Here is a 72089-nt window from a genome sequence, read left to right as displayed (position 1 = left end):
CACTTTGCATTGCACTTGGTGATGTAAGGTTTGTATGCAGCTGCTCGGCCATGAAAACCCATTCCATAAAGCTCTCTATGCACTGTTGTGCTAATCAGAAGGCCACATGAAGTTTGGAGGTCTTTAGCTATTGACCCTGCAGACAGCTGGTGATTTCTGCACACCGTGCACTACAGCCTGCAATGACCTCGCTCTGTCATTTTACTTGGCCTACCACTTCATGGTGGAGTTACTCTTGTTCCCAGTTGCTTCCACTATGTTCTAATACCACGGACAGTTGACCATGGAGTATTTAGAAGCAAGGAAATTTCACTGATGGACTTATTGCACAGATGGCAACCTATCCTGGTACCATGCTTGAATTCACTGAGCTCATGAGAGCGACCCATTTTTTCACAAATGTTTGTAGAAGCAGTCTACATGCCTAGGTGCTTGATTCTATACACTTGTGAGCATGAAGATGATTGGAACACCTGAAAGCAATGATTTGGAGGGGTGCAATATAGTGTATGTACACATGGTGATGGTATTTCTCTAAATACCAATTTTACAGATCTTTCACTTTCTAATCAAACATTGAGAATGGATACAGGCACTCTTCCTGATGGTAATTTTTTTTAGACACACTCATGGGACATCTTATCTATCAGGAGTGGAGAAACTGGTGTTAAGATTTTATTTTTTTTTTTTGCCCTTCATATAGTTTTGAGTTGATTAAAGATGTCCAGCTTTTAGCTATGAAGGTATTGTTGAAATGATTACTTTACTCTAACTTTAAAGAACAGTAAAACAAGGTTTGACTATCGTATGTTAAGGACGTATGTTAAAACTTAAGGAATTGGAACTAGAAAGTATTCAGGAAGAATATAATGAAAATGGGGAACAAGGAGAGATTTGTCCTCAGCACTATACTAACAATGCAGAGAGGTTTCCGCTGCTTAACCTTAAAGTGGTTATAAAGTCAAAACATCTTTTTACCTTAATGCATTCCCAGCATTAACTAGTTACCGACCGCAGATAGCCGAATGACGGCTTCACTGCGGCCGGCCAGTTCTGGGTGGACGTCATATGATGTCCCCCCAGAACGCGCTCTCCTGCGCGCCAGGGGGCGCGCACCCGGCGATCTCCGTGATCGCTGTGTCCTACGGACACAGCTGATCACGAGATGTGGTAAAAGGCCAATCATACCGGCCTTTTACCACGTGATCAGCCGTGTCCAATGACACGCTGATCACAGGGAAAGGCAAGTGCCGGTTCTCGGCTGCACTTTCCTCACGCTGTCAGATCGTGAGGAAAGTACTGCCGAGAACCGACAGTTGTCAGAGCGAGGATCGGCACCGATCAGCAGGGCACTGATGATCGGTGCCCAGCAGTGCCACCCACAAGTTCCGCCCACCTGTGCCCAGCAGTGCGCCCACTAGCTCCGACCACCTGTGCCCAGCAGTGCACCCACCTGTGCCCAGCAGTGCACCCACCTGTGCCACTCTGCAGTGTCACACACCTGTGCCACTCTGCAGTGTCACACACCTGTGCCCAGCAGTGCCACCCACCTGTGCTGCCCACCAGTGCCACCCACCATGCAGCCCAGCAGTGCTGCCAGTCAGTGCCACCAGTCAGTGCCCAGCGGTTGTGCCAGTCAGTGCCGCCAGTCAGTGCCCAGCAGTGATGCCAGTCAGTGCCATCTATCAGTACCCATCATCAGTGTCACCTATCAGTGCCGCCTATCAGTGCTGCATATTAGTGCCGCCTATCCGTGCCACCTCATTAGTACTGCCTATCAGTGCCCTTTAGTGCTGCCTATCAGTGCCCATCAGTGCTGCCTCATCAACGCACATCAGTGAAGGAGAAAAATTACCTGTTTGAAAAATTTTATAATAGAAACAAAGAAACTTTTTTTTTTTTCCAATTTTTTGCAGTTTTTTTATTTATAGCGCAAAAAGTAAAGTGCCCAGTAGCGATTAAATACCACCAAAAGAAAGCTCTATTTGTGAGAAAAAAATGATCAAAATTTCATATGGGTACAATGTTGCATGACCACGCAATTGTCAATCAAAGTGCGGCAGCGCTGAAAGCTGAAAATTGGCCTGGTAAATAAGGGGGTATAAGTGCCTGGTAGGCAAGTGGTTAAGGTAAACACATCCCACTACGTTTTCTGCCCCCTCCCCAAACACTTGCCTGTCTCCTCTCATGCTCCAGCACTCTCTGGTTGGAACAGCACTGCTCTCTTCTTGGATTCACAGAGAGCAGCAGGAGCCATAGGCTGTCAATCAGATCTTGTGAAGGGGCATGGTCAAGATGCTGTGTGTGTTATGGATGCACACAGCCTGGCTCGGGAGTGTGCATGAGTGCGTGCCCCCATAGTACCAAAGGAAAAAACGAGGGACTGCTTTGTGCAATATCATTGCACAGAGCATGTAAGTGTAAAAGCTATTTTTTTTTTTTTTTTCATTTTTAAAAAATTGACTTTGATATCACTTTAATGCCATTATTGATCCATTTACTTGAGATCACATATATGCCAAGAGACATGCATCATCTATACTAGAACAGCTGGGGGATTTACTAGTGGAGGAATATCTGGGTGTTCTGGTAGATTATAACCGTAATAATTGCATGCAATAAGCTAGCAAAATGCTTTCTTGTATTAACAGGTATAGACTCTAGTGGAAGACATTTTATTCCTGTACAAATCATTCATTATTATTATTACATTGAGTTTATATAGCGCCAAAGGGTTTGCTCAGTGCTGTACAATAACACATATATATAACACCTCATCTGGAATATGCAGTTAAGTTTTGGGCACCAATTCACAAAAATGATATTGGAGAACTGGAGGAAGGGCAACCAAACTAATAAGAGGCAAGGAGGAGCTTAGCTATGAGGAACTGAATTTATTCTAAGAAGAGGCAATAAGATCACTGTGTTTTAAAAACATAAGTGGTCCATATAGTGAACTTGGTGTAGAGTTAGTCACTTTTAGGTCATTAGAGGACAAGCGGGCACTCTTTACATCTCTGGAGCAAAAGAGATTTGGCCTTCACGGAAAGGCTTCTTCACAGTAAGAGCTGTGAAAATGTGGAATAGACCCCCTCAAGAACTGGTTCTTGCTAGTTCAATAGCCTATTTTAAAAAGGAGCTGGATGCATTTCTAAATACAATCCTTATAACTGGCTACTAATTTTTATAGGTAATAACACCAGGGGTAGGGAATACATGATTGCGTTCCTGGGGCAATTTTTGTTTCCCTCCACAGGAGGGAATTTTAGCTATGCTTCAGCATCAACTGGGGGTCCTCTCAGTGGAAAGTCAATAAAGTTCTAGGAATAATGGAGCATGGTCTAAGATCCTCTTTGTGTAAGTATCCCACTGTCAACACCCAGGACAAAGGAGCAGAGCTGGCAAATTACATATCCAAACAAAACAAGGTGCTATAGGTGTCGAGAATAAACCCAATCCATGAGATGTCTCCACCTCCATAGTTCAGTTAGATCAAATCTATGTTGCCAATCCACGAGCCAGGGGTCAAATGCCCCCCAGTCCCCCATGCGGCCCAGCTGGGGATCCAACACGGTAATTTCAGTAACTAATTCCCAGTTGGAGTGGTTTGAGGTAATATACACATTGACAATGGTAAGGGGATGGCCAATGGGTCCATTTTTAAGAACTTAAGTTTCACATCGCAAGAATTTGATTAGTGGGATCCACACCCTGCCAACCCCCCCCCACAGAGTATGAAGAGTAAGCAGCGTAAAAGGTTTTAGTAAGCCATGCCTTTTTGAGGGCATGGAGCCTATAAGGTGAGTTTCTTGTGAACAAACAATGTGTGGCTTATGGCGTTTGAGATCATTAAATGCCAACGACTGTTTAAGGGAGGAATTTAGACCCTTGATGTTCCATGGGATCACGTTTACCTTCAAGGACAGTGAAATCAACATAGGACAACATACAGTAACAAAGAAATCAGGTTTTCTACATCCTTCACTCCCCATCCTGCTTATTTACCCCAACTGTAATGAGCTTAATAACCCTAAAATCTGTGAAAGCTATTAAAAATCAAACGTGACGTTCCAGCTATCCCATTACCTAGAGCTAAAAGTAATGTGTGGCAATTAAAACTGAATAAAAGAAAACGGTAGGGAGGTGGGCAGGGTTCCCATGCAAGTTGAGTAACAGGGAAGCTGTATGGGTGCATAGCAGCTATTAAGGCTTCCATGATCAAGTAAACATACGTGTCCTTCGAGTAATACTGAACATGGTATATTGAAGTAAAGAGCATCCCCAAGAAACCTGTGTAGATGAAGAAAGACCACTTCAGGTAGTTCTGCATCTAAAAACAAGGAGCTGTAAAAGAGACTGGACCTAAATATTGCAACAAACAGGAGTAAAGCTAGGACAGCACCACCACCTAGTGACGGTGCCAAAATTCAATGTAAGAGGGAACCCTGGTGCAAGCAGACAAGTATTCCCAAGATATTTAGCAGTCAGGGGCGGACTGACCATTTAGAAACTTGAGCACTGCCCGAGAGCCTGGGGTCAGTAGGGGGCCCCCATGAGATGCCCCTGGTACTTTTTTTTTTTTTTTTTTTTTTTTTTTTTATAGGCTTTTTTGAGTTTGGGCAAGGACACAGGGGGCCCCATGATCCCCTATTGCCCCGATCCCCATGAGTTGTCAGTCCACCCCTGTTAGCAGTATAGAAAGATGGGTCAGAGTCCTCTAGTGCAGTATTAGGCTAGAGGAGGAGACAGACTATAAGTTCTCCCATGGAGCTTGCCCGTGGTGTTGGCGACAGAGTTTGTGCATGGGTCCTTTGTGGTCCAGCCACACAGATGCTTCTGCTGGGGAGGTGAAGAAGGAGCTGCTATGCTCTGACAGCCAGAGCTTAGCTGGGAAAAGCATGGCATAAGATATTTTCTTGTTATTTTGTCACCTCTAGGAACATTGCTCGCTGCAAAAAATGTGCATTTATTTTTATTATTTTTTTCAAAACTTGAACTTATCTTTTAAATGACAACTCCATGACTGTATAAATTAAAGTGGAGTTCCAGCTGAATAAAAAAAAGTCAGCAGCTACAAAAACTGTAGCTGCTGACTTTTAAAATACAGCCACTTACCTGTTCCTCGGTCCAGTGGTGTCCTCACCACCGCTGGTTTCACCGGCCGTCTTCTCTCCCTGGCGTTGGCATCTTTAGTGTGGGCACCCGGCTGTGACAGCTTGTGGCTTCACAGCCAGGTGCCCACTGCCCATGCGCGAGAAGCGCTGCGGTTTGTGAATGGCCCCGTAGTCTTCTGGGACCTGTAGTGTGTCCCAGAAGACTACGGGGAGGAAGGACAACTGCCGCTTCCGATCGCCTAGGCAATCGCAGCGGAAGTGAGCGCGAGCACCTATCAAATTCAGGTACCCGCTCCCCAAAGGTGCCAATCCTTAATAGGGAGTGGGGGACAAAGCATTAAAGAAGAACTTCCCCTTTTGGGTGGGACTCCGCTTTAAGTACATATGTTGCATAATGTCATAGTTGGACTTGTCGTCTTTCAACCTGGCTATCTAGTTTAACCATGTTATGTTTCCCTCAACCTCCTAAAACTTCTCCATGCATGTTATTTACAAAGTAAATCTCTAAAATACCTGTAAAATCAGACAAAAGCGATCAGTCAATGGACTACTGCAAAGCAGTTAAGAAGTTTTTAACTGCCTCTCTGGGTAGGCAGGATTGTTCGTTCAATATCCAAACATCAGTAAATAAAATGAACACGGAGGACCTCCTCTTTCTACATGCAATGCTGTACATACCCCAGTATGCAATGCTGCAGGAGGTCAATCCTGGAGTGATAACGGGCTCATCCAGGGCATTCCATAACTCTGATTTATAGCCTCAGACTAGGTCACTCAAGTACAGTCAAACAGCCAATAAGGGTGGAGTATATGGTGTGGTCCATCTTTAAACTTAACCACTTCCGATCTGGGCCAATTCTGACATTCTTCTCCTACAAACAAAAAACTCCCAAATCCTTTTTTAACACTTCCATTTTTTTTACATTAACCACTTGCCCTCCGGAGGATTTACCCCCCCCCCCCTTCCTGATCAGGCCATTTTTTGCGATACAGTGCTGCGTTACTTTAACTGACAATTGCGTGGTCATGCAACGCTGTACATGAAATATTATGTCCTTTTTTTTCCCACAAATAGAACTTTCTTTCGGTGGTATTTGATCACCTCCTGCATTTTTTATTTTTTGCACTATAAACAAAAAAAGACTGACAATTTTGAAAAAAAAATATTTTTGACTTTTTGCTATAAAACCTAACTAGTAAAAAAATGTTGTCATAAATTTAGGCCAAAATGTATTCTGCGACATGTCTTTGCTAAAAACAATCTTAATACGTGTAAACTAATTGGTTTACATGAAAGTTATAGCGTTTACAAATGGCGGTGTATATATGCTGGAATTTTTTTTTTCTATACTAGTAATATCAGCGACTTATAGCGGGACTGCGGCGGGCATTCTGACACTAAGGGGAACTGACTGTCACTGACATCTCCAGTGACACTGTACTAATGACACTGGGCAGGAAGGGGTTAACATCTGCGACAATCAAAGGGTTAACTGTGTGCTGTTTTGTGTTTTACCATGGAAGCATGCTGCTGTGTATTTCTGTGCTGTGCAGAAAAGTACACAGCAGCATGGTACTGCTAGTAGAAGAGACCTGAGTTGTTTACACACAGGTCTCTACCCTCTCAGTGTTACTCGGCGATTGCCGGGTGCCACCAAGGATTCTCAAGCTGGGACCCGGTGATTGACATCTGTATCCACCAATGGTGGCGCGGGTAGGCCGGTGCGTGCCCCCTACCCGGAAATGCAAATCACACACCTAGTGTGGATCATGATGGCAATCTGCATGTGTCATTTTAGCCAGATTTCACCAATGAATCCATTATGGTGGCCTACCCCCCAACACACAGCAGGTGACTGACAGCCTCAGATGTGCATGTTTCCCAGTGAGGCTGTGTAGAGGGGCGGTGTCTGTTCTGTGTAGTGTATGACATTAGAACCCCACCTCCTGGAAGCTGGGAAGTACCTGTGTACTTTGGAAGGCTCTGGAGGAGAGAGCGCCACAGATAAATAGGTACAGCATATGTGGAATGAATTGATTCAGCCTGAGGTTAGTCACCCCAGCAGCATGTGTGTGAATGGCAGTATCTAAGAGGTGGTATCAAAATGTTTTGAGACTAGTTTTGTAATACACCAACAGATGGCTGCACACAGTCACAGGGAGCACCAAACTTCATAAGTCAGTGTGCAAAAAGACCTCATGCAGTGTACAGCGGGAGCTGTGCAACTGGTGCTATTCTGACCACATGTGCTACCACCCACATGGAAGAAAAATATATTTGAAATATATTTTAATATTCTTCCCAAATATATTGACATATATTTGAAATGCTACAATTTTGGCCATATTCAATATATATACACATGTTGAAATACTGCGTGTTGAAATGCGTTTTTATATATTACAAAACATATGAAATATTTTTTTAAATATTTATTTTTAAATATATTCAGGTCTTTTTTAACATATATATAAAAGTAATTTTAACATATTATTACATATATGTGTAAATGCATTCCAAAAATGTAGATTTATATTTTTAAAGACATACAGTATATTTGAAATGTATTTTAAAAAAATGTCCATCTATTTTGTAATAACGGATTTCAACATGATAGATATATAATTTTTTTTTTTCTTTTTTAATATTTTGAATATGGCCAAAATTGTAGCATTTCAAATATATGTCAATATATTTAAGAAGAATATTTTAAAATCTATTTCAAATATATTTTTCTTCCATATGGGCACGTCTGCTATTTCATCATGGACAGCAAGTTAGAACAAAGGGCAAACGTAAAATTTTATGTGAAACTGGGAAAATCGCTGGAAATACCGCAATGTTGTGAAAATGGCGACCTTTGAGTTGGATCTTCATCTTTGAGAAGAGGGATTTTTTGGGGGTTGAGCTCCTTAAAAGGTCTTCCAGTAACGTTCTTCTGCTCTTGAAGCCAACGTGCCCCTCAAAACACCTCGAACGACTCATTGCAGCATCGCTGTAAGCTTGCTGAATCATGTCAAATGTCTCTGTGGCAGATTTGTCCAGTTTCAAGTGTGCCCCCTACCCAGAGGAGCTGGATCACGTACTAGGTACATGATCCAGCACAGGAGAGCCGCCTTGCTACCGCACATGTAAGTGATGATCTGAGGTAAAATAGCTCATAGCGTTTTCAAATTTGTTTTTTCACTAAAAAATGCTACTAAAATGGGGCATGAGGTACAGTATTTTATTGAAATGTGCAGTATTTTTTCCATAAAACCATTTGGTCTTTTATCTCATGACGTGATATCCAGCGGGATGGATAGAGTGGAGAGGGATTAGAACCTGTCAGTTTTTATTGCTGTTTGTGTCCCTGTTAGGGAGATTCACCCTCTATTGTTACTGTTTCTCCTCGCTGAAACTGAAAGGAAAAGAAATTTTACTCATTTTGGGTTGACATCAGAACACTAGTAGTATCCTAATGGGACACCGATGCCAAAAACACTGACGGGTTCTAACCCTCCATTACTCTTTCTAGAAAAAGAAACTTAGCCTTTAGTTACACTTTAAAGTCATTTTTGCTGTGATATTTGGCAAAGCCTGTTTTTGGCTTGTTACAGAATAGCCATTGTAATTCTCTGATGTTCTTGAAAGTGTCCCTCTGGTATCCATCTGTCAAACCTTCCAATTGATGACACTTGACTCCTAACAGCTCAAGAATACTTGTCCAATTCTAATCCCATTCTGGCTTACAAACGTTTTTGCCAAAGACATCTCCAAAAAATATTTATTTGTGAAAAAGTATCCCCACTACATATGTGTTCTAACAAGGGATTAGACCAGTGGTCTCCAAACTGTGGCCTGGGGGGGCCCTTTGGTTGCCTTTATCTGGCCCTTGAGGAACTTTTTCTGCCACAGATACAAGGCACTCTTTCCCCCCCCACTGACACCAATGATGGGGCATTATCCCTACCATTGACACCATTGATGTGGCACTATTCCTGCCATTGAAACAACAATGGGGCACTATTTCTATCAATGACACCAGTGATGGGGCACCATTCCTCCCACTGATATCAATGATGGGGCATTTTCTACTCACACTGGTCACAGTCCGGCCCCCTCAAAGTCTGAAGGACAGGAAACTGGCCCTTTGTTTGGAGACCCCTGGATTAGACCATTGTGAAATGTATGGACATGTATTATGTTTGGAGTGATTTGAGGTTTATGCAGCAAATTATGTATAGGTTTATATATTCACAAAAAAAGTATCTGGAAATCTGGTGAAATGACAGGAGAAAATAGAAAGATTTCACTACATGTAATGGGGTGGATTTACTAAAGGCAAATAGACTGTGAACTCTGAAAGTGCAGTTGCTCCAGAGCTTAGTAAATGAGGGGAAGCTCTGATGGCTTCCATCATCTAATCATGTGGAAGAAAATTATGCAAGTTTTTATTTCCTTTACAAAAGTATTAGCCAATCACATGTAAAGTGAATTTTTACCTCATTTACTAAGCTTTGGAGTAGCTTGCAAAGTGCACAGTCTGTTGGCTTTTTAAATCAGCCCCACTGTTTCTGTGTTTTTCCATATTTGGGGTTCTGTGCATTACTGTCGAGAACTGATCCAAAAAGGTAGAGACTACTCCAAACAGGCTATTATATTTTTGCATTCCTTAAATATTGCATGGCTGGATCACTACTTATTTTATGTATGTATTTATTTCCGTTCGTGAATTGACTTTAAAGTGTTACTAAACCCAGGACCCTGCATTCACTCTGTCTGGTCTCCCACAGTACACACAACATGGAAATGCAATTATTTTAGTAAATATAAACTGCTAAATACATTTTCTCATCAGCAGTTAGAGCAGTCTTGTGACTTCCATCAGTGTTCAGCTGAGCGCTGGTTAAAACTTGGAGGAGTTTTCATTCTACTCTGACTGTCCTGTGAGGCTGCATAACCCCTGACCCTCTGTCTGGGTAGTGCTGATTTGGCCCTGTGACAGTCACATTACACACCAAACTGAGCATGTGCAGAGTGTCTCCTAGTGCTCTGTACTATCAGCAGATGAATTGGGAACTGTGGAAGAAGGGGAGGATCAGAGAAGACAGGATCAAACAGACTTTTTACACAATGCGGAGGATTAACCCCTTAGGTTCCACAGTGAGTATAACAAGCATGCTTTACTGCATATACAGACTGATTTTACTAGTTGTGGGTTTAGTAACACTTTAATGCCTTTTTTAATGCAGTTTTATCGAGCGTTTTGGGATTTCGAGGTAAATACTACATTAATTGACAATTTTAGCATTGACACATTTTCCCCTCACATATCACATGCAGATTACTTAAATACCACATGTGATCTGCTTCAATGCCAATTCACACTGATGTGAATTCTGTGCAGATGAGCTGTGACTGAGATGCGCATATAATCTATGGAAGCATTATTTCCAATGAAGGCTGGTCTCCTATATGTGGTGTGCATTTGATCTGGTCCAGAAAAGGATCCTGTGTGAGTTTAGTGCGGGTGTGGTGCGAATTTAATCTCCTGCTATGCCCAGTCCCCTGAGAAATCTCATTAAGTTCACACCCGTTACAGCAGAAATTGCAATTGAAATCGTGTTACCGTACTGTGAAACCGCATCAGATTTGCACCACATCAGTGTGAACCAGCACTCAGGTTTGTATGTGTTCCCTATGGTCTAGGAATACAGGACAAGGGGCTCCATTCCCTAACAGGTATGGGGTCGGTAGGTTGTTTTGTTTTTTTTTTTTTTGTTTTGTTTTATTTTTTGTTTTGTTTTTTTGTTTTGTTTTTTTAACTATCTGCTTGTGTTTCCAGCTGAAGGTAGAACCAATCATCTCTTACCCCTGGTTCACATATCTGCGGCCATGTGAGACGCATTTTGTGTGGGCAAGGGAGCCCATTCATTCGAATGGACTCCTGTGCCCCAGGACACGCAGGGAGGAAGTCACTTCACTTCTTTGGAAAGTGCAGGCCGCACAGGAACCTTGGTTCCCATTACAGTTGTGATTTCTAATGCGGACGGCGTACCATTAGAATTAGTGGCACCCGCCCATGGGTGCCGCATTGCTCTGTGCAGGTGGTACAGCTGCAGGTATTTTTGTGCGGGCCCCACAGCCACACCACCGGTACATATGTGAACCTAGCCTTAGAAAGTGGTTTTGGAAGATGATTAGGAAAACCTGTATGCAAAACAACCATGTCTTAGTACTGTGACTTTTTGAACCATTGTGGTCTCACTTTCCAGCACTTGAATAAACTCCATGTTACCCCTTTAATCCACACAGCCAGCAACCAGAGGAGAAGAACACAAACTGCGGAAACAGTAGAAACCAATTAAGTATAATAAATACCATGTGGTGTAATGGTGGTGAATGCATACGAATGCCAACCACAGTAGATTCAATTTGGTGCCTAGAGGTATCCAATGCTAGAGGTAACATTCCTGAGGGAGGTGTATGTGCCTTACACCCCAATGCCAATAAAAATAGGCACAAGCACTAAATATAAATTACATTTTTGCCCTGTGATTAAAGTAACATTGCCAGCTATTAATACTTTGAAATACTATATGGAAATTTCATACATTTAATCTGCAGTGTTTGATATGCCTGTTGGTCATTTCTAAGCTTTCTCTAATCCCCACCATAACTGGCAAATGTACAGGGTTTTGCCAAAACAGCTGTCTTGACACTTTGTGATATAAGCCTAGGTTCACACTAGAATTCAATGCGGGAAACCCGTGATCCATGCTTGTTTCCCGCACTGCCTTGAAAACACACTGCCATTGCAAACTGCAGCCAGAGTCCGTGCAATCGTAATGACACCCCAAATGCAGACTGCAAACACAGTGCGTTTTGTCTACACCGAATCATATAGTACCAGGTGGACATTCATTCCAGTTGCAGTGCAATTCCAAAATTGGTGCATGCACAACTTTGGTATGATACAATGCAATCTGAGCCCATCCAAAACAAATGGGCTCAAATCGCACTTCAATGAATCACATGTTACATATTACATAGTTAGTCTGGCTGAAAAAAAAACAAACGTCCATCTAGTTCAACCATAAAAAAAAAAAAAAAGTTATTATCCTATACCCACACTTGATCCAGAGGAAGGCAAAAAGACAGCAAAGCATGATCCAATTTGCTCCTGCAGGGAAAAAAAACTTCTTCCTGATCCCCCGAGAGGCAATCGGATATTCCCTGGATCAATTTTACCTATAAATGTTAGTATCCAGTTATATTCTGTGTATCCAAGAAATAATCCAGGACTTTTTTAAAACAATCCACTTTGCTGGGCAGAACCAACTCTTGAGGGAGTCTATTCCACATTTTCACAGCTCTCACTGTAAAGAAACCTTTCCGTGTTTGGAGATTACATTTATTTTCCTCCAGATGTAAAGAGTGCCCCCTTGTCCTCTGTGATGACCTCAGGGTGAATAGCTCTACATCGAGTTCACTATTTGAACCACTGATGTACAGTATTTATACATGGTGATCATATCCCCCCTTAATCTCCTCTTCTCAAGAGAGAATAAATTCAGTTCCTCTAATCTTTCCTCATAGCTGATCTCCTCCATGCCTCTTATCAGTTTGGTTGCCCTTCTCTGTACTTTCTCCAGTTCCCCAATGTTCTTTCTGTGAATTGGTGCCCAAAACTGAACTGCATATTCCAGATGAGGTGTTACTAATGATTTGTATCGGGGGTAATATGATATCTCTCTCTCTGGAGTCTATACCTCTTTTAATACAAGAGAGGATTTTGCTCTCTTTACAAACCGCAGCTTGGCATTGCATGCCATTATTAAGCTTGTGATCTACCAGAACTCCCAGATCCTTCTCCACCGTTGATTCCCCCAGTTGTACCCCCCTTAGTATGCATGATGCATGCATATTCTTAGCTGCCAAGTGCAGAACCTTACATTTAAAGAGTCCCTAAAAATTAAACAATGGCTTTGAAATGACAGAGCTCAATTCTTTAAGGACCCGTGAGTGTATGTCATCCAGTCCAGGTACTTTATTCACCTTTTATTCTGTATAAATATTTCTGGATCATATCAAGTGTGAGCCATTGTGGATCAACTGGGGGATGTGCCTACCGCACCATCCCACTATAAGTCGCTGATCCCTGCCATTAGTAGTATAAAAAAAAAAAATTAAAATGTGTATATATACACCATAGTTTGTTGATACTATAACTTTCACACAAACCAATTAATATAGACTTATTTGGAAGTTTTGTTTTTTACCAAAGACATGTAGCAGAATACATTTTGCCCTAAAATTAGGCCAAATGAGGAAATTAGATTTGTTTTTTAATTTTTTTTTTTTATTGGGTATAGTTTATAGCAGTAAAAAAATATAGTTCTTTTTCATAATTTATGGTCGGTTTTTTTTTAATTTATATAATAAAAAGTGACCAAATACCACCAAAAGAAAGTTCTATTTGTTTACCTAATTAAATTTCTATAAATTTTTTTTATAGTGTTGCATGACTGCAATTACCATTTAAAATAGCGCAGTCCTAAATCGCAAAATAATGACCGGGTAAAGGGGGTAAAACCGGAGTTTAAGTAAGTAAAGATGTATGCAATGATTGTCCCTTCTCCTCTGCCATTGCAGAGCTTCATGGCAGCATCCAAAACCTAAGACCTAGGGTAAGCAGAGCATCTTCCTTTATTTTAAACAGACAGGTGTAATAAGTATGTGAAATGCTGGAATAGTATGTGAAAATTTCATGCACTCTAGCTATAAAAGCTACCTGAAAAATGTTATAATTTTAACACGTTCCCTTAAAAATAATTGTATTCCTCTGAACCTCCACAGGAACCCAGAGCTTCACTGCCTGGATATATGGATATCTGCGTAATGGAATATGTAAGCCAATCACTTTATCTGCAGTTAATGTCAGATCAAAATTCCCATGCTGCAGACATGGCCTTTGACTGATAGTCACATTAAAAATTAATTAATTTTTTTAAATCTGTCTTGTTTTAAATAAAAAGGTTCTCTGTATTTAAAAAGAATGTCTAGACTTTTTTAAAAACATTTTTGGATGTTTCCATATTCACTTTTAACCATGTACTCTCAAATGTGAAAAGCATATGTTTCTATGTTTAATAAGTAAGGTTTTTCAGTTCTAGTGCTCTTCATTATAGCTGTTTGGCCAAAAAGGTGTGGAGTGCATGGCCTATCATCCAAAGGCATTAAGTCAATATTCTTTATAATAGAAAAATGAAGCAACAATAGACACACAAGTGGTTTTCAAATCGCGTTTAAATTAAAGTGGTGGTAAACTTCAGACATGAAGTATGAACAAAGCCTATTCCTCTATAGTGTGTACTTTTCTCAACCCGAAGTGCTAAGTGTCATTTCTGTCTGCTGCTTCCTTCCTCTGCTATCAGTATGAATCACTTCTGACAAGTTTTCCTGACACCAAGAGAAAATTGGTGACAGAGGAGGGAGCTCCAGCCTCAGCTCTGTTCCTGTGACCTGTGTAGAGGGGGGTGTGTCTCTTCCCTCCAATCAGCTATCGGAGCTCTCCTCACTGAGCTCTGCGTTGCGTAACTTTACCTCTCCACCCCCTTTAGTTTGAACTCTCAAACAAACACTCTTCCATCCCTTCTCAGTATAAGTTCAGTTGTTCTCATGGGGAAAAGAGAATCAACTTCTACCTCAAGTACATCTCTTGTTACGTACAGAACACTTAAGAAGAAGAAGGCATTTAAGTAAGGTGCAACAAAAGTGTATTGTAATGAATCTGCGCTGTGATAACAAGTGTGGCTATTGCCAAACAAAGTTTGCTATACCCAGACTGGCGCAAAAATGCAAAAGCAAAAAAATGCAGCTAATGCAAAAAAAAAAAAGCTGAAAAACTCACGTTTTTAACGTGACTTTACACAGCTAATGTTACCAGCATGATAAAAACGCCCCGTGTACATGGAGCCTAAAAACTTACAATATCATGAAATGATGCAGTGCCAATGAATATAATAAAAATGTACAAATAAAGTGTTCAATGTTCCAAACATGGAGTTTCTCTTAAATCAAAGTCCATATATACTTAGATATAAAAGATCTTCCACCATCCAGCAGATCCTTGTGTAACGAAAACACAGTACCAACACCTTAACCACTTCCGTGCCACCCTATAGCAAAAATACCGCTACAGGTGGCACGGGTGTGCAAAATCATGTATATATATATATATGTGATTTTGCACACCCGTGCTGCCCTGTAGCAGTATTTCTGCTATAGGGCAGCACGGATGCCCCCCCGTCGGTAATTCTCAGATTGCCGGGTGTTGGTGGTGAATCACCGGCCTGGACCCGGTGATTGACACCCGCGCTGCCATTCACGGCCTCAGCTGTTAATAACTGGGTCCCAGCTGGTGATTTCCCACCAACACCCGGCAATCTCTGAGAATTACCGACTGGAGAGAGACCTGTGTATAAACATCACTGATCTCACCCCTGTCAGCTCCTGCATACAGCTTCATATGGCTATGCATAGCAGAGCCATACAAAGCAGTGTGCTTACAGTGGAAAGCACACACACAGCACACTGTAAAACAGCACACTGTTAACCTTTTGATCGCCCCACATGTTAACCCCTTCCTGCCCAGTGCCATCATTACAGTGTCAGTGCTTTTTATTAGCACTTATCACTGTATTTGTGTCACTGGAGATGTCAGTGACACCAAGTCAGTCCCCCCCCCTGCTATAAGTTGCTGATCACTGCCAATACTAGTAAAAAAATTACAAATGGTTTTATATATACATGAATTTTTAAACTCTATAAGTTTCACATAAACCAATTAATGTACACATATTGGGATTTTTTTAATCACACATAGCAGAATACATTGTGGCCTAAATTTATGACACAATTAGATTTTTAAAATTTTTTTACTGGACATGTTTAATAAAAAAACGTCTAAAATATTTTTTTCTCAAAATTCTGTCTTTTTTTGCTTCTAGTGCAAAAAATAAAAAAACGCACAGGCGATCAAATACCACCAAAAGAAAGCTCTAGTGGTGGGGAAGAAAAAGGATGTAAGTTTTTCATTTGGGTGCAGTGTTGCATGACCGCACAATTGTCAGTAAAAGTAACACCGCGCCGTATCACAAAAAATGGCCTGCTCAGGGGGGTAAATCCTCTGAAGGGCAATTAACAACTAGGCACAGATCGTCCTCAGGTGTATACACTTCCATTCTCAGCAAAAGGCAACTCCCACTGGAACAGACAGAGCTCAACAAGGAGCCATCAGAAAGCCAGTGATAGTGTAGCAGTTTAAATAAATCTGTATTGTAGACCAGAGCCAGTCATCCAGTTAAAACAGCAAAAAAAAAAAAAAAAAACCTCACTTAGAGAGCCGATGATGACCTGGAATCGTGCAGTGGCGTGACGACGGCACTGAGACTCTGTCCTGACTAGTTTCATCCAAATGGACATTCTGAAGAAGAATGGCTCTGTTCTACAATAAACATTTATTTAAACCCTAGCACTGGCTTTCTGCTGGCTCCTTGGTGAGCTCTATCTGTTCCAGTGGGAGTTGCCTTTTGCTTCTGCCTGAGAGGACTGATTCCAGAGTGGAAGTGCATACAACTGGGGAGGATCTATGCCTGGGAGACATGCTGTGTCCCCTGTATCTGTTACAGCTTATGGTCTGGTGAGTGTGCATTTGATAAAGGTGGTATTTTTCATCACACTACAAGGATCTACGGGATAGTGGAAGATCTTTCTGATCTGAGTATATATGGACTTTGATTTAAAAGAGTTTGGTACACTGAACACTGGGTTTATTTTTCTGGCTTTTTGTTATATTCACTGGCACTGCATCATTTCATGATATTACAACCAATAAAGCACCTAAAAACAGACACCTTTTCAGACATACTGCAAGTAAACCTGTATCCTTCCATTCATCTATTTCCTATACAGTATGCTTCCTTCTCTTTCCACCATGCTCTCTGTCCCTTTGTCCTCATTGCTGCATACTCTTTCTTCCACCCCTTTTCTTCATCCTACAATATATACATATATATATATATATATATATATATATACACACACACACACACACACTGTTCAAACAAATTAAAGGAACACTTTTTAATCCGAGTATAGCATCAAGTCAGTTAAACTCCTGGGATATTGATCTGGTCAGTTAAGTAGCAGAGGGGGTTGTTAATCAGTTTCAGCTGCTTTGGTGTTAATGAAATTAACAACAGGTGCACTAGATGGGCAACAATGAGACAACCCCCAAAACAGGAATGGTTTTACAGGTTGAGGCCACTGACATTTTTTTCCCTACTCCTCTTTTCTGACTGTTTTTCACTAGTTTTGCATTTTGGCTAGGGTCAGTGTCACTACTGGTAGTAGCAGGTGATACCTGGACCCTACAAAGGTTGCACAGGCAGTCCAACTCCTCCATCATGGCACATCAATACGTGTCAGAAGGTTTGCTGTGTCTCCCAGCACAGTCTCAAGAGCATGGAGAAGATTCCAGGAGACAGGCAGTTACTCTAGGAGAGCTGGACAGGACCATAGAAGGACTTAACCCATCAGCAGGGCCGGTATCTGCTCCTTTGTGTAAGGAGGAACAGGTTGAGCACTGCCAGAGCCCTACAAAATGACCTCCAGCAGGCCACTGGTGTGAATGTCTCTGACCAAACAATCAGAAACAGACTTTATGAGAGTGGCCTGAGGGCCCAACGTCCTCTAGTGGGCCCTGTGCTTACTGCCGGCACCATAGAGCTCTATTGGCATTTGCCATTGAACACCAGAATTGTCAGGTCCACCATTGGCACCCTGTGCTTTTCACAGATGTGAGCAGGTTCAGCCTGAGCAAATGTGACCGACGTGAAAGGGTCTGCTGCCTGTAACATCATTCAGCATGACCATTTTGGTGCTGGGTCAGTGATGGTCTGGGGAGGCATATCCATGAAGGGATGCACAGACCTCTACAGGCTAGACAAAGGCACCCTGACTGCCATTGGATATCGGGATTAAATCCTTGGAGCCATTGTCCGACCCTATGCTGGTGCAGTGGGTCCTGGGTTCCTCCTAGTGCACCACAATGCCCTATCCTCATGTGGCTTGAGTATGCAGGCAGTTCCTGGAGGATGAAAGAATTGATACCACTGAATGGTCCCCATGCTGGCGTGACCAAAATCCAATAGAGCACCTCTGGGATATCATGTTCCATCTAACATCTTAGGATATTTCACCTTACCCTGCACCTTTCCTCCTTTGACAGCCGCCGCATTCCACAAATGTCAACATCTGGTCCCCGGTTCCCAAGAGCCAGTGCCCGTTTCTCATGTGCCCTCTGAAATGCTTGCTCTGTATGTAACAGGCTAACCTCTGACCATGACTTTTTACTCTCCAACTCCTTTGACCTACTTGTTACTGAAACCTGACTTCAGGAATCAGACTCTGCCTCTCCAGCTGTCCTCCCACATTGTGTCCTTTACTGGACTCACTCACCCAGATCTAATGGATGAAAAGCAGGTGGAGGTGGATTCCTGTTATTCCCACAAAGCACTTTTCTTCCTATACCTCACTCTATCTCTTTCCTCCTTTGAAGCTTGCTGTATTTATCTCTTTTCTCCAGTTTCTTAGAGGATTGGTGTTATTTATCCATCTCCAGGACTGGTGTTACACATCCTTGATTACTTCTCTGCTGGGTGACCCTATTTTCTTTCCTCTAAAATATCCACTATCATCCTTGGTGACTTTAACATCCCTGTTTATGTTAACAAAAGAAAAGAAACAGGAGGTGCCCATCTAAATGCAGCATATAGAGTTGGCTTTGCTCTGAGGACGGTGTTATAGAGTTATTATGCAAATACTGTGACTCTACTTGCATATGGTAATATTGCATTGCCTTATACTTCCTTTTAAAGTGATAAACAATAAAATGTCCGATGTAGCCGTATCAAATGAGATGAATGGTCCAGAGGAAAACTTCAAACAGCTCTGATGTCATCCAATATCCCAATATGAAAGGAATAGATAGATTGCCCACTTACCAGAAGCACAATCTTAATGCGCATGTGAAGGTCATATGTAGCCGGGGTCCTGTATGGATACTGCCTGGAAATACACTGATGGTTCTTCACTGGTATGAGGATACCGGTCTGGTCAGATCACATTGCTCCAGGAGGTCCAGCGGCCACTCTTTGATTCATACTGGTCAGTGCTTTTTAGGTGTTTTTAACTGCCTATTTCATCATCTACAGGCTACAGGCACATTAATGTATGTGTTTCATTTTTGCACATTGGTTTTAATAAATCTTTATTTAGCAATACTACACTATGCGCACCTTTTATTTTTTATACCTGGCACTGAGCCTTCATACCTCAGCCCCAGCATTTCAGGCTTCTCTGTGTGGATCTGAGGAGCAATGTGATCTGACCAGACCGATACCCCCATACCAGTGAAGAATCATCAGTGTATTTCCAGGCAGTATCCATACAGGACCCCGGCTACAAATGACCTTCACATGCGCATTAAGATTGTGCTTCTGGTAAGTGGGCAATCTATCTATTCCTTTCATATTGGGATATTGGATGACATCAGAGCTGTTTGAAGTTTTCCTCTGGACCATTCATCTCATTTGATACGGCTACATCGGACATTTATTGTTTATCACTTTAAAAGGACAATTTATTTATTTTTTTCTCTTATAGCGCTGCACTTTCCATTTTTTGTCGAATTTATATAGAAAGGTTTTGTGGTTCCTTTTAGTGCAATTAGCCGCTTGTTAAAGTGCGCTCACTAATCTGCTTATATACGCCTTATACTTCCTGTTTCCTGTTCTATGCCTGACCTGGATGCAGTTCCATTGTTCAACATGATTCCTCACACCAGCAGCTTGTGTTGTCTTCATTCCTGTACATGAAACACGATGTCAGAAGTGACTTGAATCAGGACTGAGCCTCTTGTTTGGAGCACAGCAGCTTTGGGAAACACAGATTTGTGAACTACAGCCTGAGACTGTTGATTTTCTGATATTTGATAGCTCAGAGGCTTACTGACAATATGGCTGCCATGAATTGCATACCTCCCCCAGAGGGGATGACAATGAGTGGGGATTGGAGCAGCAATTGGGAATCTTTCAGAGCTGAATTTGAAGATTATTCTCTGGCTACAGGCTTGAATGAGAAATCTGCAGTAGTGCAGGCAGCAACCCTGAGAAGAGTCATGGGCAGTGAATGCAGGCATGTGTATCAACAAAATCTGACCCTCACAGCAGATCAGCAACACAATGTTACAGCCATTTTAAATGCACTGGAAGCTTATTTCAAACCTGCTAAAAATGTAATTTATGAAAGGTATGTGTTTGGATGCTGCAAACAAGAAGGGGGAGAATCTTTTGATAACTTTGTCACACGCTTGAGAGAAAAGGCAGCAACTTGTGAATATGGCACACTCAGAGACGAATTGATAAGGGACAACATTGTTCTTGGTATAGCTAGCGAGAGCACACGCAGGCGCCTCCTAAGAGAACATGAGTTCACTCTACACACAGCCATTGAGACGTGCCATACAGCAGAGCTCACTAACAGACGTCTGAAAGTTATGGAACAGGACAGACAGCAGACCGACAGCATAAACATTGCAATGCAGCATCCAGGAGCGGACTGACAACTCATGGGGCCCCTGGGCAATAGGAGATCATGGGGCCCCTGTGTCCTTGCCCAAACAAAAAAGCCTATGAAAAAGGTACCAGGGGCATCCCATGGGGCCCCCTACTGACCCCGGGCCCTCAGGCAGTGCCCGAGTTTACAAATGGTCAGTCCGCCCCTGGCAGCATCGCAACATAAACAAACTTCAGCAACGCCACCTGATTAGCACAAATACTGCCAACCCTAAAGCTTGCAAATGCTGTGGGACTGTGATCAAAGATTTAAAGAGCAGTGTCCAGCTTATGGGAAGTCTTGTGAAAGAACAAACCATTTTGCTAACGTTTGTCAAGTAAACGACGGCCATCAATAGGCAAATTACACAATGTGGAGAACACATCCGCATATGAGGAAGAGACACACACCACTGAAGTTATATACAGCAGTGAATTGATTGGCGCTGTGCAATCCAGAGGAAAGAAATGGTTTGTCACTTTACATTTAAATAACCCCCAATCCTGTCAGCTCGATTCAGGAGCAACTTGTGATGTAATGTGCTTAAGAGACAAAATGGTGTTAGCACCAGAAGCACGTCTACTGCCAAGTGACACCAGATTAAAGTTATACTCAGGTGCGATTATGAAATCTCTAGGGCTCTTCAAGACAGAATGTGCCATACCTGGACTAACACACAAGCTGGAGTTTGAAATTGTGGAAGCCTGCCAAAATCCACTGTTGTCTGGCTCAACCTGTGAGCGTCTAGGGCTGATACGTTTCTCCATCCCTGCAAAGCTTAATGTGATGGACAATCTATCCAAGGGGCCCTTGACAAAACAACTGCTGTTAAAGGAATTTAGTGATGTGTTTACTGGGCCAGTAGAATCTGTACCAGGGGAAGTCATTTCGACCTTGATGTGAGTGTCCCTCCAGTCCAATGTGCACCACACAATGTGCTGGTGGCATTAAAACAGCCAGTTAAGGCACAGCTTGACCAGTATGAGGCCAATGGACACTTGGCACCAGTGACTGACCCAACTGACTGGATAAGTAACATGGTGACAAACTTCTAGACTTCGTGGGGCAGGAAAAGATGGCTCAAACTGCCTTTTGGAGTATCAGTTGCACCAGAGGTGTATCAACGTAAACAACATGAACTATTGGCAGGACTCAGTGGTATTGAACCAATAGCTGATGACATCCTTGTGGTTGGCTGTGGGGACACAGATGAGGAAGCAGAGCAAGATCATGATGGCAAACTGCTGGAACTGATGAATCGTTATAGGCAGGTAAAATTGAGACTTGGCATGAAAAAGCTACAATTCAAGGTCAAAGAGGTCCGCTTTCATCGACACATTCTAACCTGTGAGGGTTTTAAGGCTGACCCAGAAAAAATCAGATCCATACAGGATATGTCACAGCCAGCAAATGTGAAATCCCTGCAGTGCTTCATTGGATTTGTAATCTATGTAGCAAAATTCCTACCACACCTCTCAGAGGTCTGCGAGCCATTGAGAAGGCTTCTGGACAAGGATGCTGTTTGGCATTGGCTTCCTAAGCATGATAATGCATGCAGGACATCAAACGCTTGGCCACAGCCACACCTGTCCTGAAGTACTATGAGGTTACAAAACCTGTAACTATTCAAAGTGATGCAAGCAAAACTGGACTTGGGTGTTGCCAATTGCAAGCTGGCCAACCTATCGCTTTTGCTTCAAGGGCACTGACTCTTACCGAGCAAAACTACGCACAAATAGAAAAGGAATGTCTGAGTATAGTGTTTGTCTGCCAGCGCTTTCACCACTACCTCTATGGGCGCGACAAGATCACGGCAGAAATTGACCATAAACCTCTGATTTCTATTTTCAAGAAACCACTTATGTGTGCACCCAAACGTCTACAGAGCATGTTGCTCACATTACAAAACTATTGCCTAAATGTCTATAAACCTGTGCTGAAATGTACATTAGTGACACTCTTAGCAGAGCTACAACAGCAGGTGGTATACCTGATATGCACAACACACAGTTTGCAATGTTCAACGGGACCTGGATGTCCTCTCACAGTTTAATCATTCAGACTATTTAAACGTCACGGACCAATGATTGCTTCAGATAAAACAGCACACTGAAACCAATGAGAGTTCAAAGGCTCTTAAATATGTTGTTCTGAATGGTTGGCCTGATTAGAAGTTGGAAGTGACATTGCTTGTAAGAGAATATTGGACTTTCAGAGATGAAATCGGCATTCAATATGGTATACTGTACAAGGGGCCAAGGGTCATCATTCCTAAATCTTTAATATCGGAGATGCTGTCTCGTATTCATTCCAGTCACATTGGCGGGAAAGCATGCTATAGGTAAGCACGTGATAACCTATACTGGCCCAACATGCAGAACGAGATTATAGACTTTGTTAGCTGTTGCTCGGCATGCAATGAATATGCGCAGGCACAACAGAAAGAACCTATGATGTCGTATGGCCTTGGCAAAGTGTAAGCATGGACTTACTGAATTATGCTGGGCAAGATTTTCTACTAATTGATCACTATTCCTACTTTTGGGAGATTAAGCTACTTCCTGACCTGTCTGCTGATACTACCATCAAGCGGTGTAAAGCACAGTTTGCATGTTATGGCCAGCCGGATAGAGTAATCTCGGATAATGGACCTCAATTTGCATGTAAGCAATTCAAACGGTTCTCTACAGATTGGGCATTTGAGCATGTTACCTCATCCACGAGGCACCCGCAAGCCAATTGCAAAGCGGAATCGGCTGTCAAAATAGTGAAGAATCTTTGTAAGAAGGCCAAGTTTGATGGTACTGATCCGTGGAAGGCCATTCTACATTGGAGGAACACCCCATCTGAAGGCATGGACAGTAGTCCTGCACAGCGCTTGATGTCTAGGAGACTGAAGACTTCATTGCCTGTGGCCAACAAATTACTTGATCCTTGTGTGGTTACAGGTGTCCTGGCAAAACTGCAGCGGAGGAAACAGATTGCCAAACTGTCATATAATGTGTCTGCTAAAGACTTACCTGAACTAAGCATTGGAGAGCCAATCCGTATGAAGCCGCTTCCAGGTGACAGGACCGGTCGCTGGAGACTGGGTTCCTGTGTTCAGAGGGTTGCTCCTCGATCATATCTTGTGGATGTAGAAGGCAGTCTTTACCGCCGCAATCGAGTGGGCCTGCTAAGGGCAAAACGACTCACCGCATAAGCCTATGAGCATCCTGCACGTGATCCTCCTGAGGTGCTCAATGCCCTGAGTCCTACTGGACCATATACTCAAAGCAGAGAGAGCTCTGCTGTCCTATTGGGATACAATGAGGATGACATAATGCAGCCACATATCCCATCAAGTTCTTCTCTGCCAAACACACCAGCCAAGAAAGAGGGTAGCTCCTTATCAACACCTTCTGGAGCTGAACAGATTTCCCCAGGAAAAATCCCTGTGGTCTTGTGTAGTGATCGAGTTTCAAGACCACCAGATAGACTCACTCTGTAGTGTATCTACCAGTAACACAGTATGCCATGTTCAAGACTGTTCAGGATCTGTTTTAGCTTAATTGTTTACAAGGTTTGAATTGAATGTAAAAAAGGGAGATGTTATAGAGTTATTATGCAAATACTGTGACTCTACTTGCATATGGTACTATTGCATAGTTTTATACTTCCGGTTTACTGTTCTAGGCCTGACCTGGATGGAGTTCCATTGTTCAACATGATTCCTCACATCAGCAGCTTGTGTTGTCTTCATTCTTGTACATGAAACAGACGGCTGCCACTATTTTGTGCTAACCTTTGGCCTGTTTGCCTGAGAGACTTTTAAAAGACTCTTTGTGTACTTATGAATATTATACCTTATTTTCACAGTGTTTTATGTCATTGCCATCTCCTGCATCAGTTTTTATAAATTTACTGTTTTCATATATTACTTCATCTCTGTGTGCCAGAATCACCTCTTTACTGTCTGTTTAGGTTAACACCCTAGCTCAACTCCTCAACCAAACCTTCTCTTTTGGCCTAACACAATGGGGACACTTCTACTCACTCTAATAGCACCTTGTATTTTCCCAACTTCCACACAAACTTTTCTCCACTTTTGATCACAACTTATCAATTTCATGCACCTCTGTTGTCAACCATTTATCCCTCCATATAGCAAATGATTGCCTACACAAACCTTCGCCACTTTAACTCTTCTCCAGTTTGCTACAGACTACCTCTATGACAAAATCTCTCCCTTATCCTGCCCTGACCTGGTTACTTCTGTCTACAACAGTTTGTTCTCATCCTACCTGAACACAGAATTAGACCCCACTGCAGCCTTGGCAAACAAACCCTGCTAGAAGTCTCAAATCACATAGCTATTTTGATGAGTGAGTGTGGGGTGAAGCTAAATCCCTTCAATACCTTATCCTGCATAAATCTGCCCTCCTAAAAATATAATTCTTGTCTCCTTTCTGCCAAACAGACCTTTTTAATCATTCTTTCTTCCACCCTTTTATACAGTCTTCATCAATTTTTCTACCTTTAACTTTCTACTTCCTCCCACACTGTCCCTGCCAACTGTGTCGTTCATTGCCCAGGACATTGCCAATCATTTCAAAAGCAAGACCGATTTCATTTTTGCTGAGTGCACCATTGTCCAGACATCCTCCCCACTTAATATATCGTGTCTGCCACTAGATAAAGAATAAACAGGTGGCGCACACACACATTGCATTATCCAAGGTTTATTCAAAGGTATAAAGAATAAAAACATACTCACAGATGAAGCATGTATCTAAAAAGCATTTGCATCATGAAGATGGCCACAACAGCAAGCAAGGTGTTCCAGCTGTCAGTACGGTCAAATGGCTGACGCGTTTGGTTGTCGCTGTCCTGGTTCCCGTGGCTTCCCTTTGGCTGTACATTTCCTGAGGCACTGGAGAGTACATACAATATCATGTCTGCCAACACATTCAGTTCTTTCCTCTATTGACCTTGTAAGTAGGCTTTTCTCTGACGCCCATCTGACCAGCTGCTGTTTGATCCTATTCACCTCACAACTACTCTGGTCATCCTTTTACTCTGTCGGCACTCTGTATCCCTCTTCTTCTGTCATCTTACTTCTAAAACATGCACTGGTCACCCCCATACTTAAAAAAAAAAAAAGAAGACCTCTTGATGGACCAACTTCGGACCCATCTCCTTGCTTCCGCTTCCCTCCAAACTTCTAGAAAGCTTTGTCTAGAGCCATCTGACCCCACAATACCATTTCTGTTTTTGATATGCTTATTTCTTCTTTTATATACATTTTGATGTAAAATAGCAAAATTAAACTGCTCAAATTGTAAAAGCAGCAAACAAAAAAGGAGGATATCCTCTCTCTTCAACATACATATACATAAATAACTGGTATTGTGCTATTAAATAAACCAATCGCAGTGATATATATATAATTAAATAAATAACAAGTGTAAATAATCAAATACATTCATCAAATGATCATAAATTCATAAACCATAAATTAATAAAAATATTTTAATAATTCATATATATACAATTGTGCACACTGAATAAACAATGAATAGAGTGCTCCAATGTGAGTCCCAGTAATAAATAATGAGTCTCTTAGAGGGATAAAGATAGCCCCACTTTATAATAAGTGATTCTTCCTTCCAGCTTCCGTGAACACCCATCATGACTGCAAAATGGAAGCTTACCAGGGAGCTTGACCTCTTATTTATAGGAGGTCAGCATGTGCTTTATTAGTAAACTTCAATTCCAAACTGCATGGGTCCTAAGCCACTCCACAGACCATCCCTATCAACCTGTAAATGGAAGATAGAAAAGGTGCAGCTCATAGTGCAGATTATTCTCAAAACACTTATCAAAACCAAGAAATGACTTACAATAAAGTAAAAACTGATCAGCACTGAATAAAACCAGCAAACAACAAATGCGATCTCGGGTGGTTATCTTACGCGATGACGTCACCGGGGAGGCTCAGTCAGACACGTTTCATTATAATCAGCCATCTTCCGGGGCTAGGAGGCCACCTTGTGTCATCACGACTAAATACACGAAAGCCAAGCCTCAGTCTGGGATACATGGCCGGAAGTGTCACATGACCGGATGTGAAACCGAGACTCGTAGCAATAACAAAGCCATACTTTAAACCAAGCCTCGATCTCATGTCTTTGTCCAGGATCCAGACCATGACACAACACCTCACTAACAAATACAGATCTACATAGCAATTTCAATCCGGAATTAATCGGAAACACAAGCGAAACCAAGCCTCACTGTGAGAACCTGGTGACAGTCAGATGATACAATTATAGACAAATACGGTAGCAACAACTGATAATCTAATCAATGATTTGCATAAACAATAAAGGATAAAGTATTAGTTAAATTAGGAGCCACATAAAACTGAAAACCTCCCATTAACTAAACAAAAAATAAAAAAAGGAATTTCTTATAAATAAGTAAAAACTGAAACTAAAAATGATCTCATACTGATCCTAGAAACGAAAAATTATCTAATATGATCCTATTAATCTATATCATAATAAATTAAATAATAAACTCCACATGAATCTACTATAAGTGGCCCAAAATTAGATAGGTGCCTTCCCTTATATCCCTATAAATGATAGAATAGGGAAGGAAGAATGTATTTAATATTTTTAGTTTTCACCTCAAAAAGGAGAAAGAAATCAGAAGTAAGGGGGAAAGGAAGAATTTATTTTAAATGGAAATCCTATGCATTATTAATGAAGGCATTTATATCCCAATCCCCTTTTACCCCTGTGGTATATAACATTTAACGTTATGAATCCAGTTGGTCTCAAGTCTAGAGATTTCTCTCCTTGAGGCACTCTCTCTCCAATGTGGGATAAATGTATCAATCCCAAGGAAAAGGGCGTCGCTCTGATCTTTATTATGGGTAGTGGCATTATGTCTTGAGACACTATGCCTCCTAAAGCCTCATTTAATATTCCCTATATGTTCCCCCAATCTTACCTGGAGGGTAGGAGTGGTCCTCCCAATATGTTGAAGGCCATAAGAACATTGTAAAAGATAAACCACATTCCTTATGGCACATGTGATAAAAGGCTTAATTAAATGACTCCTAGAGGTAGTAGTTGACAAAGGATTTTACACTTCTATGTGAACAACTATTAATTTGACACACTGCACATTTATTACATTTATAGAAGCCAGTAAGGTCCTGAAAAAATGTAGCATTCCCGAGTGTAGCTCGGAGTTAACTTTCAGTACCAGAATCAGGAACCCCGAGCTACACTCGGGATTACCCTGCAGCGTTGCTCTGGGATCCCTCCGGCACTTATCTTGTCCTGCGCTCCCGCGATATCCCCCCTGCAGTGTCCCCGGACATGTCCTCCGGCCGATGTCGGCATCTGTCTTCCGGGTTCCGTTCTCTGCGAGCGTCGGGATGTACAGGGGCGGAACCGGCGAGAATTTCAACAATTTAAAAATTTGACATTCACTCGATACACTAAAATCACATAGTAAAACATTACTGTATCAAACCATTTCACATACATTTTTACCGTCCTTTCTGCCTGGAGAAACATCCACGGCTTCCAAAAAGTGTCCCTTTAGGTCAAAAGCGGTTTTAGGCCAGCTAAAGAACAGCTATAGTAAATCGGAACCACTTGCAGAATTGAGTGATAATGATTCGTGGGGAAATTCGTCATCAGACACTGAAAACTATTTTGCGACCAAGCTCAGTGATGTGCGAACTTGGGGCTCTATTTCAAATCTCCAGTGTTTTTGGTTTGATTACATTATTGAATTAAATTTATTATTATTATATTATTATTTTTTATGATTATTATATTATAATTTATTATTTCGTGTTTCAAATTTTAGCATACCCGGGATCTTTACTAGACTCTTGTTCAGACAGATTTCAGTGAGTTATTCCGAAGAATTACAGGCCTACAATAAAAAAACAATTTTCCATTGAAAATAATGTACCGCTTTGAGCACAGTAATACTGACCTAATCAGACCACTAGGGAGGTTAAGAGGAATCCGATTGCGTAAAGATGGCACACCTAGAAAAATAACTTGTGGTTTAGGTGGCAAAACTGGTCCCAATACTTTATCATTGCACAAAATGTGCCAATGCTTAGCTAAAATCCTTTTAATTTGGTGATGCTGAGTAGAATAAGAGGTAAGCAAATTTATTATCATCCATATTATTTCGTATTTCCAACTTCCGAAACCCATTTTATATCCGCATACAATTTTTGAACAGTATAACCGTTCTCTAAAAACCAGTTCCTCAAAGTCTCTGCTTGTAAAGAATAATCATTATTTTAGTGCAATTCCTCCTAATCCGTAAAAAGTGGCTTCGAGAAATGGACTCAAGCCAGGGTTTATAATGGCAGCAATCTGATGGAATATAGGCATTCATATCAGTGGATTTAAAGAAGGTGGATGTAATAAATCCAGTATCTTCTCTAGTAATTTTTAGTCCAAAAAATTAACCTCAGTTTGACTGGCCTCATACTCTAATTTAATACCTCTCTCATTCCTATTTAATGAGCTCATGAATTCTTGTAAGGATTCCAATGTCCTATCCCATAGGAGGAGGATATCATCGTTGTACCTTGCCCTCAGAACTAATTGTTCAGGACGTCGCACACTGACAACATACTCCTCCCACCTAGTCATAAACAGATTGGCCAGGCTAGGGGTTTAGAAATGGTTGACCACTATTGAAACAATGGCTCTGATCTTTCCACTGTACAAATAGAGTTTATTATGGAGCTATTAAAATATGCAGCGTCCCATAACTATTTTTGGTTTGGGGACAGTACTTCCTTCAGATGAGGGGAGAGGCTATGGGGGCTACATTTGCCCCAAGCCTGGCCAATTTGTTTATGACTAGGTTCCTACCCGAGGATGGAGGATGTCGTCAGTGTGCTTTGCCCTGAACAATTAGTTCTGTGGGAGAGGTACATCGATTTAATTATACATTTTCTGGTTGATCGGGATGGTCTGTGGAGTGGCTTAGGATCCATGCAGCTTGGCCTTGAAGTTTATTAATAAAGTGAATGCTGTCCTCCTATAATTAAGAGGTTAAGCTATCTGGTAAGCTTCCATCTTGGAGTTACAGTGGTGTTGTGTTACGCGGGTGTTCAGGCAAGCTGGAAGGAAGAATTATGGTCACTTATTATAAAGTGGGACTGTCTTTATCCCTCTAAGGAACTTTTGCACATTATTTATTACTGGAACTCACATTGAAGCACTCTATTCATTGTTTGCACAGTGTGCACAATTGTATATATATGAATTATTTAAATATTTTTATTGTTAATTTATGGTTTACGAATTTATGGTAATTTTGATGAATGTATTTGATTATTTATACCTGTTATTTATTTATATCACTGCGATTGGTTTATTTAATAATATACATTTTGATATTCTTTCTTGGACTGCAATGTACATACATTGACCGAACTTGACTGCTAATATGGAGGTTAAACCTTTGTACAATTTAATTGATTAATAGATGTGATATATTGATTCTAATTGAGTTTTGTGTTTAGAATTTAAGAACTGTCTCTTTCCTTCTGTCCAATAGGTATCTCCTTTTCCCCTACGCTACTTTTTTACAGTCTTCTGTTGTGCACCAGAGACAGTGACATCCTTGCATGGGAGTGTTCCTAGGCACTGCTTGTGTCCCTTCCTGGCTATCTGGGTGTTTCCCCAGGTGCTCTGTGAGTGGGACTTTTTTTATGGTGCTTTGTGCATGCCCAGGCCTAGGATGTTCTTTGTCTGCACACCTCTTGCACACAAGGCCAGGCTGGGACTCCATCAGTTGCTGTCATCTGCTGCTGAAAGAGACCACAGCCAATGCTATTTCCATGAAGAAGGGGACTTGGTCAGCAACAATGTTTTTAGGTAGGTGGTACGTGTCAAGACCCAAGGTTTCCCAGAAGAACATTGCTGAAAGCATCATACTGCCTCGTCCGGCTTGTCTTCCTCCCATACTGCATCCTGATGTCATCTTTTCCCCCAGGCAAGTGAAGCTTATGAAACTCATCATTCACGTTATGTAAAAGAAAACGTGATTCATCAGACCACCTTCTTCCACTGCTCCATGGTCCAGTTCTGATACTCACATGCCCATTGTAGATGCTTGTGGCTGTGGATCAGGGTCAGCATTAGTATCCTTACTGGTCTGCAGCTATGAAGCCCCATACACAGCAAACTACAATGCCCATTTTTCCCCAGTCATCTTCCAGGACAGCTACTAGAGAGATAGGCTCCTCCTACCTAAAATAGGGAACACTTTTTCCACATTAGCTTTAAAAGGACCCTCACTGCCATGACCCCTCAGTTTAATGTGCTTATTCAGGCCGGACAAGACACATTTTTTATTTTATCCTTTATTCAGGCCTTTATGTTAGAGTTTAAGGGGCCACTCGTTTGCGGTTGTCCAGGAACATGCACAGGAGTGCTGAGGGGAAATACTGGCAAGCGAGCTTTTGGAATCAGGGGACCCCCTCCCTTCTTTGGTTATTGTGCACATACCTCATGGAGAAGGTGAGGTGCCAGCCCGATCGGTAATGGAGTCAGGGGACTCCCTCCTCAATTGTCTCAGTGGATGGTGGTTCTGAGTGCGGCCTTGTTGGGTTGTGGCTCCGCCCATGTTGGCCGTAGGAAGACGGCGTCACTTCCAGTGCAGCCGTTGACATAACTTCTGGTGTCAGCTTGAGGGCTGCCATCTCTCCCATGGGTTTCTTTCCTGGCCGAGGCAGGGTCATGTGGGCGGGAGCGACGTCGGATCCACAAAGCTGCTGAGAACCTAGGGAGAACACAGGTTCAGGGCGGAGCCTAGCTATTCCACTGTTTACTGCCATAGGAGAGGCGGATCGGAGTGTTAGCACTCCTAAGGATCCATCATGGAGGCAGATCTGACATGCACCAAGGTAGGAAGAGAGAGGGAAGCCTCTTGTTACTCCTGTTTTTTTTCCTTGCTGGTTAAGGGGGCACTAGCTGGATTTTGTGTGGCTTGACTTAGACAGGGGCTCATAGTAAAGTTAGTTTACTAACTGGGTGGTTTTTGTATTCGTTTTTTTTTTTAGGCAAACCCCCAGGAGGAGAAAAAAGCTCAGGGTGCAGGAGAGGAGTCTTCAAAAAAATGCTGCGCATCATGTAAAAAGATGTCCAGCTCATGGAACAGACCCTTGTGTAAAGACTGCAGGGACAAACTGGTTAACAAAGAATCTAGTAGCATTCTAAAGGACTTTATGGGAAGCCTGAAGCAGGAAATGGCACGTACCTTTCAATCCTTCAGAACAATGATGGATGAGCAAGTTTATGGAGATGTTTTTCCAAGCACATCTTTGGCAGCTGCTTCTAGCCCTATGAAAGTAAGGGAGGAATAGGGCTCATCAGATGACTCAAATGAAAACGGTTCAGATTCAGAGGAAAGGGAAACTGGTGAAGGAAAAGAAAGTAATTTGCAAAAATTCTTGTTTCCCACAGAAGAGACAGAGGAACTATTGAAGGCGATCCATGATACATTGGGCTTCGAGGAGAAAGAAAAGGTGCTCACACTATAAGATGAACTTTATGCGGGACTCCAGAAGAAACAAATTAGTAATTTTCCAGTGCATTTATTCCAGTGGGAGAAATTCCTTCGGTTGGACGTTTCATTGGAAAGAAATTTTGTCGTCCCTCAAATCAAAAGCAAGCATCTAGAGGACAGGCAAAGACGAGCAAAAGAATAAAAAATTGGACCTTCAAGAGAGGAAAGGACAATGGAGGTTTCTTGTTTAACCCCTCCTAGTACAAGGACAAGTTTCAACCTCAATAACTTGGAGAGTGGAGTGGGAGGAAGATTAAGATCTTTCCTTCCACAGTGGACTGAGGCGACAAAAAATCGGTTCATCCTAAAGATCATCAAAAATACAGCTCTTGCATAGAGTTTTCGGGAAATCCCCTCAAAGATTTTTGACTACAGCTCTCCCCAAACAACAAAACAAAGTGGAAGCACTGTTGTCTCTTTTACAGGATATGCTGAAGCAAAGTCTAATATGTTATGATCCAGAGGAAGAGAGCAGAGTAGGTTTCTATTCTCACGTGGTTTTTAGGAAGAAACTGTCTAGGAATTTCAGAATGATCCTGAATCTGCAACAGGTCAACAAATTCGTCCAATACAAAAAGTTCAGAATGGAGTCAATATATTCGATCAAGGATTCCAGTGGGATCCTTCATGGCATCTTTAGTTTTAAAGGGTGCTTACCTCCATGTGCCCATCAGGGAAGAATCGAAGAAATACCTACGGTTCGCCATAAGAGGCCCGACAGGGATAGTATGCTTCCAATTCAACGCCCTTCCTTTCGGACTGTCTTCAGGTCCACAAATTTTTACCAAAGTCTTGTTGGAAATTTTGAAGAATCTAAGGATGAAAGGCCTGGAAATAATTTCTTACCTGGACGATCTGCTAATTATTTAAAATATGGCAGATGCACCAATGAGGAACCTAGAGATTGCAAAAGCCTCTTACCTCCAAGAAACAGATTGGATTATCAATATCGAGAAATCACAGCTAATGCCGTCAAAAAAGCGGGTGTACCTGGGCTATATTCTAAATCCAGAGAACTCAACTTTCCTGACAGAAGAAAAAAACAAGAACTTGCAGCAAGGGGCAGTGGAGTTCCTGATGTCCTCGGATTGCTCCATAAGGGAGTCCATGAGACTGATGGGCTGGATGACGACTGCAATTCCAATGGTTTAGTTGGTCCAGTTGCACTAAAGGCCCCTTCAGAATTGTGTCCTATCAAAGTGGGATGGGCTCCAACTATCCTTAGACAAGAGGATATTGATTCTGGAGTCAGTGAAGGATAACAACAAATGGTGGGTTTCCCCGCAGATCCTAACAACATCCCAGCAATGGAAACAAATCCCATAACGATAACCTGAGATGCGAGTGCCTGGAGGTGGGGAGCACACCTGGACTAACATCTAACCCAAGGAAGATGGGATCACTTCTGGACTTCCCAATCCTCGAACGCCAGGGAATTGAAAGCAATAGGAGAAGCTCTAAAAGTTTTCAAAGCTTTGATTCATGGGAAGGATGTCCAGATCCTCTCAGACAACAGTGCAGCAGTTGCGAACATCAATCATCAGGGGGGCACAAAGGCAAACAGGCTGATGATGATAGCTGGAGAAATTCTCCACTGGACAGAGGAAAATCTGCTTTCCATAACAGCCATTCATCTGAAAGGGAAACTAAATTGCTTAGCATACAGCTTAAGTCGATGTCAGTTGCGCCAAACAGAGTGGTGCCTGAGTCAGAAGACCTCCCTGGAAGTTACCTCAGAAGCCAGATCTTATTCATCAGGCGGGAGTCTACCACCCAGCAGTGGAGAGGTTAGCCCTTTCAGCATGGCTACTGAAAGGGAACTACAAGAGAGAAAAGGGCTCTCACACTTAGTAATCAATACCATTCTGGAAAGAGGTAAGGATTCCACTAATGCAATTTATGGGAAAGTCTGCAAGAAGTTCTCAGCTTGGAGGAAGGCCAAAAAACAGTCTGGCAACTCACCGATCAATTCAGTTCTAGAAATCTTACAAGATGGAGCTGACATTAATCTGGCAGCAAGTTACAGGTAGCAGCCCTTTCCAGTTTCCTGGAAGTACGCCCAGCCAAAGTCCCCTTAATAAAGCGGTTTCTGATTTCCGTCTCTAGAAAGAGAAACATACTAACAGCAAAGTTTCCATAATGGGATCTGGGCACGGTCCTCAGAGGTTTTCAAAAAGCTCAGTTCGAACCTCTAGATGAATGCTCCATTAAGATTCTACCATTAAAAAACTGTTCTACTAGTAGCCCTAGTTTTTGCCAGAACGGTAGGAGAGATACAAGCCTTTTCAGTGGCAGAGCCATACTGTTCTATTTCTTTTTAGATAGGCTGGATCAAGAGTAACCACAATTCCTTCTTCTCAAGGTAGTGTCAGATTTTCACAGATCACAGAAGATAATTATCCCTTTGTTTAATGGGAAACCCAAAAGTCAGAAGGCAACAAATCTCAGCAAATTAGACGTAAGAAGATGCTTAATCACTTATATTGAGAGAACAAAAGATTGGAGAAAATCAACCAATATGTTTATTCTATTCAAGGGGTGCAAGAAGGGCAAAAAAAGGCCTCAAAGAATGCTATAGCAAGATGGATGAAGCGAGCCATAGAAGAAAGCTACAGAAGTTAGTCACTTGATCCTCCTGGGGGTATCAAAGCATACTCCACAAGAGCCATGACAGCCTCCTGGGCCAAAAAAATTGGTGCCTCCCCTAGCCATATCTGCCAAGCGGCCACCTGGTCTAGCTTTCTCACCTTTGCAAGTCATTATCAGTTGGAACTTCTGTCCAAAGCAGACCAGTCTTTCGGGAGAAACGTCTTACAAGCAGGAGTCCCACCCTCAGCAGGTACTAGCCTATTCTCTCAAGTAGCTGTCCTGGAAGATGACTGGGGAAAACAAGGTTATTACCTGTTAACTGTATTTCCAAGAATCCTTCCAGGACAATGCTAGTTCCCACCCATACTATCAGCTTGCTCAGTTCTTTTTATGACTTAACGGGTGTTTGAGTTACTATGTGTTGATCTTTTTGCCGACCTTCTGTAATTTCCTATTACTGAGGAGTCATGGCAGTGAGCATCCTTTTAAAACTTATGTGGATCATGTGTTTCCTGTTTTAGGTAGAAGGAGCCTATCTCTCAAGTAGGTGTCTTGGAAGATTCCTGGAAATACAGCTAATAGGTAATACCCTTGTTTTTCTGCTTTCAACATATTAAAACGATACTAAAGGCTTCATTTTTTTCTGTAAAAAAAACAAACATGTCTATACATTCCTGCTGTGTGCAGTTGTTTTGCACAGAGCAGCCCGAATCCTCCTCTTCTTGGGTCCCCCGCAGGCTTTCCTGGACCCTCCCACCTGTCGGGTTGCCTCCACAGCAAGCAGGTTGCTATGGGGCACCCGCTGCTCCATGTGTCCATTCACACATGGAGCCATGGCTCTGGTCTGCCGACTTTCTCTTTTCATTGGCTCACAGGCTGTGATTGACAGCAACGGGAGCCAATGGATCCCAACGCTTCTTCAGCCAATGAGGAGAGGGAGAATCAGGATAGCCAAGACTCCAGTGCACATTGCTGGATCGAGAGAGGGCTTAGGTGAGTATTAGAGGGGGTTGCTGCACATAGAATGCATGAAGGTCAAAAACCTTGAGCCTTTACAACCACATTAACTTCATGGACAGCATATTTACGTGTTGCCTAATATATCCCACTGACTTTCAGATGCTATTTTAAAGAAATAATCAATGGTATTCACTTAACCTGCCAGTGGTCATAAAGTTATTGTCACTTCCTTTATGGTAAGCGATTGTTTTTAATTAACTATAACTTCACTTTTCTATTGGTCTTTGGAAATAAATTTAAAGGGCAACTGTATTGGTTTAGGATTTATTTTATTTTTATTTTTTTTAGCCAGCAAAAGGTCTCCCTGTAAAGAAGCAGGTGAATAGTTATCCTGCTGCCTTCATGGCTGAACACCAATCTATCAAAGAGAAATCCTCCACAAAAATCTCTGCAGAAATCAACATTTCCAAAAACATTGATCTCCTGTGTCTGCATTGCACTCAGTATTTTATTCACAAAATGCAGCAGGGACACAATAGATCAACTTTTGAAGTAGATGATGGCATTTCCAGCTTAGTATCTAGGTCACACTAAGTCAATAGACTTGTAGCTTTCACTTCCAGAGGGGCCGCTGGAAATACACAAGTCTCTTTACCTGTTCAGAGGCTGCAAGCCCATGTACCAGTTCCAAAGCACACTGACAAACACAGGCTCAGTTTAGGGGTGTCTTTTTGAAGTTTTATTGCAGTACTTGAACAAGAGAGGGATGAGGGTGCGGAACACTCCAAAACACACATAGGTATTAGAGGACAGGTTGTCAAACTAAATCCTTCAGTAGCAGTCTCAAAGGCTCCTGAAGGAAGAAGGGACAGCCAACTAGTTTCTGACTCTGTAAGGCCAGTCAGAGTCCATGTAGAAACCTCTGGCATCTAGCCACAAAACAAAGGCAAACCTGGAGCTCTAAGCAAAAGGTCTGTAGCACTACCCCCTTAGGAGATACTGAAGATTTGGATCCTCCTATAGTCCTGCACTGCCAGGCAACATTCATTTTCTACAGCCTTGCACTCCTGCGTAAGTAAACATTCCTTGAACTTTTTTTTTTTTTATTAGGGAATTTGAATTTGGATAGGGATGAGGGATACATGGGATGCCCAAGGACCTGTTAAACTGAGGACAACTTTCTGGAACTAGGTATAAGTGCTCAGAAGGGTTGCTCTTCTTTGGAGGGTGAATTGTCTGAGGTCAGATACATTTTTTTTCTCAGCCCAGAGATTGATCCTCATACTCTGTTTCTGGAAGCTTCTTCCAGAGGCAGGCAGGACCCCCAAGTCTATCTCTAAATCCCCAGGTTTAGGGATACCTGACCAGACCTGAAAAATATATTGCTGCTCAGCTAACTACAGCAGGGCCTAAAGCTACATTTATCCAACGTAGGCAGATGCTATGGGTTTTAAACCTGATGTGACCACTACAGTATTCAGTATGCAGCTTGCTGTGTTCATATGGTATATCGCTGTTCTGTTGAAATGGTAGAAGGTCTTGCACCACTTTGGGTGCTAACATGAACACCCTCTGTTCTTCTGATCATTGCACCAAGTGGCCTGGCCAAACATACCTGAGTACAAACCACTCATGGCTGCCTGCTTTTCCCAAACCAAATTCAGGGATTTTCCAGTATATAAAAAGTTATATTTCATGGCTACTTGTTGCCATACCTAATGCCACAGCCTAATGTACTGTTGCCTCGGACTTCTAGTTTCAGATTTGAAGTTGCTTTCATTTCTTTGCTGTTCTCTTTGCTGGAGGCTCTGACATGATAAAGTAAAGCCCCATCCTATGCAGGGAGGACTTCCTCCACACAGTGAACATGGCATGATAAGTCAGTAATCGGTAAATATCAACTACAGGGAGACCACAGACAACTGACCCATCGAGGCAAGGACACCAGTAGACCTCTGAAGGTAAGCTGTGGTATCTAGTACTAAGCCGTTTATAGCAGAGCCTTAAAGTCCTGAAAGTTGCAAGGTGGAGCTCCATGGATCAGGCTTGTTTTTCCAGAACATGCTGCAGATGCCTAAATTGATTAGGATCTGGAGAATTTTGGAAGTTAAAACACCTCAAACTCTTTGTTGTGCTCTTCAAACTATTCTTGAATCATGTTTGCAGTGTGGCAGGGTGCTTTATTTTGCTAAAAGAGACCAATGCAGTAAAGGAATACTGTTTCCATGAACGGGTTTACTTGTTCAGCAAATATGTTTAGGTAGGTGATACATGTCTAGTAACGTTCACATGAATGGAAGGACCAAGGTTTCCCGGGAGAACTTTGCCCAAAGCATGGATACTGGCTGGCTAGCCTACCCATTCAGCATCCTGGTGCCATGTCTTCCCCAGGTAAGCAATGGACATACACTCAGTCATCCATACATGATGTAAAGGAAAACATAATTCATCAGACCAGGTCACCTTGTTCCATTGCTCCATGGTCCAGTTATGATGGTCATGTGTCCATTGTAGGCCTTTTTGACCGTGGGCACCCACACGTAGCACACTGCAGTGTCAACTTTTTCTGTTTTCAACACATCAGCTTCATGAATAACATGTTCACTTGCCTAATATATCCCACTGACTTCCAGATGCCATTGTAACAAGATAATCAATGTTATTCACTTAAACTGTTGGTGGTCAGAAAGTTATGGTTGGTTAGTGTACATGGTGACACAATGCAATGTTCTTTCAAAAAGTAAGGTCTATCTTTAGGGCCATCTTAACGTATGTCTGTGGCCAGGAAACAACTGAAGATAGATAGATAGACAAATAGATATATAAAACTATTCCCCACTGTTTCCCCAGCAGGTACTGTATAATAGGAATTTATATTTTACACACAGACTGCAGGGGACACTGCTGCTTAATGTCACACTGGAGTAAAACCTCTGGGAAGAAAAACATCTGGAAAAGCATGGCTGTATTTTATATGAAGCAGAGACATTTTTTCCTCTTAAATTCTCATTTATTCAGTGCTGCGTAACTTAATTTTATAGAACATTTTATAAAGTATTTTGAAAGTGCTATGGCATTACCACATTAACATGTAATTTAATTTAACTTTTTTTTTTTTTTATTTTAATAGTTTAAACTCTCAGGCCAAAAAATGTTATAAGAAAAAATAAGAAAACTAATTAATTGTAATAACATAACTGCTTGTTATCTATGTATCTAAGAGACTAAGTAGTTGTTAAGTGTGGTGGTATTATACATGTTCTAATTAACACAAAAAAAGATTAGTAATGTTTATGTTGTAATTCCCCCTAGGTTCATGTAAGGTTAATGCAGACCCTTTGCCTCTTTAAATGACATAATTTGACGTTTTGGTCCTACAGAAATGGTTTCACATAGTTTGACTCATGTTAATGGAAAGGTTAAAGATTTTTTTTTTTCTTCAAGAAATATATCGCACTTAAATTAGTTTAGACAGGATGACATCAGAGAGTAATTAAATTGGTTTTGGTTGGAATTCCGGTTGCAATTCCTGAGTTCAGGTTTGTAAAAGATTTCAGAGCACCTGCAAGACTCTGTGTGTGAAATATTTTCACTGGAAAGGATTCAAATCTTTAAAAAAGGGTTTTACACAGAGGCAGCATTACGCCATTCTTCCTCCTTGGAAAAAAAACTCTCAGATTTAAACAAGACTCCTTCAAGTATTCAGACAGTTTTCAAGCAGAAAAGCAGGAGGTAAACTTCACCTTTCAGGAGCACGTTCTTCACAGCTGCTCGGCGGAGAACATAGATTACAGCTGAATTCATGTTAGTTTCCACTATGGGACTGGAGAACGACATTAAGCAAACAGATTTAAAGAGGAAACTGAGAAGAAAGTTGTTCCTACTAGCATTGTTTTTTTATTTATTTCATGTTGCCGTATGCCAATTTGGTGGACCCTTTGCTTTTTCTTTCTTTGGTGATGTTCAAAGGAAAATCAGAAGATGAAAATACTGAGATTTATCCATTTACTACTTTGGTATCTGACTTGGGACTACCTGAGTCTTGTCCCTTTGTTGTTGGGCCTTTCCGAACAAGGACACACTCACCCAGGACCTAATCTAGAGATTCCAATTGCAGGAGGGAAAGAGAAGACTCCTTTATTGAAGGCCAACACAACTAGGTCAGGAAATGTTGGCCATGCAGTAGGTGCTGCAAAAGCTAGAAGCAAGAGTACAGTTGCCCAAACCAGGGTTCTCCTAGCTAAAAATGATGAGGCAAAGAAGGAAACTTTGAAAAGACCAACTCCTGAAACAAAGAATGGCAACACTGAGAATAAGCAGCCTGGGGAGAAAATAGTGAATACAAGGCCCTTGCTAATTGGTGGAAAGGCCTCTACCAAAATTGTCAATGTCCATGCAGATTCTGCTGGATTCAAACCTAAAAAACCTACAAACCCAATTACAGAAAAAGAACAAAAAGACACTTTTAAGCACCCCCTTATCACACCTCATGAGTATATGTTATCACTGTACCGAGCTCTATCGGATGCTGAAAGGAAAGGTGTGAATGGAAGCCTGAAACTTGAGGCAGGGTTAGCTAACACTATCACCAGTTTTATAGACAAAGGTCAAGGTAAGATCATGCCAGCTCCAATGCGAGCTTTTAAGCGTTTTTGGCAAAAACAGTGTATTCAGTGCAAACCAAAGTTTTGCAGAGGCATTTTTGTGTCAACCATTTTTAACCATTTTTAACTGAAATGTTACTTTTTAATAAACCATTTAGTATATTCAAACAAATATAATTATGAAAAGCCTTTGGTTAGATTGATTGGTTGGTACCTTTCTTTTCAACATACACAAAGAGAATTGTTTTAGAATAATCCAGGGTAAAAAGTTTTCTAAAGTTTCTCAGTTTTTTCAGATTTGTAAAAATTTCTTTCAAAAATGTTTTCCTACCTTTTTGTTTTGCTTTATAAACTTTTAATTTTTCTCTTTTATTCCAGTGTCAATATCCTATCTATCTATCTATCTATCTATCTATCTATCTATCTATCGTTCGATCGATCTATTGATCTATCTATCAAACTGGGAATTGTTTGTAATTTGTCTATTTTGTAATCAAACTGGGAATATCAAGGTCATCAGTTATATTATGCAGAATTTGATAGGAGTATTCATTGTTTTTGAAAGCAAGGGAACATTCATCATTTCTATGACAAAGATTACTTTTAATATTACTAACGTCAAATAAAATAGTCTATAGGCTGATTTTATTTGTTTCTATTTAAGAGCTGCAAGGTTATTCAGCACAGGAATTGTATGTGACTGTTTAGTTTGACAGAAATCCTCTCTGCACCCATATAAAAATAAACAATTTGTCTGCACCTCTAATGTAACAGATTTAGCAGCAAAAATCATTTCAGAAACAGACAAAACATTGTTCTAAGTGACTGCAGATTAGTTTCTGAATTGCAACCTACATTTTGGTTTTCGCTTCTCGTGAACTGACCATGGAAGGCAACTAAATTACATGCTGGTTTAATGTAAGAGGGTTTTTCAATATGACTTGTTTGCAGATAAGTAGAGATTTTTGGGATTTAAGACCATGACTCCTTTTGGTATTTTAGTATTTGTTGAGGCAATATTTTATAAAACACAACTGATTTCCTGTCTAGTTCTCATGAAAATAGACTGTGTGATGGGGTTGATTTACTAAAACTGTAGACTGTAGGCTCTGATGGAAGACATCATTCACAATTCATAATATGAGGTTTAGTTGTACTATCCTAGACTTACTATGCGACACAAAAGTGAGGGAGTGGCTGCTTCCATCAGAGCCAAGTCAAAACAGGTGTTTTCCTTTGTGGCATATTGCTACTGAAAGTGGCAACGGGTTGATTTATTAAAACTGGAGAGTGCAAAATCTGGTGCAGCTCTGCATAGAAACCAATCAGCTTCCTGGTTATTTTGTCAAAGCCTGATTGAATAAGCTGAAGTTAGAAGCTGACTGGCTACCATGTACAGCTGCACCAGATTTTGCACTCTCCAGTTTTAATAAATCAACCCCGTTGCCACTTTCAGTAGCAATATGCCACAAAGGAAAACACCTGTTTTGACTTTGCTCTGATGGAAGCAGCCACTCCCTCACTTTTGTGTCGCATAGTAAGTCTAGGATAGTACAACTAAACCTCTTCACACTGGGTCATTATTATTATGAATTGTGAATGATTTCTTCCATCAGAGCCTAAACACACAAGTGTTATCCTTCAATAGAGTCTCATTTTAAGCCATTTAATGTTAGCTAATAAAATCATTAGCCTGCAGTAACATTATTTAAACATCAGACTCTTTATTGTGTCTCTGTGCATGTACAGGAATGGTATATATAGATTTTTGACAATAGTAATAACATAATTAAACTGGCTGAAAAAAAGACAAAAGTCCATCCAGTTCAACCATAAAAAAAAAAAGTTATAATCCTATACCCACAGTTGATCCAGAGGAAGGCAAAAAAACCCAGCAAAGCATGATCCAATTTGAGCCTGCAGGGAAAAAATTCCTTCCTGATCCCTTGAGAGGCAATCGGATATTCCCTGGATCAACTTTACCTATAAATGTTAGTTACAAGTTATATTCTGTGTATCCAAGCCTTTTTTAAAGCAATCCACTGAGCTGGCCAGAACCAACTCTTGAGGGAGTCTATTCCACATTTTCATAGCTCTCACTGTGAAGAAACCTTTTGGTATTTGGAGGTTAAATCACTTTTCCTCCAGACGTAAAGTGTGCCTCTGTGTCCTCTGTGATGACCTCAGGGTGAATAACTCCACACAGAGTTCACTATATGAACCACTGATGTATTTATACATGTTGATCATACCCCCCTTAATCTCCTCTTCTCAAGACAGAATAAATTCAGTTCCTCTAATCTTTCCTCATAGCTGAGCTCCTCCATGCCTCCTATCAGTTTGGTTGCCCTTCTCTGTACTTTCTCCAGTTCCCCAATGTTGTTTTTGTGAATTGGTGCCCAAAACTGAACTGCATATTCCAGATGAGGTATTACTAATGATTTGTACCGGGGTAATATGATATCTCTCTCTGGAGTCTATACCTCTTTTAATACAAGAGAGGATTTTGCTCGCTTTAGAAACCACAGCTTGGCCTTACATGCCATTATTAAGCTTGTGATCTACCAGAACTCCCAGATCCTTCTCCACCATTGATAAGTTTTTTTTCATATAGTAATGATTAGTTCTAAACACTACAGGAAGTTTTTAATTGTTTAGTAATTTTAGATTTATCTCTTGTTGTCAGTTGCCTTATTTGCAACACATGGATTTCAAAGTGATGCAAGTAAAACATTTGTCAGAAAGATCAATCAAGTCATTCAAAATTTCCAATGTAATTTAGGCCTTGGTGTCCTTTTCAGTACCAAGCTATTGTGCTGGGTATGCTGAAAGATCGAGCAGAGGTAGTTTCAGCAAAGCATTGTATATTATAAACACCTGCAGCTAATAAAGCACCCAGAACTTTGGATTCTGCAGGGCAGTAAATCATGTGAATTTCCCCATTATATAAGCCCTTAATCATAGCAGTGAAAACAAGCAAACAGATTCCGTAAGATCTGTGCCTCGAGTGTAGAGTAGATTGATGTTCCAATAACAGAACCTGATGACCATAAAGGCAAATTGGCCATGTGCTAATGAGTATACTTAATACCATGGGGTGGACACATACAGATCAGAATTTAACTTTCTAGATCATGTGACACAGCTGGCTGTCAATGGAAATCATTATAAGAGTTTTAGAAAAATATTAAAATGCTCACAATAACATTTGCCTACATATTTTGCAATGCTTATGGGACTTACCAGTCAAGTAAAAGTTGGGACAGTGGAATACATTATGTGATGCATAAAACTGACTTTCTGTCTGGTTTATTGGACACCCACTATATCAGTTTTAGCAGCCCATCAAAGACTTCAGAATAGCAAAGGAACTTGAGTTTTTTTTTGTCTCCATAGTGAGAAATCTGGTAAACTTGTTCATTGCTTGTGTTCTATGTATTTGTATTTTCTAAATGGCCTAATCACAGAACTTTGAAATAAAAACACAGATTGGTTCCCAGCATGCAATTCCACATTGCCCTTTTCAAATTCACCACAATTGCATCCAGGTGGTTATGGTGTTTTTCAAAAACAATGCAGCACTGCAGTGTATTGAAAACTTGACTATCCTGTGTACTTGCAAATATGGGCACAGCTTGTATCAAGAGCCAATACTGATGTTTTCTACAGTTACTTGCCTATAAGAATTCATATTACAGTGTTTTCATACAGCCAAACTCGGAAATTGCAGGTTTCACATGAAAAGTATGACTAGGATGAGGAAGAGGCTTTCCTTGCTTGGTGTGGTTTAGTCTTTTGAATAATACACGGTCTTTGTGCTGCCTTTATGTCTCCTAATTGGACCATCCGGTGCTAGGCATCTAAGCTATCTGCCTTTGCCTCGTTTTATGGTTGATGCCACATTCTTTTATATCTTTAAACACCCTCAAACCTGAGGGCAGAGGACCCATTTTATGTATGTGTATCCATTCAAGTCACTTAGATATAAATTAAAAACCATAAGTGCATTTTAAATGATTTTTGGGAGTCAAATAGGCTGTTCACATTACAAGGGACATTGCAAGGGAAATTCAAAGAAAATGTTTTTAAAAATGCACTTTTGCTTGCACATGATTGGATGATGGAACTCAACAGAGTTTCATCTCATACATTAAGCTCTGGGGTAAGTTCTCTTGCAATGTGAACAATCTATTTACTTAAGTAAATCAACCCCTTGAAGTCTAGACTAGGTGAAATAAAGAAATAATAGTACAAGTATTTTAATAAACAATATTATGATAATTTCCAAGTATATATTAAAATGACTAGCCATTAAAATTTGATATGATATACTCTTCTGCAATTATTAGAAAATGGACATAATTTATTTGAAGTACAGCTAATTCATGCACCATTCCATAAAATAAGGCCTAGATGTTATTTTGTAAAGGCATGCATTTTAATTTCTGTAAATGGCATGCAATTTGGTCATAATGTTGTATTACTGTGTTATTTCAAATTCAAAATTTTTTCAAAAATATTTCTTTATAATCAGAATTTTCTACTAATTACTGTTAACTGTTTTTTTTCCTTCAAGATGAGCGTCTGGCAGTGACAAGAAGACAAAAATATATTTTTGACATCAATGCACTTGAAAAAGATGGTTTGCTGGGTGCAGAACTGCGTATTCTAAGAAAAAAATCCACAGATGCAAAATTCCAGCTTTCTGGAAAGTTTTCCCAGATAAAGTTGTACATATGTCCAGCAAATAAGAGGCCAGCTACTCTTTTGGACTCTCGGGCAATTAGCAATAGCGATACATCAAAGTGGGAAGCTTTTGACATTTGGAAACTTTTCAAAAACTTCAAAAACTCTGCTCAGCTGTGTTTTGAACTGGAGGTGTTGGAAAAGGGAAAACATGTTGACTTAAAGACTGTGGGTTTTAACAGAACTGGTCGTCCAACCAATGAGAAAGCAATATTTCTTGTCTTTGGTAGGACAAAGAAACGGGATTTGTTCTTCAATGAAATCAAAGCCAGGTCTGGCCAGGATGATAAAACTGTCTATGAGTATTTATTCAACCAAAGAAGGAAAAGAAGAGCCCCTTTTTTAGCCAGAAAGAGGCCAAATAAAAATTCTAAAGCAAGATGTAGCAAGAAACCCCTTCATGTCAACTTCAAGGACATGGGGTGGGATGACTGGATTATCGCACCTTTGGAGTATGAGGCTTATCATTGTGAAGGACTTTGTGAATTTCCTCTGAGATCTCATCTAGAACCTACAAATCATGCAGTAATTCAAACACTAATGAATTCCATGGACCCAGAGTCTACTCCCCCTACCTGCTGTGTTCCAACAAGGCTGAGCCCAATCAGTATTCTGTACATAGACTCTGCCAATAATGTTGTTTACAAGCAGTATGAAGACATGGTTGTTGAATCTTGTGGCTGCAGGTAGCAACAGTTACTAAGGCATATTGACCTAAAAGACTCATATGCAAGAAAATAACATTGGGTGCAACGGTATAATGCACTTTTAAATATTACCACTGTACAGAATCCAATATTTTAATTCTTGGACTATGGACCAATATGACAAGGATTACATTTCTGGGGAATACAACAAAATATGACTAATTAACCAATTATAAACCAGAACAAGAAAATATATTTAGAGGTGACCATGCTAAAAGCATAACCAACTGAAATGTATTTGTTAATTTTTCCTCAAAATTGTAAATAGTATGCAAAGAAAAATACTTTTAAAGTGAACTGTTATCCTTGAATGCTTATATTAAGAAACTGTTTTAACCTATATTGGTGGCTGTGGTATACCATATATTACTGTATTCTAGAAGACAGACATTTTGTGGCACCTTATTCAGGCCATTCAGTATGTATAAATTGAAGTATTGATGATGATCAGTTATGTAAATGTTAAGTTTTATTGACTATTTTCAAATTATATGATTGTAAAAAATGGATGAATTTTTAAAGGTGTTCTTTGGTATTGCAACTGTTACTTACCAAATACTTAGTAAACTCATTTTTAATATTGACTGCATACTTGCTGGAGCTAGAATCTTATATAGCCAGTCATATCATTGTCATTACTGGATAGTATCTCCTATGTAGGAAAATCAAGGTGTCCTCTAATTGTCAAGGTTCATTACTTCTGATGAATAGTAAAATGTCCTACTTTAACATGAACATATACCTTACATTTAACAACAATAAATAGTCATTATAAGGAAAATAAATTCAATTCACAATGTGTAATGGTAAGCATTAATAAATGCCTTGACTATCATTATAAGATACTTATTTTTAAGTGAAATAATTATGCATATGTTTAGTTAAAATAAAGAATAACCACATGGGGTTGAAATAGATGAAAATTTTTAACTGTAACCAATGTCTTGCACCATGTCTATATCCTGCTACAATGTGCAGATGCATGCTGGAAGAGGAAAATAGATAAGATTTATTTGCTCAGAAGGCCAGTCTGACAAAACCCCTGCCTTTCAGTCTTCCTTTCCCAGCTGACACAAACACATGGTAACAAAATACAGAGATGGATCTTGTGACACACATTGGAGGGGGGATTTACTAAAACTGGAGCACTCAGAATCAGGTGCAGCTGTGCATGGTAGCCAATCAGCTTCTAACTTCAGCTTGTTCAAATAAGTTTTGACAATAAAAACTAGAAGCTGATTGGTTGCCATGCACAGCTGCTCCAGATTCTGGCTGCTCCAGACTTAGTAAATTGCCATCATTTTGTGTGATCCACCTTGCAAGTTTGAGCTGTGTAAGGCTTGAAGTGTAAATGTCTGTCCTCATAATTATAAGTGCAATCATCTTCTAAAATCTGATTTAACAAGAGAGCTGATAATATAATAATAGTATCATCTAGTATCATCAGATTACAGATGGAGTCACAAAAAACATTCATACACTGTCTAAGTCAGCCATTTCCTTACAGCATCCTTTAATTTTGAACCAGTTTGTTATTGAAGGAGTATGCCACCATAAAACTATAGTTAATAGTTAACACCCAAATAACTGTTTTTAGTTTATTTTACTTTTCTTGTTGCTTAAGAATGAGATCTGCAGTAGACCCTGGTTAGGGCAAATCAGTGGTCCTCGGATATGGATTTCTTGTTAAAGAGCCCAAGAGACATAAGAAGTCAGTGGGTGATTCAATCCAAGTGTTCTTCCCAAAAAATGAAAAATTAGGTTTTAATGAACCAACTTGGTTTCAAATACCACTGGCAATGACCTGCTTTCAAGGTCCTAAAGGTCCAAAAGTGTACCATTCTACTATATAGGCCATATATCTGGTTCTGGTAGGAGTGTACAAGAAAAATTGTTGCTGCCCAGATTTGAGGTTTGAAGCCTCCCCCAGCCTCTGTGCTTGGTACATCCTATTTTTTTGTAGCATAGCCATATCTATTTAAATACACAATGGTGGAAAGAATTCATACATGCACTTGTAGAAAGGAGGAGAGAAGAGAATTTCATGTTGCTCTGCCCTAAAGGGTGCCAAATGATACAACCTCCTCCCCTTGCTTAACAGCATTAATGGTCCCGTGTGTATTTATTGATTTGTTGTTTTGGACTGTGCCAGTTATACACAAGTAAGTTTGTCATAATTTATGGTTCTGGGGTGGAAGTACCTTTTGACTGCAAACAATGGTGAAAAGTAAAAATTACCTAATAGCAAGAGTAGATTTCATTACCTAACTGAATAGCTAAACTAAGCCCAAAGAAGGATTGGTTTTGTGAACTAACAGTTAGAAATTTAGTAAAATTTTATTTCACAAAAATACATTTTTGAATAATTTGCATTCTGACTTCATAATGAAATTAACAGACATTTTAGATAAAGCGGTGTCCATAATATTTCTATATAAGTTAAGGGCTTTGCAAAGCTTAAAACAGAACTAAACCCTCTCAGTCAACATTAACTATGTCATACATTCCAGGAGCCTTCATGGGCATTTTTTTCTTTCTTTTTTTATTCTTAGCTAAACACACCCTCCTGCCTGCATGCCCAATCTAGTGAATTCCAAGAAGTAAATACTACACAAATGGCTGTGGCAGGAAATGCTGGGAGGGTGTTTTTCAAAGTGATTTTCCAAAGAAAAAAAAAGCATAATGACAGTGAAGAACACAGTGCCAGACCCCTGCCCTTCCCACCAACTCGTGACAAAGGTCTGGCCAATCTCACACCTGTTACTGCTGTTACTTACATAACAATGCCACTCTCAGCTGCACCCTGCAGAAACATTTTCCAGCTTGCAGGACCACAATCTAGGAGCCAGCAGCCTGAGAGTGATTGTCACTGGGTTAAGTTAATTAAGCAATTAACCCTTTAAACCGCCACCACCACCTTTTTACCGAGAAGGAAGATACTCACAATTTTAACAATAACGACTATGATTTTAGAATAAACGTCTGTAATATGCACTGTCACCACAGACAGGTATATTCAGAGATTTTTACTATAATAGCACTCTTCAAGAGATAGGGATTCTTTCAGTTTGCATCAAAAGCCTTTGAGACAATTTCACCACTTTTCAAAATAGAGCTTAATAATGAAAGAAGTTAAAATGGTGCAAATAAAATATTTACATAAAAAGGGTGCTACACAGAAACAAAGACCCAATAATGCAACTGAGAAATAAAAAGGAGTTGAAAAAAGAAGAATTCTTAACAATGTCCTGGGCTGCAGAGTCCAATCAATAAGCAAAAACAGTACAGTGGCTCTCTCAAGCTGGGTTAGGTGTTCCTTGGTTTGAGAGCTGCCCAAAATGTAGTTGTATTCCATTTTTCTGCATATCAAGGGGGGGGGGGTTTACAGAGACTATCTGACCAATTATTGGGTTTAAGGGGTAGTTGCTGGGAGGTCACCATGGCCAAGTTCCAGATACAGTTTTCTATGAGTTTCAGTAACTGAATATCTACCATTTACAGACTGCTAACATGCCTATTATTGTCCAGCATAGAATTTTCTTCAGAATGAATATAAATATGGCAGATTTTAGATGTCTACTTTACCTAGGAGGGATAAGGGGTGCCAGTGGTTCCCCATATGGTCTGACATAGGGGTGTTTGGACTTGAAATGTTACCAATTAAGTGAGGAAAAAATATGTCTATATTCTGGCTGTGCTATTATGATTTTATGAGTTATGAAATATGCTGACATTTTAGAGTCTTGGCTACTAACCAGGGTGGCTTGGCATTCCCTACAGCTAAGGTATTTATGACCTGGGTATCTGTTAGTTCTCTGGATTGCTTAAGCTTATGAGGGTGACAGTTTTATTAGGGTTTCCCAGACTGGAGTGTGGATTCGGCTAATAGGCATGAGAGAGCCTGTATCTGTCCTGGTCTGATAAGAAGGTTTTGCCATCAGTCAACAGTTTGTGTATTGTATAAACTGAAGGAGGGGGGGGGATGATCACTGCAATGCCTTCTCATGACCAAAAATGGCATAGGAGACTTGTGACGTCAACAAAATGGCTGCTACACACACAGCTATTCATGTGCCCAGTAGGCACGACCATTACACCTCCCCCGACAGGTGGTTGCGTGGGAGGAAACTGCAATTTCCCTCCTGACACAACTGACTCCTGCTGCCAGCTTGGCTTGGCTCTGAAGAGGGTGCTGTTCTACCTAGCAACACTGTTGGGCTAACAATGTGGGTTGTGATGGGTCAGTACCAGTCGGCTGTAACCACCCGGATACTGTGGCAGCTTCCATGGTGCCCACCTGATCACAAAACACCTCTGTTCAGGACCCATGTCCCAGGTAAACCAGCCAGTACCTCCATCAAGGCTGGAGGGTCCTTCTTACATTCTGGCATCAAGGACACCATTTTCATCTGCATCCTGTTTGGTTGGTTGGTCAGTCACAGGTTTATCTGAGCCACTATAGTTGCACACAAGCATCCTACTGTAGTCAGCTATACCCAGGAATAATTTAACCAGTCTTTTGGCTTAAGGTGTAAGCCAGGCCATTATTGCCTCAGCTTCCCCAGTTCCAGATCTCTGGGTGTCTTCTCCTACCTGTTGTTCTTGGTATTGAACCTCTGACATGCCCCTCTGACAGTTACAGTGTTTGTCCAACTCAGCACTGGCAATTGGTTCAGGACTGGTAACAGCTGCCAAAGGTGTTCTCCCCGAGCAGGTCCATACACTGGAAGGCCCCTAAAGTAGGCAACTGCACACGGTCCCACCACTCCCCGTAGGTCATTCATGATCCCCGGAGAGGTGGCTGGAGTGTTCTCAACCCCAACTAACCTTGCTGTTAATTCAGGTAAGCCACATGGGTTAGGGAAGGCTGGCATAGCCTCCTAGGTCTCCCATGTTAGAGGGGTTGGCCCAAACCCTATGCTCAGGTCCATGATGGTTAGACAGTGGGCACCTGCCAGCTGCTCCATTACCTCATGGTTCCTGGGCATGGGGTAGGCCACAACTGCAAGGGCTGGCATTCAGTTTTTCATGGTCCCACAAAGCTTGGTAATCTTTTTGGGGACCAGGACTACTGCTTATGCCGAGACCTTTGAACCCGTTACTGGTGCATTCCCTCCGTATCTTTGGCCTGGCCTGTCTGCACCTCCTGGAAGATGAGATAGGCCAAAGGCATTAGGGAAGGATACACCCTACAGACTGCATCATGGGCAGCATGGTGTACCCTCCGAGGATTTCCATGAACACAGAAAACATATACAACAAACATTGCCAGCAGCTTATGTACCTTAATGGAGAAGAAAGGTGATTGGAGCTGAAAGATTAGGCCCGCTACCCGAGTGTCAGCTAACAAAGCTATCAGGGGCCCTAGCTCTTCCAATTTCAGTGTACTGGCCTTGGCCATGACAGGCGCCGTACTAGGTGGTTGTGTGTGAATCAAACTAGGCAACAAATTATGGTGGGTCACTTCAGCTCGGGCTCTAGCGATTTCACATGGATCTAAACAATGTTCAGCTGGTTAACGCTTTCAGTCTCTGGGCCCCTTGCCTATGAACCTTTCAAGCCCAACTTCTCATTGTCCCAGTCAAGCTTTTGTTCACCTTTCTCTAGCTTGCTGAATGCTCCAACACTTTGATCCGTTTCCAGTGCTGGTTGAGCTGTGCGCCTACAAGTACCAACCAGTTGTCCTGTGACATACAAAGACAACTGCTAGGGGGTTATTGAGGTAGAATCCTTTGGGCTGAAATAAGGAAAAGAGTTATCCAGACCTTCCCTTTGCTCGGCATCCAGAGACTGCCAACTTCTCAGCACCGTGAGTGATTTCCAACAATGACAAAACATCATCATTATACTCAGTAATTACATAATTAACATTAAATACACATGTTTGATACCTGCACATGCAAGGGGGTCTCCTCTCCTTCCTCAGGAGAAAGAGAACCCTGTACCTCCACTCCACCCTCTCATTTCCTCTGTCCAGCCACAGGTTGCCCAAATATTAACCCAACATCTGCACACAGAACTGTGGTAGGTCCAGAGAGTTCCATGGGGGCATCCAGAGTGTTCTTAGCAGGTGCATAGTAAGAAACAAGAGTACCTAAACTGGCACCCAACAAAACGGCTGTGGGGATCTCATCCGAGACTCCCACCTTTCTTATCCCACTTCCTGCACCCGAATCGATGAACACATTAGCACAGGGTATGCATGAACGAGTCCTCCCAACTCCAGGGAGGGTAAGAAACCTTCCTGGGATGATGTTCTCTCTTTCTATCACCTTTGGTCTGACCAATGTGACTTAAGCTCCTGTGTCATGGAGACCAGTTACAGCGGTTGCCCATGGTGACCGTCTGCAGGAAAACTCGGGTAACCACCGCCAACTTGCATTTAAACAGCAGGGAAGAAGGGTTGCTGGCTGACTGGCCAGGTGGTGTCATCTTCTTCTCAGAGTCCTGAGATGTTGGCTTTTCCACAGCTGTAGCATCTGTGGGTGTCAGTTAAGACTGCAGGTGCTGGGAGACTTGACTCACAGGTGTAGGAGGGGTTGCAATGGATGATTTCCCTCCTTTCCAGCCATTTGGTGAGCCTTGCAATGGTCAGATACCCGAGTGTGGATATAGCTATCTGCCAGTTCTGCTGCTGCTTTGGCAGAGTCCCCAGGTCCTTTTTGCAAGGACCTAAATCGCTTCTGGTACACTTCTAGGGTTAGCTGATACTTTTGGATGTTTGCATCCTTTATGACCACATAATCATTATCCTGATCCGCTGTAAATTCAACATAGGCATCCAGGGCCTTGCCTTGAAGCCCTAGTGTCATGTACCGAGCCCATTGTCCTTAGGGCAGATGGTACTGATGGCAAGTTGTTTCAAATGAATGAAAATACACATCTATGTCATTGTCCTTTTCCATTGATGGAAACTTGGCTGCCTGGCTCAAAGGCAGAGAGGCGTCTCTGTGCTCTAGGGACCCAAGGTTATGAGCCTGTCACTGCTGCTGGAGTCTAGCCATTTCTAGTTTGTGCCAGCGATCAGCCTCCCTCTGCACCTCCTCTCTCTTAGCCTAGCGTTCCAGAAACTGCAGGTACACCAGATGATCCATTTCCCTGATGCATTGTTATGCTTCCTGGATTTGAGAAGAGTCTATGCTGGCTACAGGCACTCTGATGCTGGTCTGCTCATGCTATGGCTTTGAGGTAACATTCATTGATACTCAAGTGTCAGTCTCTGTTTGCCCATCCTGTGAGGCCGTTTCTGAACAACTGGGCTCTGAAGTAGTGGGAACCCCTTCCATTCCAGGTTTCCCCAGGTTCATTCTCCTGTAGGGCATGAATCAAGCTTTCACGATTCTTGCAAAGGACGTTAATTCCTCTTGCTTCACACTCAGCACACAGATCATTTTTGCTCATTCTCTTGTAATCTGATAAACCAGGCATGTTTGCAAAAAGAAGAGGCAGGACAGAAAATAGAGGTAGGAGGGAGCTGTTGCTGTATGTGTTTTTAAAAAAACAAAAATATACAACAGCTTATTTCTAAGGACTGCTTCCACAAAGGTTACAATCCTTCAGTGCAGAGTTAATTCCTAATGCTGCACTGAATGTTCTTAAGCAAAACTATCCCACTGCAATGCCAGCCAATATGTGACGCACCCTGCCATTCCCACCAACTCATGACAATGAGTTGCCAATCTCACACAGCTCTTTCACTTATGTAAAAATTCCACTCTCAGCTGCACCCTGCACAAATATTTTACAGCTTGCGGGACCACAATCTAGGTGCCAGCAACCTGGGAGCGATTGTCACTGGATTAAGCTAATTAAGAAAAATGAACCGAAATTCAAATGGCAAAAGAATAGAATAGAATAAAACAGAATAGAACAGAACAGAATATAAAAAAATATACAGTGCCTTGAAAAAGTATTCATATCCCTTGAAATTTTCCACATTTTGTCATGTTACAGCCAAAAACATAAATGTATTTTATTGGGATTTTATGTGATAGACCAACACAAAGTGGCACATAATTGTGAATTGGAAGGAAAATGATAAATGGTTTTAAAAATGTATTCCAAATAAATATCTGAAAAGTGCGGCATGCATTTGTATTCAGCCCCCTTTACTCTGATACTCCTAACTAAAATCTAGTGGGACCAATTGCCTTCAGAAATCACCTAATTAGTGTGAAATGTAATCTCAGTATAAATACAGCAGTTCTGTGAAGCCCTCAGAGGTTTGTTAGAGAACATTAGTGAACAAACAGCATCATGAAGGCCAAGGAACACACCAGACAGGCCAGGGATAAAATTGTGGAGAAGTTTAAAGCAGGGTTAGGTTTTAAAAAAATATAATAGGCTTTGAACATTTCACAGAGCACTGTTCAATCCATCATCCGAAAATGGAAAGGGTATGGCAGAACTGCAAACCTACCAAGATATGGCCATCCATCTAAACTGACTGGCCGGGCAAGGAGAGCAATAATCAGTGAAGCATCCAAGAGGCCCATGGTAACTCTGGAGGAGCTGCAGAGATCCACAGCTCAGGTGGGAGAATCTGTCCACAGGACAACTATTAGTCGTGCAATCCACAAATCTGGCCTTGGAAGAATGGCAAGAAGAAAGCCATTGTTGAAAGAAAGTCCCGTTTGCAGTTTGAGAGAAGCCAAGTGGAGGACACAGCAAACACGTGGAAGAAGGAGTTCTGGTCAGATGAGACCAAAATTTAACTTTTTGGCCTAAAAGCAAAATGCTATGTGTGGCAGAAAACTAACACCTTGAACACACCATCACCACTGTGAAACATGGTGGTGGCATCATGTTGTGGGGATGCTTTTCTTCAGCAGGGATAGGGAAGCTGGCCAGATGTGATGGGAAGATGGATGGAGCCAAATACAGAGCAATCTTAGAAGAAAACCTGTTAGAGTCTGCAAAAGACATGAGACTGGGGCGGAGGTTCACCTTCCAGCAGAACAACGACCCTAAACATACAGCCAGAGCTAAAATGGAATGGTTTAGATCAAGGCATATTCATGTGTTAGAATGGCCCAGTCAACGTCCAGACCTAAATCCAATTGAGAATCTGTGGCAAGACTTGAAAATTGTTGTTCACAGACGTTCTCCGTCCAATCTGACAGAGCTTGAGCTATTTTGCAAAGAAGAATGGGCAAAACTTTCACTCTCTAGATGTGCAAAGCTGGTAGAAACATCCCCAAAAAGGCTTGCAGCTGTAATTACAGCGAAAGGGGGTCCTACAAAGTATTGACTCAGGGGGGCTGAATACAAATGCACGCAACAATTTTCACATATTTGTTTGTAAAAATTTTGAAAACCATTTATCATTTTCCTACAAACAATAGTGCCGCGCTCCTAAAACTATTATATCATATAATAAAACAATTACCTTTCAAAACATATACATTAGTGATATAAACCTTGCTCAATCTCCTCCCAAGAATATTCCTCAGTATAAAGGAGACATAAACATAGTGTCTTATCCTTACATAAAAGACCTTTATTATGTGCCCATATGCACTCGCATGTATTTAGAAACAACAAGCATTTTGAGATCACAATAAGAAGTCACTTGGAATGAAGATTTGTTCACTTTTGAATTTGTCACGTTTGGACTGATCAAATTTTTTTAGTATATTTCAATGGTCACTTATTATTTGGATATAATTTGTCTCATGATAACACAAAGGATTATATCACTAATGTATATGTTTTGAAAGGTAATTGTTTTATTATATGATATAATAGTTTTAGGAGCGCGGCACTATTGTTTGTAATTTTATTTATACACATTGAGTAAGTGTTTTTTGTGCTGACGCACCTTGTCAAACGGAAGTAGTGGCTCACAAGTTTTTCAAAATAGCCTTTTTATTTATCATTTTCCATCCACTTCACAATTCTGTGCCACTTTGTGTTGGTCTATCACATTAAATCCCAATAAAATACATTTACGTTTTTGGTTGTAACATGACAAAATGTTGAAAATTTCAAGGGGTATGAATACTTTTTCAAGACACTGTAATAGAAAAGAAAAGAATAGACTAGAAATAAAAAATAGAATAGAGGAATTTAGCCGTTTTCAGAAATTCGAATTTCAATTAGAATCAAATAAAATAAATAGAATATAGCTGTCCTTCAAAATTCAAATATTAATATTCGAATAGAATAAAATATATCCATCTTCCAAAATTCAAAAAGAACAGAATAAAACAGAATAGAAAACAATAGAATAGAATGAAAAATATAGGAATCGCTAATGAAAATAATAGAATAGAACAGAAAATTAAAGAATATAAATACATTTTAATTCAAATTGAATTTCGAAATTCAGATAGAATAGAAAAAATATACCTGTCTTCCAAAATTCTAATTTCAAAAAGAATAGCATAGAATAAAAAATAAAAATAAAAGAACAGAATGAAAAAGAATAGAGTAGAAAATAAACAGAATAGAAAATAAGAGAATAGAATAGAAATAAAACACAATGGAATATAATAGAATACAATAGAATATAGCTATCTTTCGAATTTTGAATAGAGTAGAATAAAATAGACTGAATATAGCAGTCTACCGAAATTAAAATTTCAAAAAGAATAGAACAGAATACAAAAGAATAAACAGAATAGAATAGAAAATAAAGGCATATCATAGAAAAGACCAGAATAGAATAGAAAATAATAGAAAATAAAAGAATAAAATAAAAAAGAATAGAGTAGAAAAAAATAGAATAGAAATTTGAATATAGAATAATACTGAATGAATATAGCCATCTTCCGAAATTCAATTTTTGAATTCCGAATAGAATAGAAGCAGCTATGAATGAAATTGGATCGATTCAATATTTTTGATTTTTTTTTTTTTTATTTAAATATTTATTAGTTTTTCATATTATTACAAAAATTCCATAAGAAGAGACACAAAACATAAATAATCAATACATTTCTACTTTGCCCCCTTCTAATTACCTCTTTTCTTTCCCTCCCCTCCCAACCCACCTCTACCCCCCCACCCCCTCCCTCCCCTCTGCAAGATCTCCAATCTCTCAAGACCCAATAACTTTAAATAATTTCCTAGTTTAAAATTTTCTATATTTCTCTTTCATTCCTGATTTTTCCCATTTTTCCCATCGCGAATATTATATTTCCAACCTGTCTTCCTGCATATAGTATGATTTTTCCATTCTGCTAATCTGGTTTACCCTATTAATCCAATCCTCCTCCATCGGCACCTCTGTCTTCCGCCAAAACTTAGGTATCAACCCTTTTGCAGCACTTAAGTAGTACCATACGCCTGATTCTTTATATTTATTTACTGTTGTCTCAACATTATGTAGGAGACACATGGTTGGGTCTAACCCTATGTCATTTCCAGTTATTATTTCTATTAATTTAACTATTGTCTTCCAGAAAACCTGAATTTTTGGACATTGCCACCATATGTGGAACACCGTGCCCTCCTCCCCACATCCTCTCCAACACATTTTTGAATTCTCCCCACTCATCTTGTGCTCAGTGCTCGGTGTAATATGCCATCGTGTCAGACATTTATAGTTAATCTCAATGTCTCTCATACTAACACTCTCGTGTACCAATCTAAATATCTTATTCTGTTGATCCTCATCTATCACCACCTCCATATCTCTTTCCCAATTTGTTATAAAAATTTACTTTGTGTCCGTGTCTAATTCTGTGAGGATCCTATAAATTTTTGTAACACCGTGTTTCCCATCCCTACGTGTTTCTAATAGCCTTTCAAACAAATTCCACTCCTTTTTTAATCTCAAGGGTTTTGGGAGATTTCCAATGAAACATTTTAATTGGTGATATTTCCACTCATCTATTCTATTAAACATATCCCCCCCTCTCTTTTAATTCTTTAAATGTTCTCAATTCCCCCTCTACCAATACATCTCTCAATTGGATATCTTCTTTTTTAAACCATCTCCCTGATATCTCATCCTTTCCTGGAGGAAAAAACTCTGTGTTTGCAATTGGCATTAATATAGAGTTGAATTCCCATTTCATGTGTTTATGTAAATTATCCCATGTCCTTAAAACATTTAAAGTGAAAGTGCTTGTGTTTTCTTTAATTCTTCTATATTGTGCTGGGACCCATATCATCTTACTCAAACTAATTCCACTCAGTTCGTTTTCTATTTTTACCCAACTTTTTCCCTTATGGTTAAATGTCCAGTCATATATTCTCGCTAAAATTACTGCTTTATAATATCTCTTGACATCAGGTAGTCCCATTCCCCCTTTCTCTTTAGTCCTACTTAATGTTTCGTATGATATTCTTGGTTTTTTATTCCTCCATATATATCTTGTTAACATTCTTCTCATTATCTTAAAAAACGCCTCTGGGAGTTTAATTGGGACCATTTGAAATCTGTAGAGTATTTTAGGTATAATTACCATTTTAACTAGGTTTATACGTCCTAACCATGATGGATTTCCTCCTTCTAATCTTTTTAATTCATCCTTAGTCTCGTTTATCAAAGAAATATAGTTTAATCTATACAGTTGTTTATATGAAGTAGCCAGTTTTATTCCTAGGTATTTTATATCTTTTTCTCTCCATATAAAGGGGAATTCTTTTTGTAACTTTTCTTTTTCGCTCTTTGGTATATTGATGTTCAGAATCTCTGTTTTTGTTGGGTTAATTTTTAGATTTGATAGTTCACCATACTCCTTCAGGGTCTTCATTATACTTGGTAATGTTATTCGGGGGTTGCCTACATAAAACAATAGGTCGTCCGCAAAGGCCGCTACCTTATGTTCTATATTTTCTATCTGGATTCCCTTTACCGCTCCACTATTCCTTATTATTGACAACAAGGGTTCCAGTGTCAAAACGTACAACAGGGGGGACAATGGGCAGCACTGTCTTGTTCCATTGGACATCCCAATGGATTCCGACCTCTCCCCATTTACCGTAATGATTGCGGTGGGCTCCCTATATAATTTACCTATCCACTCCCGCATTCTCTCTCCGATCCCCAGCACTTCCAAGTTGTCCATCATAAAGCCCCAGTCCACTCTATCAAACGCCTTTTCGGCATCAATTGACAAGAGCACCACCGGGGCTTTTCCTTTTCTACTTTTCTGAATAAGCATTAAAGTTCTCAACCCGTTGTCTCTACCCTCTCTCCCTGGGACAAAGCCCACCTGGTCTCCATGGATCCATTCAGGCATTAATTCTTTCAGCCTGTTTGCTAGAACCTTTGCGTACAACTTGGTATCAGTGTTCAATAATGAAATTGGTCTATAGCTAGAGCACTGAGAAGGATCTTTTCCCTCCTTATGAATGAGAACTACATGGGCCTGAAGGGATTCCCTCCTCCCCTCCATCCCACCTCCCAAGTCATTCATATACTTCTTCAGCTTCGGTAACAGTAATTCACTAAATTTTTTATAGTACATAACTGTATAACCATCCGGGCCAGGGCTTTTCCCACCCCCTGTACTTCTTAATGCTGCTTCTATTTCTTCCTGGGAAATTTCTGCGTCCAAGGAATTCAATTGTGTTTCACTGAGCTTAGGTAATCCCGCATTTTTTAAATATATCATCCTTTTTTCGTTAATACCTTCTCTAATTTCTTTTGGTGCACCTTGATGACTAATGTTATATAACTTTCTATAATACTCCGTGAATACTTTAATAATTTCTTTAGTTGAGTGGACCAACTCCCCCTTAGGACTTTTTATCTTTTCTATATAATTCCTGTTTTTCTTTTTATTCAGGGCTCTCATTAAGTATTTTCCTGGTCTATCTCCCCATCTATATCTTTCACTTAATACTTTGTTATATACTCTTCTCCTCTCCTCTTCCATCAGTCTCTCTAGCTCGTCTTTTTTATCCTTTAACTTCTGTCTTGTTTCTATTGTTATTTTCTTCTTATGTATCTGCTCCAAGTCCAGGATTTCCTTTAGGAGTCCACTAACCCTCTCTCTTCTTTCTTTTTTCTTCCTTGCTCCCATCGCAATCAAGATTCCTCTTATATATACCTTATGGCTTTCCCATACTGTAGCTGTCGATACTTCCTCTGTCTCATTCTCCTTGAAATATACTTTAATCTCTTCCCTGATCTTCTGCGTAATATCCTCATCCAAGAGAAGAGCCTCATTTAACCTCCATCCTAAGCCTCCCGTCCACCTTCTTCCCCATCCTATTTTCATTATGACAGGGGCATGATCCGAGAAAGTTCTTGTCTCTATTTCTATTTTAACCAACAGTTCAATGAGTTGATGATCTATCAAAAAGTAATCCAGTCTCGAGTATATCTCATGTGCATTTGAGAAGAAGGTATAGTCTCTGTCTTTCATATGCATTATTCTCCAGGAGTCCACCAGTTGGTACTCGTGGATCACCTTCTTCAAAGCTCTCAGAGACCTACCCCCCTCTCTCTGCACAAGGGAGGTTGCATCCTTTTGTGGGTCCATACAAAGATTTAAATCTCCTGCTATTATTAAACGCCCTTTTTTAAAATCAATCAATTTTTTCAGCAGACCCTTCAAAAAGATCTCCAGTTTTTTATTGGGGCAATATATATTGGCTAGTGTACACTCAATTCCCTGTAGTTTACCTTTCAAAAATAGGAATCTCCCCTCCGGATCAGTCTTTCTCTCTTCCAGCTCAAATCTCATATTCTTTGCCAAGCCTATTGCCACCCCCTTTGCTCTTTTAATTGGAGAGGCAGCGTAATACCATGTTGGGTAATATTTAGATTTTAGTTTCACGTTTGACTCTATCTCAAAGTGTGTCTCCTGTAAAAATACCACTGACGTTGCCCTGTGATGTAACTCTTTAAACAACTTAAATCTTTTCCCAGGACAATTCAACCCATTCACATTATATGTTATAAACTGTATTTCTTCCATCCTTCATAAGTCTGTCTATCTTTCTTCTAAATCGTCTCTTCCTATTAGGCCCAGCTGTCTTGCAGAGTTTTAGCCCCGTAACCCCTCCCCCCCCCCTCCCCCATCCCCCCTCTCTTATTTTCCCCCTACCCATTTTTAGGCTTATAAACTGCCTACAAATCATTTGTGGAACTGTTTCCACGGTTGATTTAAAATATTGGGCGTAAGCTCCGCCCATGGACGGCTCACCTCTCCTCCGACCTCCCCAGCTCCCCTTTCTCTATCAACTGGGCTCTGCAATACCTTTACTTCCCCCCCTTAACCGGAGCTTCCAGAGGGACCTCCGCTTCTACAGGGGGGATACGAGGGGGGGTGAGGAGAAAAGAGAGAGAAGAAGAAAAGCATATATTTTACTTAATTCTCCCTCCCCCCTCCCCCCAACCCCAAGGCCTCCCTCCCCCTCCCCCCGACCCGCTGCCAGTCCTCCTTTCTTGCATTAACCGTATCTCTTTTTTCTTCTTCTTCCCACCCAGCTATCTCCATTCTTTGCAAGTCCAGTCTATCGCAAAAATCTCTCAGTTCGTCCGGGAATCTCAGATATGCTGTGACCCCATTTTTCCAGCCAATTAGAGATACTGAGGTACCCCATCTATATTGCACTTTCTGTTTTCTCATTTGCTCCAACGGGTTTCAGGGATCTCCTTCTCCATAGAGTCTCTGATGTTAAGTCCGCAAAAATTTGAATAGTCCAATCTCTATACTTAATTAATGATCTTCCCTTGATCTTCTTCCAAATCTCATTTTTGACCCCAAATTTCTGGAACTGGACAACGATATCTCTCGATCTTTCCCTCTCAGTCTCTTGTTTAAACTTTCCTATTCTGAACACTCCGTCCAGTTCAATCACATCTGTTTCAGGTCTGTCTCTTATGGAGTTTAAGATTTTATTAACTAGTTCATATAATGTTTCCCCTTTTACAAACTCTGGAATTCCTCACATCCTGAGATTACACCTTATTTCTTTATTTTCTTGAATTTCCATCCTATAGAGCAATTTTTTCTGGGTTTTCTCCAAATGGGTTGTTTTTATCCTTAGATTATCTATGGTTTGGGCCTGGGTTTTAACTTTCTCCTCTATTTCTTCCATTCTCGACAGCAAATGCCCTAAGTCGTTTCGAATAACTGTCATTTCATGTTTTATCATTTTCTCCAAACTTTGAAACATTTCTGTCATCTCCTTCTTATTCGGTACTTGTAGTTCACCATCAAGCTCTTTTTTTCCCAAGCCATCCTCTATTTGTTGGCTTCTACTGCTGTTCATACCCAATGACAATCTAGGACTATTTCCGGATCTAGTGTCCATTTCCCCTTTAGCACTGTCGCCTTGGGGCCTTTCTGGGGTAATATTACCGTATGATGTAAATTTCCTTAGCGTGCCTGATTGAGACCCTTTGAGCCCTGCTACCTTAGGACCTTTATTCTTCATATCCTCTATATATATTTTGTCTTCTATATGCTCTAGATGGGGGTGTACCTCTCCTTTATGGTTTGTGCTCCAGACAGGTTTGCAGGTTTTCCTTGTATTTTGCTCTCCTGGGGCACCTGGGGCTTTTCTCTTCTAAACCCAGGGAATCCTCCTCTCTCCTCCTTGACCCCTTGATCCCCAATGTCACTCAGTAGTCCACTGCACAATAGACTCCCCACAGCTCTCACTCACCCTTCTCTTCCCAAGACGGTGGCTCCAAGCATGAGTGGAGGGCCTTCACATCAGCTCTGTCCTGGGGGGGATTCCTCTGGTCTTCCCATGCTATGCCTCGTTTTTCCTCTCTGGGCTTCGTCCCAGGGATGCAGGGTGGGTCTCCTAATACTCCCGGGTCTCCCCGGATTGAACAGTCTACTGGCCGGGGGCCGCAGGCAACAGCAAGCCAGGAGACACGGCCAGTAACAAGCCGGAGGTTGTAGGCAGCAATAAGCCGGGGGTTATGGGCAACAGGGAGCCGGTAACAGTAAGCCGGCGTCTCCCTGTCTCATCAGGCGGCCGGCCGGCTTCTCCCAGAGATCCTCCGTGGTTGCATACACGCCCCCGCCGCGTCACCTCGCCTCCCAGCCGTCCGGATCCCTCTCTCACGAGGCGCCGGAGGAGCCGGCGCGTCACTGCAGCCTCCGTCCAGCTCCCATCTCCGTCTCTCCGGGCTCCATTCCAAGCTCTCCAGACTCCGGTGAGTCGTTCTCTAAGGGTCACTAGGGAGGTCGGGAAGCGGGACCTAGCCGAAAGCTAGTGCCGCTCGCTCCCCTCAGCCGTCATGTCCAGGCTCCACCCACCCCCTGCAGTAATCCCTCCCCGCCCCTTCTGCCAAGCTCCTCTCGCTGACAAGGTTGTGTCCGCCCAATATTTTTGATTTAAATATGTCAAATTCATTGGAAAAATTTGAATCCGGTCGAAAACGAATAAACGAAACAAAACTAATTTCATTATGAATGCAATGAAACAAGATTAGTAACTTAACAAATCCATCCAAAATGAAACAAAAACATGTTGTTTTTTAAGTCTAATGGTAACTCATGGGACACCCTCTGGTGTAAAGTTAGCTTGTGGCGCCACTCCAAGCCGGACAGTGAAGAAGAGTTACCCCGCTGATATATGGAAGAAGGGAGCAATGTCCCAAGATGCCCCCAGTAGCACCAATTCAGTGAGAAAACAGACACCACTCAAATCAGCCCAACAAGTCCGATGTATAGGATGGCCTCAGCCACTACTCTGGCTACGCCCTCTGACACAGGGCTTGGTCACAGAGGAGTAGTGGCTGAGGCCATTCTATACATCTGACTCTTTGAGCTGGATTGAGTGGCGTCCATTTTCTCATTGGATTGGAGCCCTCTAGTGTAATATAGTTTTTTTTGTGTATAGATAGAGGCTTGATAGAAGCCTGGGTATGAGTCAGCCTGGGGAGTGAGTCAGTGAGGTTACTTGAGGTTAATCCTGAAGGGCTCTACAGGTCAGTTCTCTGATACCTCCCCCTGCTCTAGAAACTTGGAGAAGTTTCTAGAAGTCAGTGGGTGAGGTGTGGAAGGACTGATCTGCATACGTAGGGGAATCTGACCAATCCCCAGGCAGGAAGCCTGGCATGGTGGCTAGGTCAGGCCTTAAATATGGGAGAGCCTGTTCAGCAGGGGAGTTGGGTGGACGATGGAGTGGGGAAGTGCTGCTGGTTTGGAGCCTGTGAGGGGCCCCAGAGGAGAGGGGTTTGCCTACAGGCTGGAAGCTGGAAAGAAAGACCTCCACTCTCCCACAGTGTACCAGGGAAAGACAGCTTGTCAGCAGAAAAGGAGCAAGCGCAGCATAAGGCCTGAAAGCAGCTTCAACCTTTAAAGCCAGGAACAGGACAGTGTGAGTACTTCTACACCCCCTGGTCAAAGAAGGGGAAGGGGGGTCAGGTGCCATACCCAACTAGTTCTCCTTGGGAGTGTGTGTCTCGGAATCCCTTGCCCCAGGATACTCTCAAGACAGCCAGGTGGATGAGGAGATTTTCATCTGGGGTCTGAGGAGGTTCATTTAAGGGGACCAAGTGCTCCTTGGAAAGACTGTGCTGATTCTCCAGAAGATAAGAGCTACTCCTGAAGGAGTAGAGAGCCTTGGATCTGGTCATTTTGTGCTTTTTGCTGGATTTTTGTCCTTTTTGTGCTTAACAGGTTGTCCTCCAAGTTGTTTCAGTTCCATTGGGCATCCCATATGCCCCTAGACCCCATCCAAGTTGTTAACCCCTAAGAAATCAACAACAAAAAAACAAGCTCATGGACTGTTTACTGTCTGTGGATGAAAGTGTGGAAAATGTGTTTTGCCTGGCTGTGCAGAGTTTTGGGGGACCCAAAAACTTAGCGGTCTTCAGGAGGGTAGTGCTACACTCATGATGCTGATCTAGGGCAGGCAGCATGCAGGACTTAGCATTCAGCAAGGGACAGAAGTTGTTAAAAGTCAGCTACAGTATTCAGGTGTGCTGCGACATTCACATCACCTTTAGTTGGTGTTAAGGGGCCTAATGTGTAGTAACAGAGCATTTACAGTTGTTCAAATAACAAAGCCCAGCACTGATCCACTACTGTCTTTGGTAAAAAAAAAAAGGAGGGGGAACCTATTTTTATTTAACCCTCTTACAGCCACCTATGTAACTACTATGCCGGCACAGTGCCACCATGTAAACAGGTCCCCAGCCACTATATGATTCAGAAAAAATGAAGAAGGGTTGTAACAGCGCAAACACTGCAAAGTCCTGGGAAATGGTAGTATGGGGTGATCGTGGTATTAGTGGCTACTGTATGAAGAGCCTAGGATTCCATGTGGCACTGATGGCAAGGCTTCCAAATAAGTTGTAGCAACCTCTGTAGATGACAAAAGGAGAGAAGCACCTCTAAGTGCAATAAGTCTTTTTATTCAAGTCTAAATGTAGAAACACTCACATGTGTGAAGTAATCATAAGCTTAAAAACCGTGGTTAACAATAGTTAACAGTGGGGTGGTAACCCGGGTGAAGAGTCGTCATCTTACTGCGATGTGGGGAGGTCAGCTCTCGGCTGGAACAGTGTGGTGGCTGGAGGGGAACAGCGGTGAGGCCGGCCGGCGTGCACGTCCTCCCTCAGAGCCGGATGGAACGCACGCTGGAACGCAGCGGCGGCATGGCCGTGATGACGTCAGACCCAAGGGTGCACTGCGACGCGTTTTCGGAGCATGCGCTGGCCGTGCAAGGCGGAAGTGCGCTCCTTTTTCAAGCAGGCTTGAAAAAGGAGCGCACTTCCGCCTTGCACGGCCACGCCGCCGCTGCGTTCCAGTAAGATGACGGCTCTTCTCCCGGGTTACCACCCCACTGTTAACTATTGTTAACCACGGTTTTTAAGCTTATGATTACTTCACACATGTGAGTGTTTCTACATTTAGACTTGAATAAAAAGGCTTATTGCACTTAGAGGCGCTTCTCTCCTTTTCCCCAGCCACTATATCAACGGGGAGTTTGTTTACCTTTTTGGCCCCAACTATTTTGTAGAAGTGATTCACACGGCTGTAGAGCCGCCCCATCATTTCTACATATACTTTAAAGGAGTCTTCATGCCTAAAATGTGCATTTTAATGAGTGCAATAAATGGAACAAAATTCTCTGGCATTAATAAGCTTAGGTAAACAAGGTCTACTTTTAGTGCAGCTGGCATAAAGCTCCATCTGAACATAGAACAGAAAAAATCCCAGCATTAAGGTAAAAAATGTTTCAGGATATGTATCACCCCCTCATCCCCCTTACGCTTTCTTAAACCCAATCTCAATCCAGCGCTGCGCCCATCTGTAGAGGCTCTCTCCTCTCTTCCCTCTGTTATAGATTTTGAGGCATTGGGAGCCATTGGCCCCTGCTGCTGCCAGTCAAATCAGCAGGAGGTGGTGATTTTTCGCAGCCCTGCCGCCTTGTAGTAGTTCTGCTACAGGGTGGTCGGGAAGCAGTTAATGTTATTTTTCCTTTACCAGAGTGTTTTCACTAAACTGTTCATATAATGCTTTTGCTATTTACTACATTCTTAGTAAACTCTAGGGACTGAGCTCAGCTTCTAAGATGCTGCAACCACAACATCTGGCATAAACAATGACATAAAGGGGTTGATTTACTAAAACTGGACAGTGCAAAATATGGGTCAGCTGTGCATGGGAGCCAATCAGCTTCTAACTGCAGCTTGTTCAATTAAGCTTTGGTGATAAAACCTGGAAGCTGATTGGTTTCTATGCAGAGCTGCACCAGGTTTTGCACTCTCTCTCCGGTTTTAGTAAATCAACCCCAAAGTATATCTAAACCCAAGAATAAAAATGTAATATATTTCAGCTTACCAGTCCTTTTTCAGGCTGAGAACATTTTCTGCAAGTACAGAAAACTACTTTCTGACCTTGCCATTGATGAAGTGTCCTTGTCACTTCTTGTTAGCTTAAGGCTCCATGTACACAGGACACTTCTGAACGATGGAAACTGACTTCTGGAAAACGTAGGTTAAAAAATGTCTGTTTAGCTGCGTTTGCATACCGTGTTTATGCGCATTTGCGTTTAGAAGCGTTATTTAAAGATAACCTCAGGAGACCTTCCAAAATGCCCAGAAATGCACTGAAAAACAGTAAAAAATTAACTATTTCAGACATTTTGAGAGAAAGAAAGAGAGAGAGCAGAAGCAGAGAGAGCAGTATTTGTTGAGATTAGCTGTCTTTTTTTTGTGCCGTTTGGATGTGTTCCAGCTCATTTCTATGCAGAAATTATTGCAGCAGTGTCTAACATATTTTCTTTCATGCGAAACCTCAAAGTATGGTGTACCAGGTCCATCTGAGTACCGGGAAAACACTTTGCATGCATTTTTCATGATGAAAAAGGCTCTGGACAGCATCTGGAAATGGAAGAGTTAAAAAAATTATGCAAATTCTTATAAACGCGGTTAGCTGTGTTTAGCCGCATTTGGTGTTTGAAACGTTGATAAAATGTACTCCTGAACGCAAGTTTGGTGCATTCAAAAAAACGACTGTAAACTCAACTGCATGTAAACGACATAGTGTACATGGACACATAGGAAAACATTAGGGAGAGTTCAGGGGCTGCTGAAAAAAATGCAGAAAAGCTCCTAAATGTGAGTTTATCAGCTGCAGTGTACATGGAACCTAACTGAAGCACAAAGTTACCTTCCTTCTGCAAACTGCTAAGCTCCCATCCACCAGTAGTGGAAATTAACAAAGGCAGATACGTTTGAAGTCCAGCCTGGGTGATAATCACAGCCTCCTCCATTGTCACGGCTGGTACACACAATGAGAACATCGGAAGAATAGTCGTCCATTTTTTTTTTTTTGCATGCTAGTCACATATGAAAAATGAAAAGAATACTAAAGTTACAAAGATTCTCGTACAACAGAATACAACTTCGGAAGTACTGTGATGCATTGTATTGTGATGTATTCTTTCGTTTCCGAGCATGCGTGGTCTCGGTCTCTCGATTTATTTCAGATAAATGCTATACTAATTAAACAAAAATAGTTTGCTCTGTTATCATACAAGAACATTTTTAGTCCTTGTCCCTTTGGATATTGTTGCATGAACTGTAGTAATCGACTGTCAAAAGCTGTGACGAGACAGATTTTCGTATGATCCCTCCAAAAGTGCTTTTTGTCATCTGATTTTCTGATCGGGTGTACTGGGCATTACACTGGAGTGAGTGTAGCCACCCAGGGACAGAAAGTGTGTTACTGGCAGGATCTCCGGGTGAAGATAAGAGGGGAAAAAGCCTGAAAAAGAACACTATTTCAGCCACCTCATGCAAGGATTTATAAGCTGTGATATTTCACATTTCCATTTTTAAGTTTAGACATGCTTCAACTGCCATAGGCAATTATATTACACATTTCCACCATTCTATTTAGCCAAACTAAAACTGAACCTCCTAACCATACCTGCATACTTTATGCATTGTGCCATATGACTTGCCATTTATTGTGAAAGCAACTTAACCTCTTCAGGACCGCCTGCCTGCATTGTACTGTGGATGGGTTTCCCATATATGCACAGCGACGTACCTGTACATACAGTAGCTGGCCCCTTCTGGGTACAAGTCACGTGTGCAGGCTCCTGTGCTGTGACCGATTCCCTCTGTATTTGTACACAGCAAGATTTTGTCAACAGCTTTCGGCCAATGATTCACGGTGTGGACGTGCTGATCAGCTGGGTACAATCACAGCCCAGAGCCCTGTGTTGACAAACAACATTGGGCTCTGTGCAGAGGGAACTATTTCTTTGTTTCTGTGGGAACAAAGAGATTTTTAGTAAAAAGCAGCACATATAGTTACATAATTAGTCTGGCTGAAAAAAGACAAAAGTCCATCCAGTTCAACCAATACGAAAAAAAAAAAGTTATAATCCTACACCCACAGTTGATTCAGAGGAAGGCAAAAAAAAAAAACAGCAAAGCATGATCCAATTTGCTCTTGCAGGGAGTTAATTCTTACTCTTTCTGATACATGTATGCTGAGTGGAGGAGGAGATATTAAAGAGGTCATTTATTATTGAAGGAAGGTTCTATATACAAGACACATCGGACATCTTATGTCCATGTCAAGGGACACAAGCATTTTTTGACCAAGCTTTGTGTGAGGTCAAAAGCTCCAGGTAAGGGCACATCTGGTGTTCTTGGTGGTGGATTAATATTAAGAAGGCACGGAGTAATTGGGGACACGCATTGTTTTGTTTGGAGCAGAAATAAGAAGAAACACTAAATTAAGAGACTTATTGCAATATAGAGACTGTTCACAGGTTATTTTGTTATTCACATATGGTATTAGGGAGATGGATTTAATTTAAGGAAGGTGCGGCACTGTATGTTTATTTATTAATATTTTTGCACATTTATATCAGTATATGTAGGTGTAAGCAGCTTTCTCTCTTGTTGTTATTTTAGTTGTATTCATTGTTAGGTTGGTGTATTGATTGTGGATTCATTTGTAGCTGCTCCTGAGAACCACTTTGTATCACTAGCCATTGTTACTTTTGTATCTGTTCTATTTCATTCATCAGCTTTGATCTGCATAAGATATCAGTTAAAGCAACCTGACATGCAAAAAAAAAAGTTTTTTCCTATATAACCCCTTATAAACCCTTAGTTTATCCTAATCAGCCAAATTATCTCCTTCCTCCCCGACTCCCACCTATTTTTTTCCCTTCTGTTTTTTTTTTATTTACTTTTTTAACCATTAATAATTAAACTTTTTATAATTTTTATTTGTTTTGCTTGTTAATCATTTTCAGTGTTGCACTAAAAAGCCGCACAATTGGATTAAAATAAATGTATTTTATTTCTAAATAACTTTGCAATGCTTTCTACCAGAATCATAATTTTAGCATAATTTTAAGTAGGATAAACAATAGAATAAAAAGTATACTCTCTAGCTACAGAAACACATTTAACTAATACTGATCAATAGGAAGGAGAAAAAAAGTGTGTTTTTTTTCTAGTTTTGTTACATTTATTGTCTAGGAATTCCATTAAAAAATGTAATATTTTTGCAAGACAATATCACCAGAAGAAGGCCTTGTTGGCCCTAAAACAAAACATATATATATATATTACTTTGTCATCCTAACTAGAGATGAGCGAATTTTTCAAAAATTCGATTCGGCTGATTCGGCGAATTCCAGGAAGAAATTCGATTCGATGCGAATTAATTCGCTACGAAGTTAACTTATAAAAAGGGTTTCTAGGCTTCAGAGAGCCTTTAAATTAGTGCAGAACACTGTACCTTTAATTTAAATGCCCTTGGAGATGAGGAAGGAGAAGGAGAAGGAGAAGGATGAGAAGGATGAGAAGAAGGAGAAGGAGAAGGATGAGAAGAAGGAGAAGGATGAGAAGGAGAAGGAGAAGGAGAAGGAGAAGGATGAGAAGAAGGAGAAGGAGAAGGATGAGAAGAAGGAGAAGGATGAGAAGAAGGAGAAGGATGAGAAGAAGGATGAGAAGAAGGAGAAGGAGAAGGAGAAGGAGGAGAAGGAGAAGGATGAGAAGAAGGATGAGAAGAAGGAGAAGGATGAGAAGAAGGATGAGAAGAAGGAGAAGGATGAGAAGAAGGATGAGAAGAAGGAGAAGGATGAGAAGAAGGAGAAGGATGAGAAGAAGGAGAAGGATGAGAAGAAGGATGAGAAGAAGGATGAGAAGAAGGAGAAGGATGAGAAGAAGGACAGTTCTGTGACAGTTTCTGTCTATTTCTGACAGTTCTGTGACATTCACTCCATACAGCGGTTTCAACCGCTGTATGGAGTGAATGTCCCAGAACTGTCAGAAATAGTCTATTTCTGACAGTTGTGGGACATTCACTCCATACAGCGGTTTCAACCGCTGTATGGAGGGAATGTCCCAGAACTGTCATAAATAGTCTATTTCTGACAGTTCTGGGACATTCACTCCATACAGCGGTTGAAACATTGTATCTATTTGTTTCCATAAATGGATCCATTTATGGAAACAAATAGATACAATGTTTCAACCGCTGTATGGAGGGAATGTCCCAGAACTGTCAGAAATAGACTATTTCTGACAGTTCTGGGACATTCCCTCCATAAAACCGCTGTATGGAGGGAATGTCCCAGAACTGTCAGAAATAGTCTATTTCTGACAGTTCTGGGACATTCACTCCATACAGCGGTTGAAACATTGTATCTATTTGTTTCCATAAATGACATTCTGCAGATACACTTAGAGGAGCTCTGCAGATACACTTTTTGCCGGCTTGGAATTATTCTTATTTTCATCCTACTTCTTCTTCTTCTTCTTCAGCCTCATCCTCTTCTTCTTCTTCTGAGGATGAGGATGAAGAAGAAGAAGTAGGATGAAAATAAGATTAATTCCAAGCCGGCAAAAAGTGTATGTGCAGAGCTCCTCTAAGTGTATCTGCAGAGCTCCTCTAAGTGTATCTGCAGAATAGAGGAACTCTGCACATACACTTTTTGCCGGCTTGGAATTATTCTTATTTTCATCCTACTTCTTCTTCTTCATCCTCATCCTCTTCTTCTTCTGAGGATGAGGATGAAGAAGAAGAAGAAGAAGAAGTAGGATGAAAATAAGATTAATTCCAAGCCGGCAAAAAGTGTATGTGCAGAGCTCCTCTAAGTGTATCTGCAGAGCTCCTCTAAGTGTATCTGCAGAATAGAGGAACTCTGCACATACACTTTTTGCCGGCTTGGAATTATTCTTATTTTCATCCTACTTCTTCTTCTTCTTCTTCATCCTCATCCTCATCCTCTTCTTCTTCTTCTGAGGATGAAGAAGAAGAAGAAGAAGAAGTAGGATGAAAATAAGATTAATTCCAAGCCGGCAAAAAGTGTATCTGCAGAGCTCCTCTAAGTGTATCTGCAGAGCCCCTCTAAGTGTATCTGCAGAATAGAAGAACTCTGCACATACACTTTTTGCCGGCTTGGAATTATTCCTATTTTCATCCTACTTCTTCTTCTTCATCCTCATCCTCTTCTTCTTCTTCTGAGGATGAGGATGAAGAAGTAGAAGAAGAAGAAGAAGTAGGATGAAAATAAGAATTCCAAACCGGCAAAAAGTGTATGTGCAGAGTTCCTCTATTTCTGACAGTTCTCTGACAGCTTCTTCACATGTACAGCGGTTGAAACATCTGTATCCTAAATGGAAACTAATAGATACAATGTTTCAACCGCTGTACATGTGTTCCTTCTGTCAGAGAACTGT

General features: G+C 41.1%; 1 protein-coding gene across 1 annotated transcript; it reads left to right on the top strand.

Moving 5' to 3' along the window:
- Positions 1 to 39660: 39660 nt before the first annotated feature.
- On the top strand, positions 39661 to 46829 carry GDF5 (growth differentiation factor 5). Its single transcript, XM_089690615.1, has 2 exons — positions 39661 to 40549; positions 45118 to 46829. Exons 1-2 carry the CDS (start codon positions 39919 to 39921, stop codon positions 45975 to 45977), a joined length of 1491 nt encoding a protein of 496 aa, XP_089546741.1. The 5' UTR covers positions 39661 to 39918; the 3' UTR covers positions 45978 to 46829.
- Positions 46830 to 72089: the final 25260 nt, after the last annotated feature.

Source organism: Staurois parvus, unplaced genomic scaffold (genome assembly GCF_062004578.1).
Source record: "Staurois parvus isolate SC_StPar_1 unplaced genomic scaffold, SC_StPar_1.0 ptg000538l, whole genome shotgun sequence".
NCBI lineage: Eukaryota > Metazoa > Chordata > Amphibia > Anura > Ranidae > Staurois > Staurois parvus.
This window is presented reverse-complemented; position numbering and strand designations above follow the sequence as displayed.

Excerpts from the sequence above, each read along its gene's own strand:
- GDF5 (XM_089690615.1), top strand. The coding sequence starts at position 39,919 with ATGAAAATACTGAGATTTATCCATTTACTACTTTGGTATCTGACTTGG. Across the intron at positions 40,550-45,117 it reads TTTTATAGACAAAGGTCAAG|ATGAGCGTCTGGCAGTGACA; the intron begins GTAAGATCATGC and ends TTTTCCTTCAAG.